A 64,322-nucleotide genomic window follows, 5' to 3' on the forward strand; every position below is an offset into this window, starting at 1 on the left:
ATAAAGTAGGGTCAGCGTCATTACCTCTTGCCACAGAACATTAGAGAGAAATAAGATAGCTGAGTTTTCTGTTAGCATCAGAAGAGTGATTGGAATTTATTTCATTTCAGTATATCAGAAGTTACTGACCTTAGCCCTCTCTTTGCATTCAATAAAGAACACTTAAGTTAAAAACAGATTGTTCAGGAAATTTATACCATTGAGATTTGCTTTCATAATCTGTTAAATCCCTGGTTGTCACTTAGGAAGTAGCTTAAATGTGATTCTAAATCAACCCTGAAAAGAATTTGAGACTTTGGTAGAATTATGTTGAGTACTCCATAGTAAGTGTGTGGTCCACCCCATTTGGAGACATGTGCTTAAAATTACTTCAACTAAAAATGAAATTAATTCATTATATCTGAGTGTGGTACCTGCCATTGAGAAACTAGTGATTGTTGGGTTTCATGGTTGGCATTTCTAAATAAGAATATTCAATAGTGTACTTTCTTGGGAATTTTGAAAGCTATTCACCTCTCACTGAGCATAGGCTTCTGAAAACTCAACTTTATAGGCTCCGAAAGGTTTTTCTGATCTAGGATTTGGAAGAACTAAGTTACAATTTCATTCTCATTACACACTAGCCAGGTACATTGGGAAAGTCACTTCATCTCTCCTTAGCAGTTCGAGCATTGATAAAGTCAAATTTACTCTTCTTACATCATGGCATTATTGTGAGACTGAACAAAGGAGCTTATATTGTGATATGGGAGGACAGACTATCACTGCACATTCATTTTCTTTGGTTTTATTTTTTTGTGATTGAACCTGAAATCTGTTTATTTTCATAAAGCTTGCTTAATAATACTGTTACAAAGGGTAGATAGAACAAAACTGCTAGGCACTACTTTATATATAGGTTCTTAGAATTCTCTCATATGTTGGCATCTCGTGTTCTCCCAACCCTTTGCTTTTATCCTCTACTAATTTATACATTTTTTTTCTTTCTAGTACTCTTGTCCATCTGTTCTCTGTTGTGTGATCCCAATCCAGATGATCCTTTAGTGCCTGAGATTGCTCGGATCTACAAAACAGATAGAGAAAAGTAAGTATGACCTCCAGATAAAGAGGTGTCTGTGGTCAGGTGGGGGTGTTTGTGTCTCAAGTCTCTCAAATATTCCCCTAGGGATCTGAAAAAAGAGTATTGCACTAAATATTGTAAGTAGATAGTATGTTATTCTTATCCCTAATCATTTCTGATTCTTAACTGTCTGTAAAACTTATATACAGTACGTTTTCTAACAGCGTTATGTCTTATGCTTGGTTTTTGACGTAAAGCTTTTTCTTTTTTTTTTTTCCCATTCAGAGCCCATATGTCTTTAAGTAGGTATTTGTAAATTAATGGGAGAAAGGAATTTATTTTCTACTTCTTGGCAAGCTCTAAGGAAAGACTGTAAGACATAAATGCCCCAAATCTTTTCAACAAAACTTCTTATAGAATTTCAGTATTTTAGAATTACACTATGAATTTCTTCAGCATGGGCAAGATATCAAAAGAGGTGTAACTAGAAATGTTCTAACTATTTTTGTTTTGCATATTATTCATTGAGATTTTTTGGAAGAAATTCACAGGAGAGTTGAGTTTTCTAAAGTTAAAATATAAAGAATTAAAGAACTACTTGAAATCTATTGGATTAGAGAGTCATATATAGGTTTTGTTTTTTAAACAGAGCTATGAGAAGTCCTGGTGCGATGCTATAAGATAAGCACTGGGTTGTGAACCAAAAGACCAGTGGTTCAAACCTACCAGTTCCTCCTTGGAAACCCTATACAGGGTTGCTATGAGTTGGAACTGATTCAACAGCGCTAATAACAACAGTGCTAGAGTTCGGATTCTAACAGAAGTTGGTTCTTAGTTTAGTTTTGTCTGTGTATAGGTCTGAATAGTATCTATAGCCCTGTATTCCTGGCTGTATTCAGAATAAAATTAGATCATGCTTTCTGCTGTTTGTGAAATTTTTTTTTTTTTATTGGAGAGCCATTTTTGTTCAATACCTAGAATTGTGTGCGTGTTCTAAATCATTTTGATAGTTAATAGTCAGTGGACCTTTCCTGCCTACTTTTTCTAATAGGAGAATGATAGAAGTTTTTGCTTTACTTACTTTACTACTAGAATATTCTTCTGGAACATTAAACTCCTATCTGTTTCATCAACCAAATTGTTCTGCCAGAAGCATTTCTAATTAACATATAAAGGAAAATAGCATGTCAGTTTAATCCCTAGTGGTATACGGCTTCAAGAACTATATAATGTAGAGTTATATTGTTTTAAGAACCCCACATAAATGAACCAAGAGCTAAAAGATCTTTCATAGAAATAGATAGATCAAATACAGAATAAGATATAGTCCAAAAACACTAAAATTTAATCAGAATCTTCTATAAATAGTATTTAAAGGAAATTGTTTCCGATTTTAGAGTTCTTTCCAACTAATTTGAAAATGACATATTAGAAATTTGGGCTTGACCATCCTAAAAGTTATGCTCATGAATCTACTAAGTAGAATAATGAATGAAATCTGCTTACTAACTGACACGTCACCTATATTAAGCCAAGCCTTTCTTTGTGTGTACAGGTACAACAGAATAGCTCGAGAATGGACTCAGAAGTATGCGATGTAATTAAAGAAATTATTGGATAACCTCTACAAATAAAGATAGGGGAACTCTGAAAGAGAAAGTCCTTTTGATTTCCATTTGACTGCTTTCTATGAGCCCACGCCTCATCTTCCCCTGTGCACATGTTTACCTGATACAACAGTGCTGCGTGTTGTACATACTTGGAACAACAAACTAGAAATACTGTACTCCTGTACCAACATTGCCTCCTAGCAGAGAAGTGTGTGTGTGACAAGCCAGTTCTCCAGGCGTAACCTAGGTGTGAGACTAAAAGCTTTCCTTACTGACTTATGTTTGGATAACGACAAGGTGAGGGGTGGTGGTTGTGGTGTATGCTTGAGTGGGGGAAAACAACTCCACTGACCTATAGGAGATTGTTTTTAAGTGGAATTCTTTTCAAAGTAAAACATTTATAAAAAGCAAGGTGAAGACCATGGAAGTTGTTTCTGTATTCATTTTATTTGAAGGACCTATGTCTTAGGTGAAAGTTAAGACCAACCAGATTAAACTCTCCCCACACATCCCGTATTTTAAGGTCTAAGTTTAACTGGTCAACAGCTATTAGTACACATAAAGTGTAATGGGCTTTGTTCCCAACTCTTTTACATCTCTCTGCCCCTTCAACCTTCATCTTTCAGCCTCTTTTTCTCTTCCGTATTCTTTGATTTGTATGTGGTTTCTCAGTTAATACATAGCTAATAGCTCTTATTTTTCTTATGTTTTTAACTGCTTAGGTCTATCTGGATGTAAGGGTGAAAATACATTTGATGGAAATACTTGTGTATATTTAAAGACCCAGTTGCTCCTCTGGAGCTTGTACGTTCAAGAATGATTAATCTGTGTAATAAACTGATTACTGCAGTCATTACATATAACTGTGTGCATAGGCTTGTTGATTTTAAGAACTTTGTCTAGCTGAGATTAGTGGTGGATTTTCTCTCACCTCTGAAATGTTTTCATTATATTGGTTGCATTTTTAAATCATGAAACAATTCTAGTTTATATAATCAAAAGGACATCTTAGTAATTTTACTGAACAAGATAGGAGCAGAATCTTAAAAGCATTTCCATACAACGCACATGTGCAGCATTCCAGGAACATGACTGTTAAACTAAAAAAGAAATATGCTTTGTTAAGGAAACTAATAAAGCTGCATTTCACCAAATCCTTAGAACATTCCCTGATACATAGGACATAGAACACAAAGGCATTACTATTTGTAAGTTAAGCCTTTGTGTGATTGTAATTCTAAAAGAGCAACATTGACCAAACCTGGGAAACATGAGCACAATCTTATATTGGAGAGTCTACACAATTACTTTGCACTAACATTTGCAGGATGTTCATCCAATTTTAAATTGTACTGTATGTAGCTTTTTTAAAGTCTTCCCTTGACTCTAGTAAAATGTAGTTTGAAACTTGTAAACAACTGTGTTTGCTGGAAACATTGTTTGTGTGAACTAGGCAAGTTACCCGTTTTCCTTTCCCTTTCCCTTTCCTAATCTAACTGTAAACTAGGCCAGCCTAGAGGCCATGGCTGATGCTCTTCAGCCATCAGGTTCTTTCAAATGCATCTTTACACTCTTGCACAAAAATTGAGGAATAAATGTCCACTGCTTTTGGTTTTAAACTTGTTCAACGTGTCTCATCTCTCAGTGCCACTACTTTTTCATCTCAAAACTAAAGTGTAGTATAAATTTCAAACCTCTGAAAGTGCTGGTGGTTATTTATTAACATTTCCAGAATCCTTGGTCTCGCAAAAAAGTTTTGATTGTTCACAATTGTGGGGAAAAGAGTTAAAATTGAACTCTAACCTAAAATCACCCTGAATTCTCAGTATCCTGGTTAGGTGGGAATATATCCATTTTGGGCTTGGGTCAGTTGCACAGATGCTGAAATACCATTCTTTAGTTGCCTCTCATTTTAGACATAAGCCAGCCTACTGCCAGTTATTTGGTCATAATGTGATATTTTCACAAGAGGACTCTGAAGTAATTTTAACTACTAAATGAAAGCCATCACCCTGGCATGCAGGGGCCAAGTTAAAGAGTTTGAATGGTCACAGATAGGCCATTGAATGCAGTTTGATTTTCGTGTTTGCATATGGGCATGTCTGGTCCAGTCTATACACAAGTGTGAAGTCTCAGTGGGTGTAGCCACCTTCCTCACCACACACACACTTAGATTAGTTCTCACCTGGGATCACATTGCTCTTTACAGCAGTTTCTCTAGTTGATTGCATATAAAGCTAGTCTGCAGGAACCTTGGTTATGTTGATGAGGCCTTGGTTACTGGGAAATCTTAAGTGTATGGGCTCTGTTTCTTTACTTCTAAATAGCATGGAAGAATACGTCATCAACTTACAGTTGGAGCAGTCGCTCTTGGTAAAACTGAATTATTTCAGATACTTGCACGCTCTGTTTCTGGCCAGTGCTCAGAATAACATTGTCCTGCTGTATCTGTATCTTACACGATTTGGAAGGAGGGCTGTAGATAGAAGGAAAAGGTAGCCATCAAAGAGCAGAAAATTCATGTTTTCTATGCAGACCTAGCAATAGAGGTATCCGGTCTCACAACATTGTACTTTCTGAGTTTCATAACTTCGAACATATTGTCAGGTGGGACCAGTCGCTGGAGAAGGATGTCATGTTTGGTAAGGGGGAGGGTCAGAGAAAAAGAGCAAGACCCCCAATGAGATGGATTGGCCAAGTGGCAGCATTGATGGACTCAAGCGTGGCAACAGTAGTGAAGGGATCGGGCAGTGTTTCCTTCTGCTGTGCATAAGGTTGCTATGAGTTGGTACCGACAATCCTAAAGATTTGAAGGGTGACAAGTGCCACTTTTCTCAGGTACTACCTCTCTTCCTGCCCTAAGCCACTTACTGTCAATAGTTTTTCTATTTGAGTTTCCTCCTAATTAACTTAAAAATCTTGGATCTTAAGAAAAATCCACCCCAGCCCCCAAATTGTAGGACAGCTGGAGAACATGCCTGAGTAGGGCTCAGAGTTTAGTTTTTCTCACCTCAGACCAACTGCTCCCCAAATTGCCAGCATTCTCAGGTTTGAAGTTCTCCATAGGAAATGTGAATAGCTTTGGAGCTCCTTTGGAGATGCCTAGGTAAAGCCCACATATACAATCTAGTCTTTCACTCCAGAACCAATACCATCTAGGGGTGAGAGACATATCACATACTGGAGGTTGCTGGTAAAAGCAAGGCTACCTATCTGAAAGCAGGGGTGATAATTACGGAGTGATGATTGGTTCAATCTCCCTCTAGCAGCATCACTGCCATCTTTGTAGATGTATACGCACTCTGGTACTCTACATCTGCAGGGTAATGCACCTAGAGTTGTGGGCGTACTGGCCTCAGTTCAAGGACACCCAGGACTTCCAGGTGACAAAAAGAACCAGAATAACTAAGAGTCTTTTGGAAGGATGGTTCCAGGTCACCTCAACCTTATCCTAGTCTTTGAGGACATCCAACCTGCCTTTTGGAAGGGGATAAGGGTGCAAAACAGAGAAGGTGGGGGAGGGTCTGGCCTAACCAGTTAAGACATTTCCTTTTGAAATTTCAGATGTGTATGTTGGGAAGGGGGCAGAGTTCTGTGATTTCTCCCCTAACACACTGCCTGGGTTGGTACCCATTCAGCCTGCCAACTAGGGAAGATATGAGTGAGGTTAGAGGACAGAAAGGTGTTTTGGAGATGGATGGCCCTGTTGTCTGAGTGTATGCTAGTGCTTGACTGACCAGCAGAGGGCAGTGGGTACACAGCTTAACGACCGAGGTGTGTGGTCAGTGAATTGTAAGGACAGAACCTGAGGCTTTTGTTGAGGTGGGGATGCCTGGTTTGGGCTTAGCTTTGTTCACAATTTGTCTAGAACTGGATCCTGGTTCAGCTGTCCTCCAGTGAGGCAACCAGATTAGTAACTTGTCTCCCGGAAGTGTCAAGCCTGCCAGAGTGTCAAGCCACCAGCTCCCTTTCTCTCCCCATAATTATAGTAGCCATTATCCCTGTTTGTGGACAGACTCACTAGGGTCCTAGTCAGGGGGGCTTTGCCCATCTGACTGCAGATTGCATGGGGCAAAAGCCTGACCATTGCTGCATTTGAATAAATGGATCCCATATTTTAGCAATTCTGCTTTGTCCCCACTGTTGCAGTACTCCAGAGGCACGTAACCACCACCACCCCAGGTAACCAGAACTCAGGGCCCTTCGTACCCTGGGAGTTGGTAATAAAAACCTGGGAAGTGTGCCTCCCTTACCCATTTCAATCTAACCCCAGGCTCCCCAGTCTTCAACTGTGAAACCTCCAGGGTCACCACCCGCAAGCCAGCTGCCTCTTCATGGGGAATTCTTTGAAATTCCGGGCTTAGCCATCTGGGTATGCAAATAACCTCCCGATTTTGCTGAGCCCACCAAGTGGCAGCACCCCAGGCAGATCTGTGAGAATTACCCTCTGTGTGGTGCTGTGGGTTAATGTGCCAGACTGCAGAGCCATTTGAACTGTAAGGTCGACAGTTCAAGCTCACCAGCTGCTCCTCAGAAACCCTATACAGGGTTGCTATGGGTCGGAACCAACTTGACGGCACTTCACAACAACCACCACCCTAGGGACGGCACTTAACATTAGGGCTGGTGTGACATGGTAGGAAAAGCACTGGACCACAAGGTCAGTGGTTCAGACTCAACCAGCCATTTGACAGCCTGTGGTGCTGCAGGATAAGCATTGGACTGCTTATCCAGCTGGCAGTTCAAATCTACCAGTTGATCCTTGGAAACCCTATACAGAGTCGCTATGAGTCAGAACCAAATTGATGAACTTGATGGCACTTAACAACTCCCCCCCCCACCCCATGGGAGGAGTTGTGCTGTAGGATAAGCACTAAACTGCAAGGTTACAGGGTCTCGACAGCACTTAATACACCCCTGAATGGGGAGAGCTGTGTAGCAGATATTGATGCTTGAAATCCAGGCTTTACCCTGTTGAGAGAGTCTTAAAGGGAGAGTCTCTTGGCTCCCCAGGTCCTGCTCTAGTTCTAATCATGTGAGGGATTTGACATCTAAAGGGTGAGTCAGATGATTTCTTGTGTGCCTTTTCTGGATCGTGAGACTTTGCCCTACTTGTTGCTAAGTGCTGTCAAGTTGGTTCTGACTCATAGCAACCCTGTATAGGGTTTCCAAGGAGCAGTTGGTAGGTTTAAACCACCAACCTTGGTTAGAAGTCCAGTGCCTATCCTACAGCACCAAACCAGGACTCCCTGCCCCAATTGTTAGGTTCACAAGTGACCCTATATAGAGTGTCCGAGGAGCAGCTGGTGAGTTTGAACCACAGACCTTACTGTTCAAACTGAAGTACCATCAAGTCAGTTCTGACCCCGTATAGGGTTTCCAAGGAGCAACTGGTGGGTTTGAACTGCTGACCTTGTAGTTTGCAGTCCAGTACTTACCATACAGCACCACACCTGGCCCTAATAAAGCCCCTGAAATGAAGAAAGCAACCTTGGGTCTGTTGTGGTTAGAGGGGTGGGGTCTACCTTTAGGAAAAACTTGAGTTCTTACCATGTCAGGCCCAGGCAGTAGAAACCTGGAATTTAGGCAATCCAGAGTAGGGCCAGCAGCCTGGCCCCCAGAATGCCTTGCTCTCCCCCAGGCCTCCCCCTGGGGCTGGTTATCTGGCTGCAGCAAGAGGAATGCTTGCTATGAGTAGGGAAGGGGAGGGGGTCAGGGTCAGGGCGGAAACCTGGGAATGTAGACTCCAGGCCTACCCTTGTCCCTGTTGGAGAGGAGGAGCCATGGAGAATGTGGCTGACAAGGCCTCAGGCGTGGGAGAGCGTTGGCCTGTCTGTGTGTCAGTTCCATGTGGAAGGGGGCTACCAGGAGCTTGTGAGAGAACTGTGAGCATGGACATTCCGTAGTGTTTATGCTTATGGGTGTGAGCAGAAGGCTGTGTAGCTTTTGAAGAACGGGTTGGTTCTGAGTTTGAATCACAAACCCATGACAAGTTGTATCTGTGCTTTGCTTTGATTTCCTCATCTAAAAAATGGGCACTTGGCCCCCAATCTGGCTCATAGGCAAAGCTTGGTGCAAGATGACGGTTTAATCAAATAAAAGGGTTGTGGCTGTGAGTGCTTATGTATTCAGGTAGGTGGACACGGACAGTGGGTCATTTTCATGGATTCCTGTATAAACTAGTTTGTTCCTCTCTGAACAGGTCAAGCTCCTGTAGGGGCCTGTGGCTCACATAACCATTTGGCAAGGCCTGCAAGAGTGGGTCCACAAACTGGGTGGGTAAGCAGATGGATGGACATGCCTGGCCAGCCTGCATGTCCCTGCCCAGCATCTGTCTGTCCCTCTGCTTTTGCTTCCCTTGGAGGACAAAAGAGGAGTCCAGCTGCCTCTCTGGTGAATAAGAGCCTGCAGGGGGTGGTGGTGGGAGGAGTTGTTAGTAGTGGCCTTGGGGGAAGGGAAGGGTGCTGTGAAGGAGGCCACACTGCCCCCAGCTGTTTCCCAGCCTTGCCTAAAGGGTGAATTGGGAGGCAGGCCCACATGAGTGATTATTGCCATCCTCACTGGTGTGGCGCTGTGGGATAAAGCATTGGGACCACAAGGTCAGCCATTCAAACTCACCAGCCACTCCTTGGAAACCCTATGAGTCAAAACTAACTCGAAGGCGCTAAACAGCAACACAGGCCCCCTAGCTGTTCCTCTTTGCCTGGTCAGAGAGGTCCCTTTATGGGTATGGGGAAGGCATGGAGTTGAGAATTTGCAGCAGCAAGTGCTCAATTGGGTTCTGAAATGTTAACAGCCAGGTAAAAGTAGGGAATGTTGGGCATCTTCCAGGTAGAACCTTTAGGGGGAGCCCTCTGGATACAAGGAATTCCTGCATGCAGGCCCCTGAGAGGGCCCAGGCCTAAAGGAAAGAGATCAGGGCTACAGTTGGCCTTGCTCTGGAACCTCTGGAGTTGCCTATAAGGGTCTGTTGAAGGAATGATGGCTTTTGGCCCTGCTCTATGCACAATCGCTGCCGGGAATTACCAGGTGGGGTGACTGATTGCTGAGATCTTAGATTCTGCTTTGGATCTGGAATGGGAGAGCCTATCTGGGAGCTCAGGAGCTGAGAGTTCAGTTTCTCATGGGGGAAATAGAGGAATGGGGAAAGGGGCTGAGCAGGGACAGTCCTTGTGATTAGGTGCCATTGAGTACATACTGACTCATAGGGATCCTATGCACAATAGAACGAAACACTGCCCGGTCCTGTGCCAGTTTCACAATTGTTGCTACAGTTAAGCTCATCACTGCTGCCACTGTGCCAATCTATCTCGTTACGGGTCTTCCTCTTCTCTGAACCTCTTTACCAAGTCAGGCCATCTTGGTTTCCAAAGTGCATGTAATTTTTATGTGCAGAGGTTCTGGGACCCTTTGTTACTGAGTGGGTGACTGATGGGAGGGGCAGCGACATGCCTTGTGCACCCACAACTTTATGAGAGTGAGGCAAATAGCTTTTAACTAATCTTGGGGTGAGAGATTGGGTTAGGGGTTCACCACCATGGCCCTAGAATGCTCAGTGGCAATGTTCCACACACTGCTGTCCTGGACGTGGAATTTGGGGGTGGGTAGCTACGTACTTGAGAAAGTTAAAGTGTGTTGCTACTACTACCTGGGTGGCTCCTAGGCTGAGTGAGTGCAACAGTGTGAGTTGTATCTATGATACCTGAGTTGTATTTCCCAGGTGTGTGCAATGGCAGAACCAGTTTTGCCACAGGTTCAAATCCGATTTCTGGGAGAGTAATAGGCCAACCTGGAATGGGTGATGTTATTAAGTAGTTATAGTCATATTGACATGACTTAATAGTATATATAGTATATGGGAGTCTTGGTGTGGTGCTGTGGGTTAATGTACTGGACTGCAAAGTCAGTTTAAATGGCAAGATTGGTGATTCAAGCTCACCAGCTGCTCCTCAGAAACCCTATACAGGGTCTCTATAAGTTGGAACCAACTCAACAGCACTTAACAACAACAACAATAGTACATAGGAGTCCTAGTGTGGTACTGTAAGATAAGCATTGGACTACTAGCTGCAAGGTTGGCAGTTCAAACCCACCAGAAGCTCCTCAGAACCCCTATGGTTGCTCAGAACCCCATGTTGCTATGAGTCAGAACCAGCTCCGGCACTTAACAACAATAGTATCTAACCGTTAACAATGACTCCAAGACCCCAGTGTTTTGAGTACTTACCAGATGTCTGACCCTGTGTGAAGCACCTTACCTGCAATAATTATTTACTTCTGTCAGAACCCTGTTGAGTTAATGCTGGTCTGCTTGCCCAGTGTTTGTTTATGGTACCATGTTGGGTGGGGCATATTTGTATTCATGTTGTATGTGGGGGTTGTAAAACAGCTGCATCCATATTTTTGTTGCTGGGATGCCCCTTGTTATGTGTGGCCAGGTTGTGACTCTGCATCTCATTGTGTTGCCAACATGGGGCACCATTGTGTTGTTGCATAGTGTGAGACCCACTTGACAGTGCTCTTTGAAGTGGTTTGTTGTTGTTGTTATGTGCCATGGAGTCAGTTCTGACTCATAGTGACCACCCTGTACAGGGTTTCCGAGGTTTTCTCCTGCGGAACAGCTGGTAGTTTCGAACTGTTGACCTTAAGGTTCTCAGCCCGATTTGTAACCACTACGCTACCAGAGCGCCTTTGAAGTGGTAGTGATGTATATGATCTCATGAAAAAGAGGAAACTCCATCAGCACAGTGACAGCAGCAATGGGCTCAAGTATGATGATGGTGAGATGGCACAGGACTGGGCAGTGTTTTGTTCTGTTGTGTATAGGGTCGAAACCAACTCAACAGCGACTAACAACATGTCGTGTTTGTTGTGCAACTTTGTTGTGTGGTTGAGACCAACTAGTGGAACTTATGACGTATTTTGTCATTTTCTTGGTGATTTGCCATTGGGTGTCCGGTGTCATTCTTGGTATTGTGAGACTGTTGTGGTGGATTGAGTTAATAAATGTAGTAAACTATATGAACTGTGTGGTTGTTATGTGCCTGAGACCCTATTTTGTGTCTGACCTTGTTGAACCAGTTGTGTCGTGACTTGTGTCAGACTATTGTGTGATGTAACTCCATATGCTGAACGTGTCTTTTTTTTTTTTTTTTTTTTTGGTGTTGGTGAACCATAGTGGTGTTTCCCCCCAACGGTATGTGTGTCTGTGTGACCCTGCCTTGCCCTGTTGTGGGTCTGTGTGTTCTTTGACCTCCGCCGCAGGTACCCCCACTCATGTCGCCCCCCGCCGCCCCTCCCCAGCGCCCGTTCACCCCGCACCGCGCGGCGATCGATCGCCATTGATTGTCCCTGACGAGCTGCTCCACTTTCCAGCCAATGTCAGGAGGGGGGGGATCTCCGCCGCCCTGGCGGTGTCATTTCCACACACTCCCTGGGCTGCCGCCAGCGCGGACACCGCCAAGAGCCGGCCTGGATCGCCTGGAGCGCGGACCGGACCGCCCAAGCTGCGCGAGGACGCCACTTCTCCCCCCACCCCACCCCTAGGCATGACTCGACCTTTGGTTGCCGGGCCTGCAGCCCTGAGTGCAGACCCCCACCTTCCTGGTGGAAGGCTGTTGCCACACGCTTTAAAGCTGGGCCAGGGTGGTGTCGGTAGGGGCGCGGGGGCTGTTTCCGGCGGGCGGAGGCGCCGGCGGGCCAACTTTGCTGCGGCCCAAACAGATGCTAATGATTTTCCGGGAGGCGCCGGTTATCTCTGGCCCCAGCCGGCCTGTGTGCGGTGCTTAGAAGGGCAAAACACCTCCCTGCCCTCCTTCCCCCACCATTCCTGATGAGTGGGCCACCTGGCCCCGAGTGGACAGTAGGGATTGCGGATTGCCCCGGGCGCATGGGAATGGTTGACCCTTCACCGCCCAGATTGCTCCTGTCTCCTCTCCCTGAGCCCCCTTTCCCAATGCTTTCCTCCCCCACCTCCCGCCCCCCAGCAGGGCAAACGGGTGGAGAGAAGCCCGACCCACGGTCACAATCCATTCCAGCGCCTTTTTGTCAGAATGGGTCACCCTCTCTGAGAGCCACTCCGTGGGGGACCCGCAGCCCGCCTCGGCCCCCCGCCCCCCTCGCCCAGGGGCCGCAGCCAGTTTCCAGACTCTCTGGTGGAAGTGCTGACGTGGCTCTGGGCAGCTGTCTGGGGCCGGGAAGCGGGGCAGATGTCATGGAGCCCGGGGGAGGGGGAGGAGATGGCTCCATGGGGAGGCAGGGCTGGGCCTCTGGCTGGCAGGACACGCCCCCTTCCCCCCAAGGCTCTGGCTGGGACACAGCCACAGCCACCGGCCCCAGTCTGGCTCCAGCTCCACTGTGCAGCTGTGCTAAGTGCTGCAACGTCTCTGGGCCTCCTTCCCTATGGATGAGGATAATGCCAGCACCTGCTTGGGATAGATGTGAGCCTCAAATGAGAGCAAAGGCATGCAAAGCCCCCCAGCCCTGTGCTGGGCACACTACACTGTTCCTGCTCAATAAATGTCAGCTATTATTAAATTGTTGTTGTCTTTGCAAATGAGAACTTGGTGTGTCCAAAGACAAAGCTGAGTCCTGAGGGTGTCGGTTGTCTTCAGAGGTCATTCTAGTAAGCCTCCTGCCTCACTGCCCCTGGCCCTCTGCATTTCTCATGCCTGTCTAGCTTCATGTCTTCTCTATGCAGTGTCAGCCCCTCTTCGTTTCTGCCTACTGCCAAGCTGCCCCCCTTCTCTGTGTAGTTCCCGCCTATCTGGCCGCCACATTGGGTCCCTCGAGCGGCACAGCCCCCCGGGAACAGCATTCGATGGGGCGGAACAGCCTCCCTGACAGATGGACCCACGGAGGTTGGGCTGCTTCAGCAGAGTCTCCCTAGGAAACCGGAGACAGGAGCTGAGCCACTGTAGCTGCCTCCCTCCTAAATAGAAATGGGAAGGGGCGGGTGAGGAGGAGGAGGCCATAGCTTCCAAGCATCCCCTAGGAGATTAGGCCTGGACGGTCAGGGCAGCCACCACCCCACCCCACCCTCTTCCAAAGGCTCAGAATCCTTGTGGAGGGGAGGGGTCAATATCAGAGCTTGTGTCTGAGTCCCCTCCCATGGGCAGGTGAAGAGCTTTGCAAAGCCCTGTACCCCTATTATGGACACTTCCTAATAAACCCAGAGGCTAGTGGGTGGGTAGATGGACAGAAAGGTCTCTTGCCACAGAGGCCTTTGAAACCAGAGTGACAGACTGGGTCCTTCTGCTGTTAGGTGTGGGAGACAAGAGCTTGGCTTCTGGGAATGTGTGGAAATTCTGTGTCCTGTACATTCATTGTAGGATATTTTGCACGATCCCTGGTGTCTACCCGTTAGATACCAGTAACAGAACAGTATGACAAACCAAAACATCTCCAGACATTGCCAAATGTCCTCTGGGAGGCAAAATCAACCCTGGCTCAGAACCACTTATCTAACCTCAGGACCAGCCCCCTGGGGTGATGATGGAGTGGGGGGCAGTGATCAGGACCCCATGGGGATACCAAAGATCTTCCTCAATAGTGAGAAGTGTCCCCAAATTACCCTGTCCTCAGCTATCTCAGACACCTCCCCCCACCCCCATGACCCCGACTGTCAGGCTGGAGGGAAACATGCTGACCTGGGATGGCAGGGTTGTTGGTGCCATTTTACTGTTCAGCTGCACCAGGCTTAATGCCAGCACCTCACTATCAAGGCTACACAGCCTGGGGTGAGGGAGTAAGCAGAGTCCTGGGGACTACTAGGCTGCCTTGGGTGGCAGCATGGATTGGATCAGCCTCTTCCCTTCCCTTGGTACTCTGCTGCCTTCCTCTAGGCCAGTTTTAGGCTGGGGGTGGGGCTGGCAGGCCTCAGAACCAGTGGGGGTTACTGCTGGGAGAGGAGGATTGTAGACACAAGTCCAGCCAGCCAAGCCAGCTGACAGCTGGGCCACCTGAGCACCAAGCTGACACTGGCCCCTCCAGGAAGATGGAAGGGGGACAAGCACTGTGGGCTGGCTAAATGTTGTCCAAGTCTCCTGACCATCAGTCTTTGAATCAGCGGACTGATGAGGGGGCTCCTTCTGGGGTCATTTCCTTCCTCTTCCTACCCAGACAGCCAGCCTGGGGAAAGCTCTCTAGTGTGCACGGTCTCATAGCTGAAAAATCTCTGCTTCTATTTAACCTACTTCCTTTCCTCTTACAACATTAGGCCTATACTGACTGGTGCAATGCGATGGATCACTTTTATATGGTCTTTGTGGCCATGGTCTTGTAACTCTTACCAAATGATTGGGGAGGGGGTAATACTATGCAAATAAAGTGCTTGTGGCCACAAGGGAATTGGACAGCTTGCTAATAATGCAAATAAGGTACATAGCACCCTTGTAGGGTGGGAATTGGTCAATGTTGCTGTCTCAGAGGCAGGAAGGGGGGTGGAAATCTCATTACCAGTAATAAGAAATGGAGCTGATTACATCCTTTGGAGCTGGGGTACCTGTGCTGAGAACCTCCCAGACTCAGGAGACAACACTGGAGGTGCTGAGAAGCAGTGGCAGGAAGCTGTCTCAATCAAGATAGCTCAGTGGTCTTCCCAACCCATGAAACAAGGTTACAGTAGGTATGTGGTCCCATGGAGCAAGAGAACTGAGAGCTTTTAGGCAGAGGCTTTCTAGGGGAGAAGGTACCCCCAGGCACTTATTGGCAGCTCAAAAGAAGCACTTGTCTGAGCAGGGCAGAGGCCAGGCCAAGCGCTAGAAGCAGGCCTGCCTGCAGACACAGCTGAAAAGAAGCTGCCCTGATTGAAGAACTATATCCTGCCTTGCTCCTGATCCTGAAATTATATCCTGTTACTTCGCTAATAATGAAGTCCTGGTAGCGTAGTGGATTACCAGCTGGGCTGCTAACCACAAGGTCAACAGTTTGAATCTACCAGTTGCTCCACAGGCTAAAGATGAGGTTTTCTGTTCTTGTCAAGATTTACAGCCTCCAAAACCCTATACAGGTCAGAATAAACTACTGCATACCATCACCACCACCACTACTTCCCTAATAAACCATTAACTGTGAGTATGGTTTGAGAGTTCTGGGTAGTCATTACAAGGAATGATCAAACCTAGCAGAAAAGTAGATGGTGCAGTGGGAGGGACAGCCTGGTATCAGAATTGGTGAAAAGGTTGAAGAGTGGAGGTATGTCTGACTTTCGCCTAATAGGAATCAGCCTTGGGCTGATGTGGATGGTAATTCTCTCTTCTCCTTTCTGAAGTTAAGGTTAGATGATCCTGATACCATTTTTACAACAGGTCAGCATGGTCAGCTCCAGCAGAGTCAGGGCCCAGCACTGCAGGCAAGGCACTATGGGAAGGTTGTACCCTCATTCCTGGGGAAGAAAATGCATCCTTAAGAGAAATCTCACAACATGAAATCAATCTCAGAGTCCCTGTATGGCCCTGAGAGTGGTGACACCTAAGTGACAAGGGAGGGGAGGGAAAAAGGCACTGATACCAGGTGACTGACCAAGACCCACAGAGAACAGAGATGCCCCAGTACACACTGCCAGCACAAATCTCAGGGGTCCCAGGGTGGGGAGGCTGAAGTGGCTTTGTAATCAGAGATGGGCTGGGCTAGCAGAGGAAGTAGTTTGGACTTGGGGTTTAAAATAGCACCTTGGTGTGGCCAGAATCAGGTTCGGGTCACCCAAAAGGCATTGTGGCCACCACCATCTGACTCTAGTTTCTTACCTTTCCTGATGAGTTGGCTGTGGGGCAAGGGGCTACCCAGGCAGATGGGTCTAAGTACAAGGCCCCAGGCACTGTCACTATAGCCCCTGGACCAGACCCTAGCCTGCCTCCCTCCCTTGCTCCAGATGTATCCTCATGTCCTCCCTCCTTTTCAGTAAACATTTATTTATGGGGACCAGGCCCTAGGTGCTGGATTGCAAGGTCGATTTGAACCTCAAGGTTGGTGATTCAAGCTCACCAGCTGCTCCTTGGAAACCCTATACAGTGGTTGCTTTGAGTCACAACTGACTTGACAGCACTTAACAACAACAGGCGCTAGGCAGAGCATGGAGGTGAGAGTAAGACCTTGAACCTGTCTTGGCCTTTAGGAAGGGTGAGGGATCAGTACTCAGCAGAGACTCCCACCCCACACTGATGTCCCAGCCTCACTTAAAATTCTTCTGTATGGAAGGACCCCAGAGACTGCAGTAAAAAGGAGGAGGGCTAGACCTCTGGTAAGCCTTCCATCTGGGAAATGGGGGTAGCTGTAGTGATGGTGGTGGTTATGTGCCATGGAGTTGGTTCTGACTCATAGTGACCCTGTACATGGTTCCCGAGGCTGTAAATCTTTACGGGAGCAGAAAGCCTCATCTTTCTCCCGTGGAACAGCTGGTAGTTTTAACCTGCTGACCTTGCAGTTCGCCAGTTGTTAAATGCCATTGAGTCTGTCCTGACTTTTAGTGATCCTGAATAGGGTTTCCAAGGAGCATTTGGTGGGTTTGAACTTGTGGCTAGCAGTCCAGTGCTTATCTTATGATACCATACCAGGCAGTAGGGGTGGGGGCCAGGGGGTGGGAATGGCCTCTGAAAAACTAATGATCCTCTCTGAAAATTCCCCAGGAGGGTCACTCCCTCAGTATTCCCTGGGGTAATGACCTGACCTCTCTGAATCCCCCCCCCCCACTCCCCAAGGCAGAATCTAGAGGCCTGAGACCAGGGATGTACTGGAGGTCATTCCAGCCATTCTCCTCTGTACCAGCAGAGCGTCCCTTTTCCTCCTGGGGACCCAAGGAAGAGGGAAGGGTTGGGGATTCGAAGAAGGAGTAAATTGCTAACCACAAGTTCAAACCCACCAGCCGCTCCTCAGGAGAACGATTAGTCTTGGAAACCCTTCATAGGTTCAGGGTCACTATGAGTCAAAATCAATTTGATGGCAGTGAAAAGAGTTTGAGTTTTTTGGTTTGTTTAATTCCCCTCTAGTTTTTCAAAGGAAGTAGGTAGTTCTATCCCTGCCACAATCCATTATGCTGTAATGGAGGAAAAAGTGACTTCGAACAATACAAAATTCTATCTAACCATAATCCCTCCTGCTCCACTTTTCTTTGCCTGCTGGAGTCAGTAGCAGCCTTAGGGCAAGGGGATTCTGAGAGAGGTATCAGTGAAAGAGGAGGCCAAGGTAGCTCAGGGTCTGGGCCCCTCGCCCCAATTCTGAAGAAATGGCCCACCTTTCTGTCAGAGTTCATATATATCTAAAAAAGCATCTTGTATATCCTAATGATTTCTCAACAGCCCCTGATTGAAGTATGCCCAATTTAGCTGTGCCGTAAGTAACGTTTTATATTTCCTGGGGGAATCATTTCACTTATGAATCTTTTCTGAATCTGCAATCTCGATTAAAAGTTGATGTTGTTTTTTTCGTAGTCTCCTCTGCTTCTGAGATACCTCCCTAGTGAAGGGTGGTAGCACCATCAATCCTCCCTCATTAGCCTGTCTGGGATAGAAGAGTTCTTCTGGAGAGGGGTCACGAGGGGAAGTGGGGACAACAAACAAACCTTCCAACTGAAGCACCTGAGGTGTGTGTGGTGTGAGAGTCCTGGGTATTGTCCATCTCTTGCCCACGTAGACTCTCCTGGTAGTTATATGCCGTGGTGTGGAGTCGGTTCCGACTCATAGCGACCCTGTAAAGGGCCTCTGAGGCCCTCTATATCAGAACTCCCGCCCTCGCCCCCAACAATCTTATACCTTGGTGGGAGGTGGGATATCTAGCCCATCTGCCTTTCGGCTTATCTCCTGAACTAACTGTAATTTAGGAATTTGAGGAGGTAAACTGTGTCTCCCGAACTAACTATAGCTTAAGAATTTGAGGAGGTAAACTGTGTCAGAGTGGCACAAATACTTGAGTACTCTCTACTACTAACTTGGATGATTTGAACCCACTCAGAGGTACCTCAGATGACAGATCTGGCAATTTGCTTCCAAAAGGTCACAAACTGGAAAACTCTATTCTTAAGTGCTGAGGAGAGGTTGGTGGGTTTGAACCAATGACCTTATAGTTAGCTGTCCAGTGCTTATTCACACGGGGACTCCTGAAAACCCTATGGAGCAGTTCTATTCTGCATACGCAGGGTCACTATGAGTCAGAATTGATTTATAATAACAGCCTGCACATAATTAAGGCTCAAAAGCTCAGTTTAAGAGCACAAACTGGTTCAAATCCTGACCCTGTTCTTGTATAGCTGCCACAGTTACTGAGTAAATAACTGTCCCTCTCAGAGCCTCAGTTTCTTTGTTTGCAAAATGGGAATGCAATTGCTAAACAGATTGCCAAACAAGTAAAAGATTTACTTAGCACAAAGGCAGCCTCTATTTATTTCCCCTGGAGGGCCCCAGCACCAAGAAGCAGGGTTGGAGCTATGTGGAGGGTCCTATCCCACTTCTGAACAGTATCTAGTTCTTTTCTTTATCCCACTTACTAGCCAGTCCTGTTGATGCTGCTTAAGGTGTAGTGGGTGGGACAGGTGTAATTATTCCTGTGTTGCTGTTGTGAAGTGCCTTGGAGTTGGTTAGTGGTTGGTAGGTTTGAACCACTGACCTTGCAGTTAGCAATCCAATACTTACTCCCTACAGCACCACCCCAGGGCTCCGTTATTATCCCCATAGGACACTCTGAGGGGTCATGACAGACTCAGGATGTGCCCTAGGAGGCCCACCCAGTGCTCCTGACTCTTTTCTCTTGTGCCAAGGTCTAGGCTCCAGCTGAAAGGCAGAAGGGCAGACAGGAGTGAGAACCCAGGAATTCTCTGAAACTTATAAGAAGGCGCTCCCCACAGACACCCACCACCACCCCTCCCTATAACTGCCTTCCTGGTAGCTGGAGGAGGGACTTGCTCCGGTGCTGGGACTGCTGGCTCTAACCTCTGCCTTCTAGCCATGGGGGTGGGCAGTCAGGGACAGAGTCAGGACAGAGATAGGGTGGGGCTAAGGGGATCCGGCTGCAGCTCCAGGAGTTAACGATTTACGAGGGCCCCCTTCCCAAGGCCTCCCTCCTCCTCTGAGGCCCGGCGGGCAACCCGTGACTGCCCAGGCGGAGAGAAACAGAACCAGTCCCGCCAGTTCAAAGAGCAGTTTATCCAGGCCCACCCGCAGGACTGCCTCAGCAGTCTGAAGGGGAGGGCAGAGTAGGGATTGGTGGGTGTGGTCTTGAGGGACCACTGGTCTGAGAGAGGTTCTAACCGTTTTGTAGAAGTCCTAGTGTGAGGGGCATTGATGACCCTGCTCTGCCCTCAGAGTCCCACCTCTCCACCTCCAACAGGCCTCTCATACCATTCCCCTCCCCACTTGCTGGCCTTGGGTTGGACACTTTCAGGCCTGGCTGGCTGCTAGCTGCCCCAGGACACCCTTACCTTTGGGCCGGATCTGTAGCCTCCATGTTTGGGCTGCTGCACTCTCCCCCTTCTTCTCCAGGGGCCCCATTCAGCTACTTTCCCTCTCCTCAGCAACAGTTCCTTTCCTGACCCCTCTTCCTGATCCTGGGGACCCTGGAGCCTCAGCTTTGGCCTCAGGGAGTAGTCAGTCCCACTAGATTGAACAGAAGAGACAGCTGAACTACTCTTGTGTTTAGAGAAGCTGAGGTTTACTGTCAGGGCATGATACGTACCTACCCTACTCCCCACCCCACCCCCAATTTCCCCACTCTCTGCAACAAATACAGATTAAGTTGTCTGTGCCTGACTGAGGATGGGTTGGGGCTGTGGTTATCTATGGCATGTACCTGTTGTTAGGTACCATCCAGTTGGTTCTGTGTGACTCACAATTGTTATGTTTGAGCCTGTTGTTGCTGTTACTGTGTCTATCCCTCTCCTTGAGGGGGCTTCCTCTTTCTGTCCAGTTTACCAAGTATGATGTCCTTTTCAAGGGACTGGTCCTTCCTGATAATATGTCCCAGGTTTGAGAGACAATTCTCACCATTCTCACTTCTAAGGAACATTATCCCTACACTTCCTCCAAGGCATGTTTCTGGGGGGGAGGGGGGGGGAATTCAGAGTGTGTGTGTGTGTGTGTGTGTGTGTGTGTGTGTGTGGTATGTCTCTGTTCCCTCCTACCTTCTGATCCCAGAGTCATTTTGCTCTGGGGCTCGAGACTCCTCCCCCTTTCCCCCTCCCCCTTTTCCTCTGTTAACACAGTTCAGGACCAGGCCTGGGCCACCAAACTGAATTCTCTGGGGTGGGTGGATCTTGGCTGCTTAAGAAACAAATGTGGCTTTTCTGAATATTCCCTCAGCTCTCTTCTCTCTTCAAAGGTCAGTTGGAGGTGGAGGTATGGAGACTTAAGGTGCAAAGGTTAGTTGTGAAGGACAGAGACCCCAAAGGCCTGGGCTCACTGTTGGGGCATTCAACCCCTCCTGGCCTCTCCCCATATTTGTACCCCTAGACTGCCCTGGGATTTTGATTTAGGTTACAATCCCACCTGACCTTGGCCTCTAGGGGTTCCTGACACTGACAGGCTGCCCTAAGAAAGTGACCCTCCTCAGGCCCCTCTACTCTACCCTAACAGGCAGAGCGCCAAATACCTTTATGATATAGGTGAGTAAACAGGGCCCAGAGAAGGGTAGACGTTAGGCTGAACCCCAGATTGGCCATCTTTACTGGAAATCCAAATTCCTACAGCTCTCCATGCAGGCATTTGCAAGTCACTGGATGTTTAATCAATGACCAACATTGACTGATAAATGGCAATCATGGAGAAGACAGATTCCTCTGCCAAGGCATGAATTTAAGTCCTGACTTTGCTACTTTGTGCTCGTGTGTCTGCTCCTCATCTTTCTCCTATGTATAATGGAGATGATCGTTGTTTTGAGGATTAAATGCACAGAAAGCAATTCTTATTGTGCCTAGCACATAGTAAGTGCACAGTAGGATGCTGGCTATGATTGTTAGTACTGGTACCTACCTAGTGCCAGCTTCAGGCCCAGGGGGATACAAAGTGTAGAAGACTCTACTCTCAAAGAACTTTCAGGGTGGTAGTAATGATAGGGAGGAGGGACAAGTGAGCAAATACAACTTATTTCTATGCAGTGTGGTCACTGTGGCCATTAGGAGAGGATAGATAGGCCACAGAGTACAGTTTTGCAGTGAATGTATTTGCCAAAGGGCACCTGATGAAGCAGACTCACAAGGTTGAAAGGTAGTCCAAGACCTGTTGTGTGAATTTGTATTTCTAAGTAAAGGGGAAAACTTTTTTCTGACATGCACTAGTGGTGGCCTTGTGGGTATGGGCCAAACTCAGGCTGGGAGTGGCAGTTAGAGAAGGTTTCCAGTAAAGGTGATACATATTCTTGGTCTTCAATGAGGTATTCACTAGGTGAGCTTTCTAAGAGTTTTCTAAGCAGAGGGAACAGTAAATGCAAAGTCATGAAACCTGAAGGGGATTCTTGGGGTGCCTGAGGAAACAACCCAGGGGTTGCAGGGATAAGTACCGGCTTGTCATGGAAACCAGGTCATGTAAACCAGACTGGGTGGCATGGGGGGCTTGGGCTCTGAGGAGCCACTGCAAGGTATGACCTCCAGGTCAAATCTGTATGAAAGATACTTCAGTAGAGTTGCAAATCTCCCCAAGAGTTAGAAGAACAAATTTAGTACCTGTCTTGCTTCAGTTTCGTCATCTGAAATATGGGGATGATATGATCACTAAGGCGGCTGATAGGAGGATTAAATGACATGATGTAACCTAACTTTAACACAATATACACTTTAGGGGTAAGGGTTTCATAAATGCTTCTTGTTATCCTTGGTTCTAAGGAGCGGCTGGTGGCTTTGAACCACCAGTCTTGGAGTTAGCAGTCCAGTGCTTATCCTAAATGCCACAGCCATGGATATTATCACTAAGATCCAGGGAAGAGAAGGATGTGACCCATCCCAGAAGATAGGGCCCTCTGGAAGTTGGATGCTGAGTTCCCCTTCCCCCTAAAAGATGCTGGAGACTTAAGGAACTTGCTTTCTGTCTCAGCAGCTAATTGATTGGTTAAGAGACCTCACTAGGCAGAGTTGAATAACAATGTGAGAATTACACATTTCTATGTGGAGGCCAGGAGAGGAGAGAGAGAGAGAATAGTGAACCTTGCTGGATTCCCTTCTTCCTGGGAAAGGGAGCTGGGGTAGGGATGGTCTCCCCCAAGGGCAGGATGTCCCTCATTTGTCTCACTTGTCATTTGTATAGTTGACTTGCACATGACATTTCCTATTATGTTCCATTTTCCACATGGGCCATTATGCCCCTGTGCTTTCTAATTCCTACCTGGCTCCTCCATTTAACCTCCACCCATTGACTTTTGCCCTCCTGAGTTGGGGAGGGGACACGGAAGTCTCCTAGATAATTAATGTTGTTTTTTGTTAAGTGCTGTTGAGTTGGTTCTGACTCATAACGACGACCCTGTATAGGGTTTCCAAGGAGCAGCTGGGTGAGTTTGAACTGCTGACCTTGTGGTTCAAATGACTCTGCAGTCCAATGCCTATCCTACAGCACTACACCAGGACTCCTAGATAATTAATTTCCTGAGGTTGAGCTACTACCTACTCTCCCATATGAATCCCAGCATGAAGCACTTTTCAGGTGCATCCTGGGTTTCATGAGCCTTGGAAGACTCATGAAATTTCAGTTTTGGGGTCCTGGTCCTTCCAGGCCTGCTGCTGAATTCCAGGGAACTGGACCCCTTCACAGTCTGTGCCTCAGCTTCCCAACAAAAGTAGATAGAGATGGGTTAAATGCTTGGAGATCCTAGGGCATATAGACCTGGGACTTGGCCTCAATTTTCCTTATGAGACTCTGTGCCTGGCATTCAAGGTGGGGCCCAGAATATCTCTCTTTAAACTTTTTAAGGGTGATAATCTGGGAGTGTTCACTTGTCTGCAAACTTTTCCACAGTAACTAAATTGCTTTTATACACATAGTAAGTGTGCTTCCTTAGGGTAGCTTTGAGGAGGACTGTTGAAGAAGAGGAGAGAGGCTTAAACAACAACCCTATGAGCCGCTGGCACAGAAGGTAGAGGAGGGCACTTCTTGGTATTTGTAGAAGGAATTGGCTAGAAGAGGGTGTCCACAGTGTCTGAGAATACTCCCTGTGGTAAAAGCAACACAAAGAGGGAGAGAAGTGCACCCACACACTCACCACCACCACCAAAGGAGGTGGGGGGAGAAGGGGATGCCCAATGACACCTCCTCCCTCCCTTCCCCCCAGCAAAATCTCAGTTGAAGGCTTTTAGTTGTAGAATGGGCTTCAGAGGTTGGTTCCAGGGAGACCCAACCTCCCACCCTCTCTCTAAAGGAGAGGAAGTGTGAGGTGGGAGACGGTTTTGACTTTCCCACCGAGGTCAAGCCTTGTGGTTGGAGACTCCTGGGTCATCACAGATAACCCACCCACCCACCCCCCTTGTTATCTGGACTCCAATCGATCGCAGGCTGTAACGCTTAACCGGTTTAACCCGCTAAACGGAGTTTACTAATTGCCCAGTTTCTCCTCAGTTCAGGTCTCGGGTCTGGGGGCTTCCTTTCCTCTATATGGAAGAAGGTTTTGCCTGGCTGCACAAATCTGCTCCCATTAATTCCAGAGAATTGGGTAAACTTTCCACTTTGGAATTAGCTAGTTTGGGATTATGTGAACCGCGGGGCTCACCCTAGCACCCCTCCTCTGGAGGCGAGGAAGGCATTCGCAGTTTTAGGATTAATCCAAGCCGGGCAGATGGAAAGAGCTTTGAGTGAGTGAGGATGCAGGAACCCAAACCTGTTCCCATTGGGTGCTTCACTGGGTGCCTACTTGTCAGAAAATGGGTTTCCTTCTTTCTTTCAGCCAATTATCTATTGAGCGCTGTTTTGTGTCAGGCACTGTTTTAGATTTAGCTCTTCCGTTGTCCGTCCATGGCTCCAGGGCAAGGCAATCTAGTCACTGTCGCCCCCAGGACTCAGTTTGGGGTGGACGTCTATGTAGGAGGCAAAACGTCCTTTCTTGGATCAGTTTTCTCATCTGTGAAATAGGGACAAGACTCTCGGCCTCTCTTCTCATGGGACCAAGTGCCCACTAAGCCCAGAGAATTCTCTGGGAAGGGTGAGGTCTTTGAATTTGCGTCTAGCTCCAGGACCAGTTGACTAAGAAGCGCACCTTGCTGAGGGGCGCGGCTAAACCCTCCAAGTTCCAGTAGTTTTCGCGCCCAGCCAAAACCTGGGCAAAGAAGGCTGGTTTCTCCGGAAGGTGCCTTTTCAACCCCAAGCACCCGTCACAGAAGTGGGGAGGTCCTGCTATTTTTTGTAAAGTTTCAGGAAAAGGGGGGAAGATGGGGTATGCAGGGGGGAGTCCAGCCTGAGTAGATCTCACTAGAGCATGGGGCGATTGAGGCGCCGCGACTGAGGCTCTGGCCCCAGAGCCTGCTGCGTCCGAGTGGCCTGAGCAGCGCTGGGAGAGAGGCGGAGGGAAGAGGGAGGGGAGCTGAAGTGGAAAAGCGGGGGGAGGAGCCGAGAGTCCGGTCCGGGTTTTGCCGGCAGCCCCCGGGCAGCATTCAGAGCTCTAGCCCAGGCGGGCGCGCGGCGGCAGAGGCGGCGGAGCCTGAGCAGGGATGTAGAGGCGGCGGCACTGGCGGCAGCAGAGGCAGCGGCGGCGGCGAGAGCAGACGCCCGAGCCGAGCTAGAAAAGCAGTTAAGCCTTGAGCTCCGACGCTGGCCCCGCGTCCCAGCCCTGCCCAGCCCGCGTCCAGCCATGCGCGCCGCCTGCTGAGTCCAGGCGCCGCACGCTGCGCCCTCCGCCCGCCTCGCTGCACTCCACTCCGGGGTGATTAGTTGCTTTTTGTTGTTTTTTTAATTTGGCCGCGGGGAGGGGGAGGAGGGGCAGGTGCTGCAGCTCCCCCCCCCTCCCCGCCTCAGGCCAGCGGCAGCGGCGCGACTCGAGCTCCGGACCCCGGAGCCGCGGGAGCGGAGCGCAAGCCGCCCGCGGTGCCCAGAGCAGAGCAGAGCGGAGCGCAGCTTCCAGCCCCGCCCCTCCCCCTCGGCCACAAGGCTGCGGCGGCAGTGACGGCTTGGACGACTCGGAGAGACGGTAGGTGTTGGGCCACAGCCCTCCCCCGACACCCCCCCCCCCCAGAGGCCAGCCCCCTCCCCTTCCCCGCCTTCCTCCTTCTCCCGCGGGGCCGGTGAGCGGCCGGGGCCGGAGTTCGCTTCAAGTCCGCGGAAAGTTTGGCGGCGCGGACTCCCCAGACTCCCCGAAGTTCAGGTGCGGAGAGTCAGGGATAGGGAAGGAGGGGCTGGTGTTCGGGAGGAGCGGGGGTGGGGGCACCCGCAACCTGAGCTGTGAGCCCCAGAGATTGGAAGCCCTAGCGCCGATGATCGCTCGACGGTCCCTGCTATCCCCAAGCCGCAGTCGGCTCGGTCGCAGATCACTGAGTTCAGACAAAAAGAGAGGTTTTAGGGTCGGGGACTGCATGTTGGACACCCGGAGAGTGGGACCGAGGCTCTCCCTGCGGGGTGCCGCCCCATTCCCAGTTACTCTTGATCTTGGTGCTGGGGCGGCGGGAGCCCAGGATTCTCACCTCCTAGCGTTGAGCGGGCGCTCGCCTGCGGGGGCGGCTGCTTGGATATCTCCAGCGCACACTCCACCAGTCAGAACCCCACTCACAGCCCTGTGTTTTGGGGCAACAGTAACTGACTTGAACGCACTCGACCTTGCGTAGCTGAGCCTCCTCCTCCACTTGGGGGGGGGGTGACGGCCACTTCTGCATTTCCCTTCTGACTCGTGCCCCCCCACTGCCTGAGGTGTGCCTGGCGGGGCTGCTCAAGTTTGACCTCCCCCCCTTAGCTTTTACCCACCCTCCTTTGCACTCCGCCGCTTCTCTCTCCCTTCCTCCCAGCCTTAGGGGAGTCTTTCGATCTCTTTCCCTAGCCACGCGTGGGCCAAGCAGCGTGCTAGGCCAGGGTGGGAGAATGGGGGTATTCCCCTAACTGCGGAGCTGGGAGAAGGGTGCGTCCTAGCCTTCTGCCACGCTGCCTTGGCCCCAAATTTACCACTGAAGTTCGGTCCCCTTTCCCCCTCCCCTTCGCTTCCCTGCTGCGAGGGGCTGAACCACTGCGAGAGGAATGTGTTAATTTTCTTACTGGGGGAAGTTTTCTTCACCCAGAATGGTCTGCTTTCCGGCAGGGATCGCGGGGGTGCGCCTGGCTTTGTTTATTTGTAGGATCGACTAAAAGTGAATGATTCTAGTTTTTAAATGGGGGACCACTCGCGCAACCTGTCAGAAGAGCTGAAGCGCCCAATCGGGGAGTCAGATCGCTTATTAAAAATTTTTAGGAATTGCAAGGGGTGTTCAAAGTCGTACTGGTATCACGGGTTGCAAAGAGACACCGCATGTTTGGGGGTTCTGTAGTGACTAATCCAGAAAGACCCGGCTCTCTCTTAGAGCCCCCTGCCATGGGGATCTGAAAGGTTGGCAGCCTCTCCCACCTTTGCCCCCTAGACCCTGGGTGGTCTGAGAGCCACATCTTCGAACTATAGACAGGAGCTGAAGGGAGGTCTGGGGGTCCAACCTCTTAGATCCCCCACTCCCTCGCCTTTCTCTTCACAGCGGGCGCTGTTTGGAGCCCTTGGTTTTGTGGTGGGCCCAGTTCACCCCCGCCCCCGCGTTTGCCCAGGAAACACTGGGGAAGGGGGCGTGTATGATCGCTCGGCCCACGCCCCCGCCAGAGCCGCCCCAGGGCCGCTGGCAAACAGAGTCCCTTTCAAGTTTTCCGCTGGGGCCGCCTGGCGGGGGCTGCGAGCGGACTTGTTTGGAGCGCTATTTGAACGCCCGGCGCCACCTCTGCTGCCTTGACCCGCAGCGGCGAGGGGCGTGAAACTGGGAGCATTTAATTATACGTTTTTAGGGGACATACTGACTTAAGCTTGAGCTGATTCCCCCCTCTTGAAAGACCCCCGAAACTGGGAACCAGAATCTCTCCCAGCTTCCCTTTTTGAGAGCGGTGTGGGGAGACTGAGGCCCATGTTGCCGATTGCGCAGTGTTGATTTAGCAGTTTCCCTGGATGAGACTCAAGGGGGGGAGCAGTGGCTCGCTCTGCAGCTGTCACCGTCCGCCCCCCCCCCAGAACGGAAATTATCCTTTCTCCTTGGTGAGGAGGGAGAAGAGGTGAGGATAGTTGTAGGAGGTTGGCCTAGGACTCCCCAGTCACCCCTGGGGGGCTTGGTAGAAACCCACCCCCACCCTGTCTTGGCAGGAGCTGGGTCTCACCCAGCTAGCCTTGTGCTGTCCTTCTATGCCATCCCCCTTTCAAGGTGTGGGGGTAGAGGTTCCTCTGTGAAGAGGGACCCTTGGCTGCTTGACTAGCTGTAGGCTGGAGCCTTATTTATGTGTGTATTTGGGCCCAGCTGTTTTCCCAACTCAGCAGGTGACCCTGGCCCAGTCTTCCTATCTCTCCCCCGACAGAGCCTGTTGACTTACTCGCAGGCCAGTGGCCTCCTCTTTATCATGTGAGGCCTGGAATGTCCATCCGACTGGGTTGGGCTAGGTTGGATAGGGGGAGGGGAGGGTTCTGTATCCAGGGCCCAGGCCAGCGCAGGCCTATGTCCACGGGTTCCCACTGGGACCCTCAACTCCTTGGTTCCTCTTTCTGCTTTCTATCCATTTAACGAATGTGAAACGGATGCCCATAGGGGTGTGAAAGGTAGGGTTGCATCTGGGTAAGGCACCAAGTCTCTGGGAACTAATTACCCCACCTTCTTCACCTAGTGAGGTGACAGGGTGGACTATATCTGTAAGGCTTGTTGGAGATGGTCTCCTTAGGAAGAATATGGAAATGGGCTGAGGCCAACTGACTTCCCAGGTGCAGGATGAGGTGCCCTGGTGGCATAGTAGGCTATGTGTTGGACGAATCACAAGGTCAGTAGTTGGAGCACACCAGGCATTCTATGGGAGAAAGATGAGGCTTTCTGCTCTTGTAAAGATTTACAATCTCAGAAAACCTATATAGGGTCTCTATGAGTTAGAAATCGACTCAATGACACACAACCACCACCACCACTAGTGGCTGCGTCCTTTGACCTTTAATTCCTTTTCTGGCCAAGGATGGGAGTGTTCATTTATTGTTATGAATGTTATTATTATTGTCCACTCTTTATATATAGAGATTCATCCATTCATTGACCCAATAACTATTTGTTGAGAACCTATTGTGTGGTCAGTACCTACCTGAATGAGTCCCTCTTCTGTTCCGGGCTCTGGAGGCTCCGCCCTCTTTCCCACCCACTCAGGCCCTGATTGGAGCTTTCTCACTCCCTTGCTTTTTTTCTTTTTTCTCTCCTTGTCCTCGGCTTCTCCCTTTCTTATATGCATCATCCAGTGGCATCCTAGCCTCTGTATATGAGTATGTGTGTGTGTGAATTGTCCTTGATTAAGTGTATTAATAGTTAAACTCTCAACTCATAGCTGAAGCTCACCAGACCACAAAAAGCAACCTTAGTTACTCATGCACTACTGCCCAACAAGAATATCACACTAAAGTTTTTTTTTGTTTTTTTTTTCTTGCTCTCTTTCTCTTACTTCCCTCAATTCCCTCTCAACTATTAACTCACCCTCCTAGGATGCAGGCAGTAAGAAAGGATTGTCCCCTCAAAGACCCAGGAATCTACAACCACTTCACCTGCTCTTTAAACCAAATGCAGCTTCAGCAGACAGGTGGGGCTGTGTGTGGCTACTAGTTTTTTTGCTCTAGGACTTGGGAATATTGATGGTGTGTGCTTATGCCTCGGGATGTGTATAAGTAACTTGTGTGTCTCTGAATTTGTATGTGGCATGTATGTGTGTCTATATGGAATTTGAGCATGAGTGTATTTGAATCAGGGCATATGCCTTCCTTTGTATCCAGGAGTGTGTATATCTGTGCATGGTATGTGCACTGTGTTTATGAATCTGAGAGTGTACAACTGAAAGTTGTATATAGCCCTGTGAATCTAGGGGAATGTATATGTTTTGTGAGTAGTATGTTCTTGAATTTTGGAGGGTATGTATATGTGTTTGTGATTTATGTATTCTGTGTTTTTTTCTATCTGCTTGTAAATCTGGGAGTGTCTTGACTCCCTGCATGGTGTGTATCTGAATTGTGAATGTGTGTGTGAATTAGGGAGTAGGCATATCTAAGCAGTGTGTGTGGGCAGTGGTCTGTATCCGTCTGTCTTCCGTGGCTAGGCTCTGTGGGTTTCTCTATCTGTGTCTCTGTCGGCCGGTTTGTCTCTGAGTTTCTCCCTGGTTGGTTGAGGCACCTAGTGTGAGTATGAGTATGTGTAGCATTAGACTTCTTCTATCCGGTCCTTCCCCTCCCCACCCTCCCCTGGCAGTAACTGGGCAGCCTCCCCTTCTCCCTGGTCTGCTTGCCTGCCTGCCGGGAGTTTTGGAAACCTTGGAGGGAGACAGGCTGGGGCCGAGGTGACAGCGCGTATCCATGTCGATGGCAGCCTGTGATTATGGGAATAAAAGGATTTTAAGGTCATGAGTTTTTTTTTTTTTTTCTGTTGTTTGGTAGTTTTTCCCCTCTTTGGCAGAGCTGGTGGCAGTAAGGGTCCAGGACTGTGTGTGTACGTTAGGAAGTCTGTTCCCATGGAAGTAAGCATGACTATGTGAGGTTTACCTGGGAGCATGAGCACATGTCTGTACACACATGAGCAGAGCAGAGCCTGTGAGAGGGGTGTGCCTTGTTTGCCTGCGCTCCTGTGACGGTCCAAGGACTGTTCCACCCGCGAGACTTCCCAGGAATATTTCTTGCTTCTGGGTGCCATGTGGAACTGGAGTCCTATAGTCCTGTGTGTACTGAGGAGCAGTCTGGTCCTAAACCTTGCCACCAGGCCCCTCTCCCCCCAACCCCCCAGACTGGGTGTCTCTGGCCAGAGACTGTCTGGGCCTAGTTACCTGGGCCAGGCCACATCTTGGGGTGTCAGTGCCTCTGGCCTCATTTCAGCCCCTGTAATTGCATTCTGCTGCCTAATCCCCCGCCAGCTCAATTAGATCGCAAATTCTTCTTCATTTCCTGCCTCTGATGCTGGCCTCCCTCTGGGCTCATAGGGCCTGGAGGGTGGGGATCCATCTACCCCCTTCCGCCAGTACTGGGGGCTCTGAAGGAGTGACTGATTCCTGGCACACTGGCCTGGAAGCTGAGGTTGAAACCTTGGGGACTAGGGATAGGACCCCATTGACCTTTGGACCAGCCTCAGTATTCCCATGGGGGAGAGCGGGAAGCAGCTTGTGTTAAGTGTGACTGGTGCTCCAGGTAGGCCAGGCCCCTGTATACCACCTTCCCCTTGCTCCCTGAGTACTTGCTGACCACCATCCAGCACAGCAACTGTGACCTTGTATCTGACCTCTTCATGGTATCTCTTTTGGAGCTCCATCAGACCACTGAGCTGCCTACCCTCTGACTCCCCTCCTTTGACCCCTCCCGGAACAAGTATCTGAGCACTGTCTCTAGAATCCAAATTTGGGCTGTGTCACTGTGTGCTGGATGTATGATCTTTGGACAGGCTGTATGCCTGTAAACCTCAGTTTCCTTATCCTGAAAGTGGGGCAGTAGGAATGTCTGGCTCACAAGACCATTGTCAGATGGACAGGGATGGTTGTGCAGTGTGCCCAACACTGTGGCTCCCCCACATTCAGCATTAATAACAGCTGGCCTTTATAAAGGTGATGAACACTTCATAGCCCCCAGCGAAATGGAAGATAAAATAAAGTTTCTGTTTCCACTCTACTAAGTACCAGATGTGCGCAACCTTAGGCATATTGCTTTGCCTTTCTGAGTTTCTCTTTTCTCATCTGTAAAATGGACGTGATGATAGGGTTGAATGTAGGCAGATGTTTGTCTCCAACTGCCCATAGCAAGTTTTTAGCATATTATTTGCCCTTTTCTTGCTTTCCACACACCAAGCCTGGAGTGGGCCTGATCTGGTAAAAGATACAGGTTCAGGGACAGAGGGGTGGGGGTAGGGGAACTGGCCAAGGTCATGAGGCTGGTAATGGGGCTGGTAATGGTAGTGGGGTGAGAAGGCTGAGGGGGTGACCTGCTGGCTTGCCTGCTCCTTGACTTGCTGGCTCAGCTGAGCTGGAAGGTACTGCTGCCATTCCCCACAGGCCTCCCTCTGCAGAAAGTGGTGGCTTGGCTGTTTTGTGATTTGTTTGTTTTTTGTTTTTTTGCTGGGAAGGGGAAGCTCAATGTCTGCCCCTCTTTCCCCAGGAGGCGCTGGTGGCAGCGCCTGTGCTGACAGGCCTCCTGGCCTTCTTGCTAGGGTGGCTGGCAGCTCTGGAAGGCCGGCTGCCCACAGATCAGCCAGAGGGAAGAGGGACCCACAAAGGTCTCCCTCCCATCGCTAATCCCCCATGGCCCCTCCCACCCCCTCAGCCTGTCCTCTCCATCAACAATGGAAAGACCAAAAGGATTCACAGCAGGAGGAGAGCTGGGTAGACCGGCTCTGATAGAAGTGGGGAGAACAGGACTGGCCAGAGATGGGGCTTGGGGGTTGGCAACCTTCTGCCTCAGGGTGCCCCACCACTCCCTGGCTTGTCTCCTGCTTGCTGTGACCTCTGTCACTCACTAGCCTAGGCGCTTTAATATTTCATGGCCCTTCAAGCCAGCCCTCTGCCCCCACACACATGGCCCCCTTTGTCTGTTTGCTGCCCCCCAACCCCAGGGGCATCCCAATAGATGAATTACTGACACACAAGCTGCCTTTGCCTGCCTGTGACACCTTCCCTGTCCCTTCTGACCTGCCTCCCCCGCACTTCTGCTTCTCACACTCTGTCTCTCCTAGGGATCTTCTTCCCTTCCCTGACATACATCTCTGACCATCACCCTGCACTTTTCCTCCATTTTCCTCTTTTTGTTGGCTACCTCCTTCCCAGCAGTACAGAACCACGGCAACTGGTCCGCCTGCCTGTCCGCCCCCGGGGTCCACCCCTTCCTGCCCTCCCCCCAGCTGTGCCGGCCGTGAGAGCTGGTTTTATTTATTTTTCTGTTTGTTTGGGAAGAGGGCAGTGGCGGTTCTGGGCCCTGGCTGCTGCGCTCTGCTTAGTACGTCGGGCAGGCAGGCCGTGCTGGCCTCCCAGGAATGTAGCTGGGACGCCCCGCGCTATATTTACTCCCCTCCAGCTGCTGGCCCCAACAGGGCAGAGCCAGGCCTGCCCGTTGGCCCGGGGGAACCCTGTACCCACCCTCCTCTCTTGGGCAGACCCCACATGGCCCTTGGACCCACTGCTCCCTCTCTTGTCCGTGACCTCCTCTGACCTCATGGACTTGCCCAGCCTACCAGCAGGAACATTTGTGTGCCATGCAAGTTCAGGCATAAAGTGCAGACGCTGTGGGGCCTGGTTCTTGTGGACAACACCTGGTGTCCCCCAGCCCCCACCCAGGGACCTGGCCTAAGCTTGTAATCTGGTGGTCAGAACTATGCAAAACATCTTTCCAGACCTCTCCCCTCTGGGCCTGGCCTTGCTCTTGCCACAGTTCCCTCAGTGGCACTGAGATCACTGGCCAAGGGTAGTGGTGAGGAGTGGGGACTGAGCAGTCTTGATCAGCTGTGATCCTACATGACTGTCCACCCCCCAATAATTCACTCTCTGCAGGACCCCTCGGGTCCCTCACGTTGGCACATAAGCATGTATCTAAGTGCTTATGAACATGCATACATGCAGAAAGGTTTCCTTACTCATGAACACACATTGGATGATACCCTCCTGTCAGTGATTCCCTCATTCATCAGCTGCTGATAGGGAACTTTGAGCCAGCCTTGCAGTGGGATGTGACAGTGTTTCCTTCCCATACCCCCAGTGCCTGGCACCAAGTAAGTCTTGGAAAAGCTTTAATTGCTGCTGTAGTTAATTGCTGGTCCCTAGTTGTTGTTACTTCTGTACTAATATATTTTAACAATGGTTATAATACTGGCTAACCCATCCTAAACCTTTACTGGGGGCAGGCTGTGTTCTCATTTGCCTTTTTTAATTCCTACTGTAACCTAGGGAATTGAGTGTTGCTGGCTAGCATCCCCACACATAGGTGAGGAAACAGACTTAAAGAGTTTGTGACTTGCCACTGACAAGTAGGGTTGCCAGACCTCTTCTTGGATTCCCCCTATGAACACCCCGAGGCTTGGTGTTTTCCTTAACTGTCCACACTGTCCAGCAAACAGAAAAGACTCCTATAGGCTCCCAAAGCCCCTGGTGTTGTTGTTCAGTACCATGGAGTCGATTCCGACTCATAGTGACCCTGCACAGGATTTCCGAGGCTGCAAATCTTTACAGGAGCAGAAAGCCTCATATTTCTCCCACAGAACAGCTGGTAGTTTTAAACTGCGGACCTTGAGGTTAGCAACCCGATTCGTAACCACTACGCTACCAGAGCTCCTTATAGCCCCTGATATGGGTCCTAATATGTGGGAAGATGGTTAATTTGGTTAGTTGGGTGAATGAAGTAATGATTGGATGCTGGCTATGGAAGAGCACACTCAAGGGACACTAGGATGTGGGGTGTGCTGGTTGACAGATGGGTGTATGGAGTCCTGTGGTGTATTTGGGGAAGGGGCAAGAGTGAGAGATGTAACCAGAGAGCTGAGCCTTTGGAGCAAGTCATAGCTTCTCCCAGGATCTCAGTTTTTCCATCTGTCAAATGGGCTTAGGAGCTTTGCCCTGGCTGGCTTCCAACTGACCTGGGCTGGGGCCGGCCTGGAGTCTGGGAGGTGAAGTGACTGTAGGAGGAAGGAGGAAGCTGTGGGTGGTAAAGACAGGAAGATGAAGCGTGGAGCTTGGCTTGGAACCTGAGAAGTGAGGAGACCAACCCTGACCCGATACCTGCCCTCCCTCTGAGCTGTAGAGTGGGGCCTCAGAATTGCAAACCCCCAGCTACCTACTCTTGCTCTTCTTAGGCAGAGTATGAATGGGCTTCTTGACATCTTTAGCGTCAGTGTCTGATGTGCCAGCAGACAGCCTGTAACCCAGGTTTCTATCCTTCCACTCCCAGAGCCCCATGTACAATTCTTATTAACCCTGATAGGAGAGAATCATCCCTTCTCCCTCCTGACCCATCTCCCCCTAAGTTAGGTGGGAAATTGGCTAACTAGATCATGGGCTGTGATCACGACCTTTAAAAAATCCCTTTCTTCCTGGGGTGTCACGTCTTGGTGGCCTAGAATTTTTAAGAATCACAGCATTCTGGAAGCATGGTAGAATTATAGAATTCTAGAACCATGGGTTTTACTTTTGGAAGGAATCATATGATCTCTTTATTTGTTGCTAAAAGACATTGTTTTGATTCAGTCTCCTTGTTTGATGCTAAGGGACATTGAGGCGTTGAGAGAAGGGACTTTCCTGAGGTCACAGACCAAGCCTGGTACCCTCAGGTGAATTGAGCATAGACAGAAATGCCAGTTTTGTCTAGAACCTGCCCCTCTGGAAATTCAGCCAAGAGCAGGGAGTGTGCTGTGGGCCCAGTCAGGCAGCAAGGGGATGCTGCTGGCTGCAGGCACAGGAGGGGTCCTCACTGCGGTGCCCACCGCCCGCTGCCCACGCTTCCCGAGGCACCAGCATGAGGGGGAAATGCAGGCTGTTGCTTCCAGTGACAGCCGGCAGGCCGGGCGGCTTCCCAGCTCCCCCTCTGACTCATGGCCACCAGTAGCTCCCCCCTCCTCTGGGAGCCTCAGCAACCCCATCTGTGCAATGGGGAGAGAAGGCTCTACTCCACAGTCTAATGTCACAAAAACTACAGTTGGGAAACTCTTTAAGACCACCGTTAGGCTGTGGGTGAGTTGGGAGAGAAGGCCAGGATAGCCAGCTGGGCATGGGGAGCCAGAGACTGGGGAATTCTGCTTGGAGCCACCATAAGACTGCCAGTATTCAGAGGAAGTGGAATTGCTCTGGTAGCATAGCATAGTGGTTACGAATAGGGCTGCTAACTTCAAGGTCGGCAGTTCGAAAGTACCAGCGGTTCCGCGGGAGAAAGATGAGGTGTTCTGCTCCCGTAAAGATTTAAAGCCTCGGAAACCTTGAGCAGGGTCACTATGAGTCGGAACCGACTCCATGGTACTTAACAACAACAACAACAATGGGAGGTGAATGGGTCGAGAAGGGACCTACAGCCAGTCTTCAAAATGATCTGTCTCTAGTATCGTTCTAACCCCAGTACACCATCTACAAAATTAAGGGGGTTATTCCATGAGGACATGCATTCAGCCTCTAGCATTCCTGGACACGTGGTAGACGCTGGGAAGACCAGGGATGCTGAGGCAAATGGCAGAGCAGTGATGAAGGGGGGCTCCCTGGACTGCACACTCAAGAGGTGAAGGTGTGATTTGGCTGAAGGTCTGACTCTGGGAGAAGGAATGAGGTGTGGGAGGAGGTAAGGAGCCGGCCAGTGAGGCACTGTCCAGCGGAAAATCCCAGCCGTTCGCAGGAAGTGTTTCCTCCACTGTCCCCTGGGAGGGAGGCCAGGCCAGCAGGAAGCAGAGCAGTTGGGGGCAGACAAGGCCCCCCCAGTCAGGCTTGGCAGCTGAGCGGGCGTTCCCCTCACACTGTAGAAGAGCTGGAACACCAACCCCCCGCCATGTTCTTGAGTGGGCCTCTAATGGGGTCCAGTGCACAGTCCAGATTTCAGAGCCTTCCCCAAGGGGTCTCATGGTGCCCTCCGCCCTGTCCTGAGCCACTGCCGCGGGGGTGGCAGATGCTGTTTCATCGGCCAAGGCCAGTGGGAGGCCTCCGGAAGGTCCTCCTGGGAGGTTCCGGGGGGCAGCGGGGGCGTCAGCAGCTGCCGCCCAGCTATGGCTGGCTCACATGGCCTAGGTCTCTTGTCCCCTTAGGCCTGGGGGGGGGGGCAGCGGTGGTGCTTATGATTTGGGGTAGTCCCTCCTACTTTTATTTACTCCTCTCCACTGCTCACCAAGCTTCTAGGCTCTGGCCCCCTCCCACTCCTGGCTAAGTCTGCAGAGCCCCCCCTGGGGAAGGCAGGGGAGGAGGCGCAGCGGGCTCAGAACAGCGGGTGCCCAAGCAGCCAAGTATTTGCGCGAGCTGTCAGAGACAGACAGGCATGTGGGGAATTTGGTGCATGTGGGGCTGAAGCAGTGGGGCTGGGGGAAGCAGCCGGATGGATGGGATGGGCAGGCGGGAGGAGGAAAGCTGGGGCTGCCTCCCCCGCCTGTGGAACCCTGCAGAGACTACCTCTCTCTCCTGTCCTAGAGGGAGCTGTTTCTGGACATCTTCCTGCCTGTCCCAGTGTGGAGAGGAGCCTGGCTGACACTAGGGAAGGGGCACCTAATCAAGGGGTCCTGGAGCCTGGCCTGGGAGAGGCTCTAGGATGGACTCTGAGCGCATGGAGCCAGGCAGGAATCCAGGTTGTGCCCAACTGTGGCCTCCAGGAAATAGCAGCTGTCGTGTTCCCTGCTCCACCCCTACCCCCCTACCCCCTCCACCTCAGCTTGGCACAATTTGTTTCCTGGCTAGGGTCCGGCAGGGGCAGATTGGAGGAGCCTAGTGTTGCCCAGCCTGGGCAAGGAACCGGCAAGGTGGAGCAGGCCATGTTTATAAGCCTAAAGGCACTTGGGATGCTGGGGAGGGGGGGACTCCAGTCATTCTTTTGCTGAAGCAGATTGGAGTCACTTAGGGAAAGGGGTCTGGACTTTAACCCTTATCTCCCCAGACAAAGACCTCAACCTAGCTGCTTTTGTGGTCTGCTTTCCAATAGGACATGTCAGGTAGGACAGGATTTAGAGTTAATACTTCGTTTTTCATATTTTAGAGTCCAGAGAGGGGGATACACTGGCCCAAGGTCACACAGTGGGCTCCCCAGCCTTCTGATACCCTCACATGGGTTAGGCCAATGGGAAGAGGTGAACATGATAGGTTTGCTGGGATGGGGGGCTATATTTAGTTGGTCCTACAGTGCCTAGGGGCCCCAGGGAGCAGCTGTTTGGGGGGTGCAGACAGAGGCCTCGAGCTGCATTTATAGTCTGGACAGAAATATCCACCCCCTCTTCCCTCCTCCCACTGACTGGGCGGCCAGGCTTCGGGCTTGTCCCCTGAGGGGCAGCTTGCCTGGGCCTGGCGGCCGGCGGGACAGGCAAGATGACCCGATAGGCTTTTCCCAGCTCAGGTTTCGATGAAACAGGAACCGGAGCTGCAGCCTGGGCCATGGGGGCCAGGGCAGCCAGAGTCTGGGGGGCCAGAACTGCTTTTTCCCACCTCTCTTCTTCCTCCCCATGCAGCCTCCCTTTCTCCGAGGCCCGGGAGGGTGTGGGGGGTGTGGGGGAAGCAGCAGGTTATTTATCAAGCCAGCCTCCCTGCCGCGTCTGCCTGTGTCTCACCACCCCACCCCACCCCCACCTCCTTGTGTTGGCGGCCATGAGCCCAGCCGAGCAGGGTGAGCTGGGAGGGTGGCAGGCGGCAGGATTAGCTCAGGAGACGTGAGTCACCCCATCCCCAGCAGCCCCATGAAGCCCTGAGGCCTGGCAGGCAGAGCAGGCACTCACGCACAAGCAGCACACCCCAGAGCACACACTCAGGACAGACACTGTTGCATACAAGCTAGCACACACACTGACTCACATGGTTCAGACATGGTCACATATACTGTATACACAGCAACATGGTCACTTAAGAAGCTCTCTCGCTGTCACATGTACAGCCCCGATGTCTCCTGTGCGCACACACACTGGTACACACTTGAGTGAAGGGTTATACACTGTTACCCATAGGTTACACTCTTGGAGGAGGCCACACTCACACCTACTGATGCCACACACTGCTCCATCTGGTCACAGGCTCAGACTGTCCCCTCAGGTCACAACTCATACCTAGATGATGCCGTAGAGCACAAACACACAAATGCCTCTTGTTAGGCTCACAGCAAGGAGGCCCAACCCTAGACTATGTGGAGGTGAGTTCTGTAAGATGGGGCTTCATGGATGATCCTGCCTGAGGAGGAGGCACAAGGAACTAACTGGCTGAAAAGTGTTAAAAACCCAACTGCCCTTCCTTAGGGGGAACTCTGGCCCAGGCAGGGGTGGGTTGGGAGTAGATGGGGGAGGGATGCAGTGGAGTTGGGAAGAAGAAAGGCTCAGAAAAGGTGGAAAATCAGTTTCCCTTGGGGCACTGAATAGCTGAAGGCTCCCCATATTCAGGGGGCAGAGTCCTTGGAAAATTAGGGGTGCCCAAGATTGGAGGTTGTTGTTAAGTGCCATTGAGTCAGTTCCTGTATATAGGGTTTCCAAGGAGCGGCTGGTAGATTTCAACTGCTGACTTTGTGGTTCAAACCAACATTGCAGTCAAGTGCTTATCCTACAGCGTCACATCAGGACTGCTGGTGTGGTGTTGTGTAGATCAGCACTGGTCTGCAAACCACAAGGTCGGTAGTTCAAACCCACCAACTGTATCTTGCAAACCTTATACAGGGTAGCTATGAGTCAGAACTGACTCAACAGCACTTAATAACAATAACAACAAAATTAGAGGAGTAATGAGAGACCCCCCTCAAATGAATGGATTATGCCCTAGGAACCTACTTCCTCTGCTTTTCTCTGTTCCTGTGGTTTCTACGGTTCTCATTACTCCTCTTTCATGCACATCCCCTGGTAACTGCCAACCTGAGAGTTAGATTTTGACCTTGGCCACTAAGTTTTAGTCTACTGGCCTGTAGAATGGGTACAGAGCCTAATTGAGTATAAGAGGGTACTGCTGTGGTTTGGCGGCTGGCTTGGAGGGGTTGTCTTGGTGCCTGCGCCTCTACTGCCCACTGGGTCTGGTGTCTGCCATCCCTGAACCAGGTAGAATTAGGGGACAGTACCCACTTTTTCAGATGAGTAAGTTGAGTCTAGTGAGAATGACTTGTCCATGGTCACAAAGGGCTTTCACAGTCCCCCTAATACCCAGATTACAGATCATTCTAGGCCACAGGATTGAGATATTATAGTTGGAATCAAGAGGCAAGTGGCTTTGAGGATTGGAACCCAGGCAGGCTTCCTTCTCCTGGCCATACAAGTTTCTTCTATAAAAGGTCTGGACAGTGGTTGAAGAAGGGAGAGGGGCCCAAGTGTCCCCAGGAAAACAAACCAACAATGGCTAGTCAGGAGTCAGACAAGCCTGGGTTTCAAACCTGGCTTGGCTACTCCCTGCTGTTTAATCAGGGGCCAAGCTGTCAACCTCTCTGACCTCATATTTGCCACCTATAAAATGGATATGAGGGTCATCTTTGTCTCAAAGCTGCAGGTCCTGAAGTAGGTGTTGGGGTGTGGTTCTTACTAGCCTCACTGTGCCACACCTGAATCTATAGGTGAGTTCAGTGTCACCCTCTCACCTATCTACTCTACCAAATCTGGCATTTTTCTAAGAGAGGGACTTCACAAAGTCTCCTTAATTAGGATATCTTGGATTTAAACTAATCTGGGCCTCTTCTCAAATGGGAATGCCGAGGTGTGGGAGTAAACAGTCTGAGCTAGGAGGAGTGGATAATGGTTTATACCTAGGACAGAAGAACCCAAGGTCCTTGAGTAGACATTCCTGTTGAAGAAGCGGAGAGAGAGCCAACTATAATTCCAAGATTTTGTCTCCTACTCATCAATACTTACACGTCAAGGCCACAAATTAGACTCCGTCAGGCACTTCCAGGTGGCAAATGGTACCTTCACAGGGTGGTAAGGGGCATGATACCTGCCTGTGCAGTAGGACTATCAGGGACTGTGGAGCTCTAAGAAGGTCTAATGTAAAGCAGGTGGGGCTGGAGAGCCAGGGCGATGGAAGAAAAGTTGGCAGGAAGTGTAGGTGGGGTCTTCCTGTGGTCAGAGAAGGGGGTTCGCGTTTGGCCACCTGGGGGTTGCCCTTTTTGTAGCCTTCAGACCCCTATTGTATGTTTATCTCATGGGTAGAATGCTTGGAGGATGCTTTCTATTTAGGGCGGAGAAAATGGAGGCACAAAGGGATGGCTCAGAACTCATTGGTAAACAGCAAAACTGGAACCACAATCTAGGTCTCCCCACACACCTGTCCTGACGTGTCCTTGATAATTTGCTCTTGACAACAGTAAAAATAGCAACACAGCTATCACATATTGAGTGCCTACTGGGTGCTGGCCCTACGCTGGGAGCTTCACATATGCCCTTGCCAGGGCCTTGGGGATAAGGCTGCCATTGTTCAAATTTCACAGATGAGGGTATGGGCTCTCAATGTTGAGCAGTTTGCCCAAATTCATCCAGAGCTGAGATGGAAACCCTGACCCCATGGCCTGGGCCTGAGCTGAGATGGAAACCCTGACCCCATGGCCTGGGCCTATGCTTCTCACCCCCCCGCCCCCCACTCTCCCTACCCACCCCTGCCCCCACCTCTAAATATGCTGAGTAATGTTCCCAATTGTTCAGCGCCCCATCACAACTAACATAGGGCCCTCTGCTATTTAAGGGCTCCCCCAGATTTGGACCCAAGGGCCAAGACTGCTGACTCCTTAGGCCTGGGGAGAGTGAACTCCACTGGCTTTAGTTTCTAGAGTGGAAGAGATTCACTTAGGGGTGGGGTGAGGGTGCCAGGGGATTCCCCGGGGAGCAGATGGCTGCCCCTTGGGGTTGCAGGGATCTCCCTGCAGACAAGTTCTGGGAAATGTAATTATTAGGCTTGTGAGAGCTGCCTAGGGACCTGGCCAGAGTCACATACCTCCTCCTCCCTCACCCATAGCCCCTTACTTCCGCTTTTCTGGGGACTCCATTCCTCTCCCCAGGGAGCCCTGCAAGGATATGTTGAGAAAGAGCACTTGAGCTGGGGGTATGATACCCACCACTCTTGTCAGGCACCAGGCATGATATGGCCCTGGTCAGAGAGCTCACTGAGGGTCACCTAGTCGGAGTTATTTTGCTGGAGAATGGTCCTGGGTTTGTGCTATGTGGCAAGTTACTTCCCGTTTCTGGTCTGTTTCTTTGTTGGTAAAATGGCTGTGAGTCTATCCTGCAGGTCTTCTAAGGCAATGATAGGTTCATTCTCCACAGACAGGCAGACACAAACATACCAGGTAACTGGTGCTCCCAGGACTCCTGCAGCCTACTAGTCTACACAGGGGGGCCAAGGTAGGAGGTGAAGGTGGGAAGGGTAGCCTCTGGAGTTGGGCCAAGCTGAATTTCAGACTTGCCTCTACATTCACCATTCTGGTGACCATGCCCCACGCTGCTCCAAGCCTCAGTGTCCTCATGGTGACATGGGAGAACCGTGGAGTCTACCTGTATGGGCTGCTGTGAGGGTGAAACAAGATGGTGGGAGCAGAGCACCTGGCACATGTTAGATAGATGGTGGTGGCAGTGGAGCCCCCTCCCTGGCCCGTTCTCCTGGTCACTGTCCCCTCAGCCTTGGCCTCAGGGATTCTGGGAAGGAGATGGTGCCAGTCTGCTGGCTCAGCCGGCTTGGCCACTGACCTTCAGAGCACCCAGGCTGTCAAGGCCGCCTGCTTGCCTGCTGGGCGGGCAGGGGGAGTGCCAGCCAGCCAGCTCCTCGCCTGACGCTGCCCGCCCCAGCTCCCACTCTCCTCTCCTTCTCTGCGCCTGTGTGTGAGCTAATTAATCTCAGCCCCTTTGGGAAATTAGAACGCCGCAATGGCAGCCTCCTCAGCCTCACAGTGTCTGCACTGCTGCGGGGCCATGCCAAGACCCACTGTGGTTTGAGGGTCCTGGGTGGGGGTGAAGGGGCCACAGGATAAACTTGGCCTCCATAAGTCTCCCTGGACCGCCCACCACCTGGTTTAGGAGGCTCTCTGGCCTCCCAGGCAGTATCCATAAGGACTGCTATAGTGAAATGGAACCCCCAGTGAGTGGCCTCTGATCTGGTCCCTGCACTGGTCAAGTCATCTCTCGGGGCCCCTCACCCCAAATTCCATCTCATTGCAGCGTCTTCTTGCTTGCCCTGCTCAGGCTGACGGAGATAGATGTAATTATGGAATTTTGCTTGGGAAATTAATTTGAAAAAAGTTAATTAATTGGTGGCTCTGGAGGTGGTGGACTGCACACCCAGCCAGTGCTGCTAACGTCATTGTTGACTGGCCTGAGATATGTAGCTTTCTGGGCAGACTGGGGAGAGGGACCCTGGTGACCTGGGAAGGCTGCCCTGGGACAGGCATTTAGACCATGAGAAGCAAAAACAGTATCCCAACCCAAAGTGGGCACCCGGGCAGGGTTTGTTGACCTGCTGACGGTGAACTCAGAATACTGAAACTTGGCCACTTATTTGATGTTCAACAAGCCATTGTGATACCAGTGTCTGAAGTGTCCCCAGCCAACATGGACCACTGAATGTTTTGTTCCAAAGCCTTTGGGACATTTTTAGGCCCATTATATAGCTGAAACAACTGAGGCTCAGAAAGGGTCTGACCTACCCAGGTTGTTCAGCTGTGCCTCTAGAGGGTGGATTAGGGCTGCCATAGAGCCTAGGCTTCTTCCAAAGGGATGAATGCCCAAGCTGTTAGAATCTCACAGGTGGCCAGCTCCTCTGGAGTGTGGGCAATAGGCGCCTTAATACTCACCCTCTGTTCCCCAAGCAGGGGGCCAAAGAACATGTCACACCCTGACCATCATACTTCTTTCTGGACATCTTGTGGTGGCCTGTGTGTGCATGTGCTTCTCCCCGCACCCCACCCCCCAAACCCTTATAAGGCTCAACGGGACTGAGGCCCCAGAATTCCCTGGAGTGTGTAGGGTCCCTCACTACCTCCTGGGACCCCTGAACACGTGTCAAGGGACCAAGTCCTGCTATCTGAAGGGGTGCCCTTGTTTCAGATATAAGGGCATCTCAGAGATACTGATGGTACAAGTCCAGTGAGGTAAGAAACAAACATGGGCTGGTCAGTCCTGGATTCCCCCTAGCTGTGTGGCCTTAGTCAAGCCTCTTCTCTGAACCTCATCTGGGAAACAGATGATCATATATGTTACTCTGAGGACTATGGGAGGCACACTAAGGTATCACCATTGCAGGTGCCTGATGGTCTCACTGCTTGTTGGAGGCAGGTTGAGTGGGAGAACTGAGACCAACAACTGGGACTGGTGTTGGGGCATGTGAGGGCCAGCGGGTTTTTGGAGTGGAACCTGGTGCATGGTTGGGACAGAAGAACTGGAGGATGCCAAGAGGTAATGTTTGTGAGACACCCAAGGTCAAACAGCAAATGCTTAGTATTCTGGGGTCCTCAGTCCATCCAGCATCACCCCCAAACATGTTTGGTGCATTTCCTCACCTCCAAGGTTTCCTTAGGGTCTAAGTGGACCCTTAGTTAATTTTGTAGGACTCACACACACACACCACCCTGTGGCTGTTCAGAATAACAATGACCTACATGGGTGGGCTGAGCCATGTACTTTGCTTCCCACATCACTCTTGATTGGGTTTATAGTTTTGGGTTTCTTCAGGGTTGGCTGTGTGTGTGTGTGTGTGGGGGGGGGTTATTCTGATCTTGAGATTAAGTATACCACAGCCACTCCCAGAATATACTCTGTTTTGGACTAGATTTGGGAACAGAAGAGTTGGGGGCTCTGTCACAGTTGAGGGGGGTAGTATCTTCCTTTAAGAAGCCCCCCAGCATGATAGCCCAGTTGTCTGAGTGCTCAGGGTTTTCCGCCCTTCTTGTACATGTGCATCTCCCCACTAGACTGGAAGCTCCCTGAAGTGGGTATGGTCCATGGCATCTTCTAGCTGTACCCCAGTGTCCAGCACAGAGTTAGCACTGGGAGAGGGTGGCTGTTGACAGGGCTCTTTTTGTCCTGTTTTACAGGTGGACGTATTGAGGAGTAGAGCCAGCCTGGCCTCATCATTTTGAATGGACCCTGGGAAATTGCTGTACCTCAGGCCCCAAAGATAGGAATGAGGCGGGGCAAAGGGGGGATCAGTTAAGTGTGTGGGTCCCAGGTGGCTGTGCCTGCAGCTCCTGAGCAACGTGTACCTGGTATCCATTCTTGAGCCCTGTGCTACTAGGAGCTTGAAGAGGAAAGGACCTGGCAATATTAGACAAGACTGTCAGCTGTCCTGTACCATCTCTCTGATCCTCAGTACCTACACCTGCATTGGCTGGAGGCTGAAATGAAGTCAGCCCTAAATTCTTAGTTCCTTGCCTGTAATTTACTGAAAGCTCCATGAGTGTTCACAATCGATATTATTACTACTGACATATTTTGTTATCATTATTATTCGCGCTCCCAGGGCCCCAGCAGCTGCGGTGGACACCGAACTCTGTTCTGCAGAGGAGTTGCAGTTCCTAATTAGCGCTCCAAGGAGAGGACCTGGGTTTGGTTTTGGGGGTTTTTTGCTGCAGGGTCCCACCGGTCGAAAGCCCAGCCCAGCCCCTGGAAATTCACTGGTTGGTACTGGGACCTTCTCCCAGGCCTCAGTTATGGGGCTTGGCTCCAGGCGAAAGCCTCCCCAAATTTCCCCTGCTGCTCCCTCCGCCTCCCAGACCTCTGGGGCCATGAATCATTTATGAGGCAAAAATGAAACCAATTAAGGACAAACTTTGAAAGCCTCTAATTGCTGTGCCTGGTGGCACCGAGGCAAGCCTGCTCAGTGTGGAATCTCTTTGGCCTGGGCCTTCCTAGGCCGCCTGTCCCATGGTGGCTCAGGGCGCCTCGGCCTCCCGGCTCCCCGCCGCCTCCTGGTCCGGCTGCGGACGTGCTCCCGCGGCTCCAGCGGCTGCGTCTGCTGCTCCGGCGCCCGCCCGCTCGGGTCCCAGGCCGACTAATTAGACCCTGCTCCCCTCCTGCGCCTCCCGCTGCCCGCTCCAGGCCCGAGGTGATGGCGGCTGTTCCTGCCATTCTGGGGCCTGTGCCCCAGAGCTGGCCATGTTTCCCCGGGCAGGAGCTAGCTCTGTTTGCTTGGCTTAACCCAGACGTGCCCAGAACGCCCTGCCCCTGAACTGAGAAGCTAGGACTCTACCCCACTCACACCCCAGGTTATGGTGGGGTGAGCTCTATGGGCGCTGGGGTACATGTCATGGAAAGTCTCAAGGAGAGAGATCCTTATCCGAGTGTGTGTGGAAGGGTCTGGGGGTGACAGATGAGGGAAACTGTCTAGCTCTCCAGGTTTTGTGGGCTCCAACTCTTTGTCTCCATTTTACCACAAATAGGGACCTTATGAAGATGCTTTGCCTCAGTTTCTCCATTTGTAAAATATCAATATTGGCTTGTTTTCATATGGATTTGGAGAGTTGGGCTTTATATGCCCACTCCCCTCTGTTGGGGTTGCTGAGGAGATGGGAGTCAGGGTCTGAAACATGGACTCAGCAGGGCCTGCCTCATTGCCAGGAGCCCTCGGTGCCAGTGACCAGCCTGCTCACTGTGCTGAGGGCTAGGCAGACCCTGGGCACTCAGGCACGTTGTTTGCTGAAACCAAATTTCCGTGCTTGTGTTTTTCCATAATTATATTAGCAGGTGGGATTTTTCCTCAGGGAAGTGGTGGGAGGGGGAGAGCCATGGCAGTGTCCCCGCCCGCTATGAGCGTGAGCTCACACTCTGCTCTACCCGCCTGCCTGCCCGCCTGCCGTAATGATTTTTTAATTATGCAGCCAGTGCTCGGAATTGCTAATCCGCCTCCAGCCCAACATCCCCTCCTGCAGCTCACACCCCAGCCCCTCACCGATGTCCCTAGAGTGACGGTGCCCAGCCCTGCACCCATCATTGAGTGCCCGGGACAACTGTCACAGTAGGAGAAGGGGGTGGGCCAGAAAGGGCCCCTGGGATGAACTCTCCTGTATCTGCAGGTGACAAGACTTGGTGGGGTGCCCCGTGGCTCCCTTTGTCCCCTCCTCCCTAGCCCCAATATGGCTGGCATCTTCCAGGACAGCTGTGGTTCTTGAAGGGGATGAGAGAGGAAGCTTCATCTGAATCCTTGGGGGTAGGTAGTGATGGTTGCCCACCCGAGTTATGTGGCCATACCCACTCCCAGGCTATCAGCCCATCTCTCCAACCTTGTGTGACCCCCAGGACACCCACATACAAGTACAATCTTTGTTTGTCACACCCACATTCACACTTTGCTTCCCTTCCCCACACATACTCAGCCTCACAGTTCCATACACACAATGGCACACTGTGTTTCTCATACACGTACCCACACCTGAGTGCTGAGACATACTCAGGAGATCCCATTGCTGCTAACAGTGGCCATACCCCCACTCCTGCTTATCCTGATCCTCTCAGTTGTGCCCCTGATTGGGAGGTGCTCTGAGGTCTCCCTGCTTAGGCCTGCTAGGGGGGCTGCTTGTAGCTGGGGTTTGCCTAAGCCTCCATAGACCCCAGCCTGGAGGAGGTGGTGGTGGTGGGGGACCTCTGTAGCACAGCGGGTGGCAGCTCCTCTCCAGGCGCCCAGCTGTGGCATCTGTCAAGGTCAGATAGCGACTCCGGAACCAGCCAGCTCGGCCCCATGGCCCCTCTAGCCTCATTATTTTTGTGTTCCAGGGCTGCAGCGACACCTCCCTCCCTCCTCTTCAGCCTCCCGCCTCTTGCCTGCCTCCCCCACGCCTCTGCAGGGAGGGCCTGCGGTCTGGGGGCTTTTGTTTTCCAGTTTTTTCCATGCCCAGGCCAGGCAGGCGGGCAGGCGCTGGCCAGAGCTGTTGAGCCTTGTGAACGGCAGATGAGGCAGGTGCCTCCCTTATTGCCAGGCTTGGGGTGGGTTTTTGGCTAGTGGAACTGTGAGTTGGTTTCTCAGGGAGACAAACTGAACCTGGGTGGAGCCCAGCCCCCACCACAACCCAAGTGCACCTGTAGGCAGCTTCCTGTTTCCATAGGGGTTTCAGCACCTGGCACTAGTTCCTGTCTGTTCCCTCCCCATCCCAGTCAGGCCCCAAACTCATATCCCAGAACCCCTCAGAGGCCGCGATACAACTCTCAGTGTATACACACATGTACACACTTGTGCACATACAGTAAAGATAGATCAACTCACAGACCAGAGAAGCCCCACTTAGTCGTCATTACATAAACCATTGTACACACAGATAAACACACATGAGCTTGCACGTACATTCACAGATACACATATAACATGTGTTTGCCTGTCTCACATCTATAGACATCTGCCTAGGGAGGGCTTGGACAAGGGGGTTTCAAAGTTTATGGAAAAATCCCTTTATCTTGCTATTCCATTTTCCACCAACTTTTTGAAGTCCCCTCATATATAAGCCCTGTGTTACATCAGTGCTCAAATCCACAGGTAGTGACATCTGAGAATGTATATCCTCACCTGTGCACAGCACACCAAACACACATACATGCACACATGTCAGGTTAACACATAGACTTATACATAGTACTGTTCCTTAGAAAACACACTTCAACCCCTAAGTTCACTCCCTGGCACCCAGTGTTCCTTTAGTACAGTTATACCACCGAGAGGGCTTTTGTCCCTTGAAATGCTGGGAAGTGGGCTTTGAGGCCTCCCCTGGATGAGACAAGCCTTGTGCATGCTAAGAGCCCCTAGCCAGTGGGAAATGGTGACTTGACAGACCATCATGTCCACCTGGTCAGCCACATTTTGGGCCTTACCCCAGGCCCAAGAGCAGGGGATAAGGTGGGGTATGGTGTTCTAGATGGGTCACACTGAACTTGGTGGCTGACAGAGATGCATCCTCTGGTAGATGAGGGGTGGCCTTTCAGGTTCTTATCTGGGTCCCTTTTCCTACCTCTAATCCTTGATATAGGGTGTGTAAGTGTTGGGGGTGTGGGATGTAGGAATATATCAGGTCCCCCAAGGTTTTTGGTGTAGTCTGGGCCATTCACTTAATTCCTCCTCCAGCTGTGGACTGCTGTGACCACCCCTGAGAGGGGGAGGTAGCTGGAGGCTTGTGCGGCCCCCCCCCGGAAACTCAAAACCCTGGGCCAGCCGCGGATGATGGGTTGGGGCAGGCACAAAGAGGGCCTCTGTGCGGCCTGGCTGGGCTGCCCACAGGATTCTGGGGGAGGAGGCAGGAGCTGGTTTCCGTCCCTTTCTACTTCCTGCGGAGGCTGCCGGAATGCCCGGAGCTCTGGCCCAACCTGGCCCGTCCGGCCTACCCGCAGCCCCTTCCCCTGCCTTTTCCTGGGCCTTGGAGTACAGTTGCAGACAGTTCTGCAGCAGGGCCTGAGAGCCATCCCCCAGGGACCATGGGGAGCCTACAGGGTTCCCCTAGACTGAGAGGTAAACTAGAGTTAGACTCTGGAGTTACACAGGCCTGGGTTCAAGTCCTACTTCTGCTACTTACAGGCTTTGTGACCTTAGACATTTGACTTTACATCCCTGAACCTCAGTTGCTTAAAATGGAAAATGGGATTATAATAATAAAGCATTGTGATAAGGATCCAATGAGAAAATGCATGTGAAATGCTTCTCACAATACCTAGCAGAAAGTGAATATTCATTATTGGTGGTGGTGTGCCGACTCCTTGGAAACCCTATACACGGTTGCTGTGGATCGGAATCGACTCCACGGCACTTAGCAACCTTTCCTGTGGGGAGATAGGGGTGTGAGTGGTCACTGAGTGCTTGGCTCTCTCTCCAGACCTCAACTTTTCTACCTATAATTGGGGCAAGAGAGGGTCACTGTTTGGAATCTTTCTTCTGTCTCTTACCACATCTTTCCCCATGGAGCCCTCTGGGGTCTTGATTCCAGCATTTTTGGGTGAAGAGCAAGAATCGCTCTTTGGGAAACTGAATTTCTAGTGTGGGGAGAGTGTGGTCAAAATTAAGTCAGTCAGAGAGAGAGGGGTAGGGTAGAGCCACAAACCTAGACCTATGTACTCCAGACTCCTAACCAATCCTGTTGTCACCCCTACTGTCCCAACTAGAGCCCAAGAGACTGCCCCCTTAAAGAACAGACTGAGCAAGGCCCACCAGGAGGAAAGTCCCAAGTAGGTATGTGGAATCTGATCATAGGGTGTTTTAATTATGACATCACTGTTTTGGGACATGTTTAGTTTATAGTCCAAGATCCAAGGGTTCCTAAGTGGGGAAGGCATAATTTTCTCCGTACACTACAGATGTGCAACATTTCTCTGTACATCACAACTGTTTATTAAGTTGCCTACTCTTAGTGTGGAGTCCTGGTGTAGCACTGTGGGTTAATGTGCCAGACTGAAAAGCCGTTTGAACTGCAAGGTCGGTGGTTCAAGCTCATCAGCTGCTCCTTGGAAACCCTATGCAGGGTCACTACGGGTCAGAATCAACTCAACGGCATTTAATAGCAACTCTAAGTGTGGTAATCCTTGTACTTCTTTCAAATGGTGTGTGTGAGGATTCGATGAAATAAAAGCAGGTCTGTAGGAAGGGCTCCATACTTGTTGTCTGTTATCGTGGTCCCATATTACAAACTGACTCAGAGGCCATATGCCAAGGGAACACAGCTTCTAATCCTTTGACTTTTTCGAGGAAGGGGCCTGTCCTTATCAGAGGTTTCTTAGGCACTTTATCACACCCCTACAAGACCAGGTCAGGATATACTTACTGCTTGGGGCCTCAGTATTCTTATCTATTGAAATGGGTTGACTGCCCCCTCCGGCTGTTTTTTGGATGCTCTGTAAGGGAGAACAGATCCAAACTCAACCTTGGGGTTTGCTCAAACCCTTGGACATCAGTAGTATGTTTAAATCTCCAGTTGAGGGGGTTCTGGCTACCCTTGGGAGGAGGGACATAGAGAAGTTGGAGGCATAGAGTTAGGGAAGTATGATTGCAGTTCTCCCATTCTGTCCTTGGCAGTCATTCTTGGGGAGGCCCTAGGAGTGTTGAGGGCATGTCCTACCTCATACTCACTGCCAGGTACTTGCAATGGTCAAGTGTGGTTGTATGTGTATCTTTCTGGAGCCCTGTACTCTCTGGCTGGGCCACATTTCTTGCTGCCTCCAAGACCAGTGTCCCCGGACCTGCACAGGGCCTTTTCTCCCTTATGGAAACTCCCTACACTGAATCATAGAAATCAGAGATGGGAGCACCCCCACCCACCCACCCCACCCTCTTGCTTAGCCCAGTTCAGCCACTACGGCCTATGGTTTGCTCTCCCTGTCCCCACCAGCCTGCCTGCCATTAGTCTGACTGCCCAAGAAGATCAGCCCACAAAGGCAGGGGAAGGGCTGGGGAAAGTAGCAGAGACAGCACAAGCGTGTGGGGAAGAAGGGAGTATTGAGTCAGGGTGTACTAGTCAGCCAAGTATGGTGCCTGATAGGGTTGTCTCTGCAGGGCCAATGCCTTGAGGCCTGAAGGCCCTGCTTAAACATGGTCACCTCCAGGAGGTCTCTTGGCAGGTGGGGAGGATGGTCTAGCCAGCAGAAGAGGTTAAATTGTGCCATTGGTTGTGGTGATGATTGTATAACTCTTAAGTTAACTAAAAATTATCCAACTGTATGCTTAAAAATGGGTGACTTCTATAGTATGTAAATTACCTCAATAAAGTTCTCTAGAAAAATTCCGCCCTCAGCCTCAAAGCCCTGCCCAGTTGGGACCCTGCCAACTTCATAGCCACACCTCACACTCACTTTTCTTTTGACCTCTTTCAAGCTTGTGCTTTCTCCCACTCTGGTAACCACTCCTTATCCTTAACTCTCAGCTCAGTATTCCCTCCAGGAAGGCTCCTGATACCTCACTAGGTCCCCTTCCGCCTCTCCTTTCTCAATGGTGTTCTTAAGTGATCATCAGAGCAGCTTTTGGATACTTAGGGACAATATCAGGGTCTGTGTCCGCTGCTGTATTCCCAGGACCACACAGAAGTGTTGTGGGCAGATGGTAGGGAATGTGTGCAATTGAATGGCTAGCTGTGGACCACCTGTGTCCGTATCTCTGTGCAGCAACACCACGCCCTCTCCCGGTGCCCCTCGACACCCACCATCTACCTGAGGAGCTCAGGACAAAGCCCTGGATGGTGGTGATTCTAAGAGACTCTTCAGGGGATAAGGGCAGGGTGAGGCACTGCTGCCATCTGCAGTGACTTCATTGACAGCTGGCATTATGACATCACTGACCTAGCATTCTGGGCTCCTTCCTGGTTATCTCCAAGTCCGCTAGCTGGAGACACTCCCCTGGGGTCTGTGACAGCTGACCCCCTCACCATGGAGAGGTGACAGGCACGGTAACAACCCTGGGGGTGGGGGCCGCCTCCAGAGTAGCTGGATCACTTTGCCCTGAATCACTCCACCAATTGCCCAGGTGGATGGAACAAAGGAGGTCACAGAGCAGAGCGACTAACACTTAGGTTCTGGGTTCAAGTCCTGTCCCTATTGTTGTTGTTATGTGCCGTGGAGTTGGTTTCGACTCATAGCGATCCTGTATAGGGTTTCCAAGGCTGTAAATCTTTACGGGAGCAGAAGGCCTCATCTTTCACCTGTGGAACCGCTGGTAGTTTCGAACTGCTAACCTTGACGTTGGCAGCCCGACTTGTAGCCACTATGCTACCAGAGCTCCTTAAGGAACCAGCTATTTGACCTTGGGGTCACAGCTTGAATCTCTCTGAGCCTCAGTTTCCTGGTCTGTAAAATTGGTAAATTGTTCCTACCTTACTGAGTTCTGAGGAAGAGTCATTGAGATATGACAATGAGATAAGGGCATAGGGCCCATACTTAGTAAATGCTCAATAAATACTGACAGGATAGCCAGTTTAAGGGAGCTTGAGTGTCATCCTTGGTGGAGCTAGCTAGAAGGGGGTGGGGTGGGTTCTGTGCCTTCTGGGATTGGCCATGATCTGGCCTAGAGGCAGGGTGTAAGCCCCTCTGTAAGGAGGGTAGCCCCAGCTCAGCCACTGAGGCCAAGAACCCATTGCCCCCAGCCCTCCTCCTAATTCCTTTCTCTGGGACTTGCGAAGAAGCCTTAGACAAGGTGGGTCTCATCTGATCTGCCTCCACTGCTCCCCACCTCTGCCTCCCTCTCCGGTGGGCAAGTCTAATTGCTTTCTCTTGGTTCCCATGTCCTAGAATCTGGGACCCTCTCTTCTCAGGGCTGTTTCCATATCTGTCCGACCTTCAAGTCTGAGTCTGGACTAGGTGCCCTGGGTCTCTTTGAGTCCAGTTGGCCAGTCTCTATTTCCCATGACACTATCTTCTAGCCTTGACCCTTGGCCCTTCCTCTCCAGGTCCCCTTTTCTCTGACCCCCACCCCTCGAGTTCTCAGTTTTTTGGTTCTCTGTTCCTACCACCTGTCACTGTTCTTCTGCCTTCATGTCCCCCTCTGTCCCTTGCTGTTCACAACTGGGTCCCCCACTACTCCCCCTTCACCCCCTGTGCTCTGTCCCCGCCCGTCAGCCCCTGGTCCCAGCTCCCGGCCGGCCCGGCTCCTGCATGGACAAAGGGGTCCTTTGTGGGCTGACCGCGGCTGGCGGGGCGGTGGGGCGCTGGCTCCGCATTGCTGATGAAACGGAGCCCTTTGTTGTCCCTCCTCAGGCGCAGTATTTCTTTTTGGGGGCTGGATGCGTTCCTGGCAGGGCCGATGATGGATGCGCCCGCCGCCGCCCGCCTGCCCGCCAGCTTTCCCTCCCGCTCATTCCCGCTTCGCTTCAACGCAGCCCCAACTCCTCCCCTGCTGCCTGGGCACTGCCAGGCCCTGCCTGTCCTGGGAGGGGGTTGCTATGTGCCTTGAAGTAGGAGACCGCGGCCTGTGAGGACATCATCATTGTGCCCTCCCCTTCCATTAATAGGGCAAATAGGCCCTGTGGTCAGGTGTCCACTGGGACCAGGGCATCAGCTTTTCCCAGGGTCTAAAGAGAAAATGAGCCAGGCACAGATTTGGGACCCACTTGGGAGCCAGAGCTTGGGGACTAGATGCTAGTGTCTGTACATTCCATGGTTTGAGGACAGACTTTTCCCTAAGCACCAGCCTCCTTTGCACACTTCCCTCCGTTCAGTTTCTGTGACTGATAAACCAGTGTTCTGCCTGTAGCACCTGTTCAGTGGCATATCACGTCCTCTGGTCCCAAGCTCAGCATGTCCCAGGACCTGGGGAGCTGGGGGAAGGTGGTTGATCCCTGAGAAAAGACAGAAAAGTGAAGATCAGAGAGATTTGAAGAGAGGGCCAGAGATGACCAGAACATAAGGTTCAGTCCACACCAAGAGCAACTCGAATGGAGACAAAAACACAGAGACAGCCAGAGCGCCAGCCCTGAACGCAGTCCCTGCGTGTTGGAGGGAGCTGACTTCTAATTGACCTGCCCGCCCTGCACACACAGCCAGATCCTGGAGCTTGGGAGGAGGGAAGGAGGGAGCAGTGAGAGCAGCGTTAATGCAGCTATCGATTTCTGCCACCAGCCAGCAGGCTGCAGAGGCGGGGGACACACGTAGGGGCTTGGGCACAGGCTGCTCCCCTCCCCACCTCTCCAACCTACAGGCACCTGCCTTCTCCTGTCTTTTCCACTCACCCTGTTTCTGGGGTTGCAGGGGTTGTGGCCCAGAGAAGGGTAGTTGAGTTCTGATGGGCAGTGGCTGGATAAATTGATGCGGGGAAGAGTAGTCTCTGACCCTGATTTCACTGGTCTTGGTCCCAATACATAGCCAGAGTCACTGATGCTTGGAGGGATCGCCAGCTTATGTGAGATACGACAGATACAACTGTCTTAGGTACAGGGGACCTCCTTTCTTGTAGTACAATTTTGATCTGTGAGCCGCCAACAATCCAGCCTGGACACCCTGCAAGATCCTTTTTTGAGTCTGTCCTGGTGGAACCTGTCAGTTCACCCAGCTCTTCCTCACCATCCGGGTACCATTGTTAAGAAGGAGCACTAGGTGGGACGAGCCTGTGCACTTGTATGGCTGGCTGTCTGCTGATGCCAGTCATTCTCCTCACCTTGGATATGAAGCTCTTCCCTTTCCCACACTCTCTCTTTGTGCCTACTCCATAGCAGTCCTGAGGCAGGGGTCCTGCCTGCTCAGTGCCTCAGTTGCACCTTCTATCAGTCGAGGGTCACAGTAGATGATCTCCTGGGGCGGCTGTGTCCTGTGACTAGGGGCTGGTGGGGTTGTCTGGGGACAACGCTGCAGTGTGTGCAGCCTTCTATCTAACTCAGGGTGGGGCAGGCCCGGCCAGATGTGCACCTCCCCCCTGGCCCTCAGCTGCTTAGAGGCTGGGTCCTGTCCTCCCGCCTCTCTCTGGGGGGATGCTGGGCTGAAGTAGGAAGACAGGGAAGGAGGGAGGCACTGGAGAGCCAAGACTGACAAGCACACTGCCCCTCTACTCCATCTGTACTAATTCCTGCTCCAAGGAATTAGTTCCTGACCAAGAAGTCTAGCTGTTAAGTGTCTCAGCGTGTGGGCCCTGTACTGCTGTCCTGGGAAGGGATACTTCAGAAACTTGTGGGTGGTCAGGGGCAAGCTCCTGTCTGGCCTCATTCCTTGGAGGACCACATCTACTCTCTCAGATCCAGCTTGTCCCAGTCAAAGGCCCCTCCTATCCACAGCCCACCCAACTCTGGGTTCTCACTGGACCCTCCACCCAGACCCTACTTTGTATGTCTTGAGAGCCAGACCAGAGCATAGCAGTGAAGCCTGAGTAAATGAGAGCAAGGTCTACGATGACATTGACCGTGGATTGGGAGGTGAGGGTGAAGTGTGTGCTGGCATGTCCTCCCACTCTTGCGGGGGAAGGTGCATACTCAGGCCCAGTGCTACTTGCCCTGTGGTGGGTGGATTAGATGCTCCTTGAAATAAGGGTTCTATGCTCTACTTGGCAAACTGTGTTCAGTGAAGTCAAAGAGATTCCTTTACCTGCAGAACTTATCAGAAACTTGAACTAACAAATTCAGGTTTCCCTCACTATAGAGCAGAGCATTTCTTTGAATCACTTCCTAAACTGAAATGACAAAAAGCAAAGATGTGACTACCATTCATTTATATGGATTAAAAAAAAAAAAAAATTTTTTTTTTTTAAAGCATTTCCAGACCTAAAAAATAGCTTACCAAATCATAACAAATAACATGAAACCTAAATAACACTTAACATATAATAACAGGCAGTTTAGCGCTATGGCGATTTGGTGCTGAATATAGTTCTGGGAAGGAGCTTGGCAACACCACTTTCTGCTTGGGGTGCACACGCTGCTTCTTTAACAACTCGCTGCAAAACACCCTGAACACTAGTTTCCTTTTGGCATTTTTTCCCCCCCCTAAGTGTGGAAATCCTATCAAGATTTCTCTGTTAGTGAAAAGGTACTTACTAGTGTAGATCTTTCATAAAAGCAAAGGTGTAAATTTTCAAACAGCAGAGGATACGTGTATATATTAGGAACCTCTGAACTGTGAACCACAAGGTCAGCAGTTTGAGCATACCAGCCACTCTGAGGGAGAAATGACTTTTTGCTCCTGCAGAGATTTATAGTCTTGGAAACCCTAGCCAGGGCTGCTATGAGTAGGAACTGGCTTGAGGGCACTTAACAACAACCACCACCACAACAAATGAGGATCTAGGGGCAGTTTCCTAGACTTTTTGATCTATGCCTTAAAGTCCTATAGAAGACTATTCCAACCTCCTCTCTCTCGTGTCTGATGTTGTTGTTGTTGTTAAGTGCCGTTGAGTCAGTTTTGACCCATAGCGACCCTATCGCGTACAGGGTTTCCGAGGGTGTAAATCCTTACGGGAATAGAAAGCCTCATCTTTCTCCCGCGGAGCGGCTGGCAGTTTCGAACCGCTGACCTTAAGGTTCGCAGCCCGATTCGTAACCACTACGCTAGGTAGCGGGAATGTAACAAACATCTCTCCTACCCCACATGGAAAGGCCTACCTGCCTCCGTCTTGTCTTCCCACACCCTAAAAAAAAACAAAAACAGTTGTTAATCTACTTAATTCTATGGTTGGTTGGATAGTTATATGCTGTGGAGTTGATTTCGACTCACAGTGACCCTGCACAGGGTTTCCAAGGCTGTAAATCTTTAGGGGAGCAGAAAGCCTCATCTTTCTCTCCCACAGGACACCTGGTAGTTTCGTACTGCTGACCTTAATAACAGCCCTACTCGTAACCACTATGCTACCAGAGTTTTGATAGAATTAAAATTAATACCAACTGCTGGTTCCACAGGAGAAAGATGAGGCTTTATGCTCCCATAAAGATCTATAGCCTTCGAAACCCTACACAGGGTTGCTGTGAGTCAGAACTGACTCCATGGCACATAGCCACCATAGCGCCTCTATAGGACAGAGTAGAGCTTCTTCCCCATATGGTTTCCAAGGCTATATAACCTTTACAAAATAAACTGCCACATCTTTTCCCCACAGATTGTCCATGGGTTCAAACTGTTAACCTTTCCATTGGCAGCCAAGCGCCTAACCACTGTGCCACTAGGGTTCCTTTCCCACGCCCTAGTACAGATTTGGGCTGGACCTCCATCATGTTATTTGTTGGCTGTGTGTGTGTCCATGGACTTGACACCTCTCCTAAATCTCCTTTCCTTATCTGTAAAAGAGAGCATTGCTGTTGTTGGCTTCAAGTCTACTCCAACTCATAGCAGCCCTTTATGACAGAGTACAACTAGTTTCTTGGGGTTTCATAGGCTGTTATCTTTACAGGAGATCACCACCCCTGTTCTCTATTGAATTGGCAGCCAAGTGCTTAACCATTGTGCCTCTAGATTCTTGTGAGTCTTAAATGAGACAGCACAATATAAATTACTAACGGGATGCCCGTCACTTAATAAATGCCAAGTCAGGCGTGTGGTTGTTAGAATGACAGTACCATTGAGGAAGAGGATGGTGGTGTTTATAGTGATGATGGAGAAGGAGTTTTGTTTACCACTGCCCTGACCCTGTATCCTCTTGTCCCAACAGAGTGAAGACACTTCCACGTTGACAACTGACCATGTGCCTACCCTGAGCAAAACCCACCCAGCATCTCTGTTGAGGACAGCAGGTCCAAGCACTCCTCTGTGGGCCCCCAGCAGTTGGCAGGCTCCCCCAGTGGCGGGGTCTGGGGCTCAGCCCCACCATGTCAAGCCTCGGCAGCAGCAGTCCCCAGGACGCCGGCGGCAACAACAGTGTTACCACCAATGGCGGTGGCAGCGGCTCAAAGGCAGGAGTGGCAGACAAGAGTGTGGCTGTGGTCACTGCTGCCCCAGCCTCAGTGGCAGATGATGCACCACCCCCTGAACGCCGGAACAAGAGCGGCATCATCAGCGAACCCCTCAACAAGAGCCTGCGCCGCTCCCGCCCGCTCTCCCATTACTCCTCCTTTGGTGGCAGTGGTGGTAGTGGTGGTGGCGGCAGCATGATGAGTGGCGAGTCCACTGACAAGGCTGCTGCAGCCGCTGCCTCCCTGTTGGCCAATGGGCATGACCTGGCGGCAGCCATGGCAGTGGACAAAAGCAACCCTACCTCAAAGCACAAAAGTGGTGCTGTGGCCAGTCTGTTGAGCAAGGCGGAGCGGGCCACGGAGCTGGCAGCCGAGGGACAGCTGACGCTGCAGCAGTTTGCGCAGTCCACGGAGATGCTGAAACGTGTGGTTCAGGAGCACCTACCGCTGATGAGCGAGGCTGGCGCAGGTCTGCCTGACATGGAGGCTGTGGCGGGTGCTGAAGCTCTCAATGGCCAGTCCGACTTCCCCTACCTGGGCGCCTTCCCCATCAATCCAGGCCTCTTCATCATGACCCCAGCAGGCGTGTTCCTGGCTGAAAGTGCGTTGCACATGGCTGGCCTGGCTGAGTACCCCATGCAGGGAGAGCTGGCCTCCGCCATTAGCTCGGGCAAGAAGAAGCGGAAACGCTGTGGCATGTGTGCGCCCTGCCGGCGGCGCATTAACTGCGAGCAGTGCAGCAGTTGTAGGAACCGAAAGACTGGCCATCAGATTTGCAAATTCAGAAAATGTGAGGAACTCAAAAAGAAGCCTTCCGCTGCTCTGGAGGTAACAGCGCCTTAGAGGGAGGTGTGTGGGCTCTTGCATCTGTGTGGTCATCTGAACCGACCCCATCCCCAACCCCATCTTTCCTACCTGGGCAAGTGTCAGGGGGTTGCCCAACCAGTCCCTGGAGTCTGGGGGTCTAGGCCAAGCTCCAAGACACCAGTTCACTGCCTCCAAAGTCAGAACTACATCCTGCGATCCAGTCAGGCTGTAGTTTGTGATACAGACATAAACTTCCAGGCAACAGAGATAGCATTCCCAGCTAGGCCCTGGAATTCTGACTCCCTGGAATTCTGGGTCAGGTATTGCGATATCCTAAGATCCTAAGTTTATGGGTCTCAGATGGATGAGTCCTAACACTTCCAGTCTATGACCTAAGATTCTGGGACTTTGTCCTGCCCCATTTGAGGGTTCTGCCAGTGGAGCCTTTGACTTGTGGGACAACGTTCACTTGGCCCTCCAGAGCCAGTCCTTACTGCTCAGGTCCCCCTGCATAGAGCTGCCCCAGTACTGGCTGCAATGCTCTGAGACCCGGAAGAACCCTGGATCTAGGCACTGAGTTAAAATATTTGGTGTACCTTGGGTGTGTCCCAGGGTCCAGTTTGTGCACAACTGATAGCCAGGGGTCTGGTGGTCCTGAGGCAGGCAGGTGGCCATGGGCCTGGGGCCTGGCCAAGGCCTGTCCACTGTGGGGATTGGCTTAGAGAAGCCAGAGGGGTTACCAGGCTGCTTTCTCTCCACCCTTGTGGCAGAGCCTGCCCCTATACCCCCACCCATGGCAGCCTAGCTGGGGTGCCAGGGCTGAATACAAAAGCTTCTTTTCAGTCTGCTCTCCCAGCCCCTATCTCCGCCTCTCTATGAGTGGGCTTGACACAAATGTCTAGAATGGTTGGAAAACAATAATGGTATCCCAGCCATGGCCGCCTGATTACCCTCCCATGACCCTCCTCATATATCCAGAGAACACACCTATATGCGCACAAAGGCACCCACTGTTATCCAGTGTAGAGAGGGAGACACATACATACCCCTATCCCATATACATCCTCTAATTATAGATGCAGCATTTTGGTAAACACGCCAGGTATTCTCCTACACACATGCAAACACACAGCTCAGTACACCCTAAAGCATAGCACCAGTCTACAACCATATATGCATCCAATCCACATGTTAGCACGCTTATTGGACAGAAATGTCCACACAGCCCCCAGATGCACCACAAGGACCTGGTGCTTCTTCCGACCTGGGCACAGTGACTGGGGAGACCTCAGGGTGCTCCTGACCCTCCAGCGGCCCTTCGGGTCAAGACTCCTTCTCTAGCCTGGCTGGGATGGGCAGGAACACTGCAGGGCACCTGCTCTCTGTGCCTATCCCTCTGCCTTGAGGCCATCCACGGGGACATCTTGGCACCTGGACCCTGACTGAACTTTCTCCTTGTTTTTGTCTCCCGCCCTCGCCAGAAGGTGATGCTTCCGACGGGAGCTGCCTTCCGGTGGTTTCAGTGATGGCGGCAGGACCCCAAAGCTGCCCTCTCCGTGCAATGTCACTGCTCGCGTGGTCTCCGGCAAGGGATTCGGGCGAAGACAAACGGATGCACCCGTCTTTAGAACCAAAAATATTCTCTCACAGATTTCATTCCTGTTTTTATATATATATTTTTTGTTGTCGTTTTAACATCTCCACGTCCCTAGTATAAAAAAAAAAAAAGGAAAAAAAAATTAACTGCTTTTTCAGAAGAACAGCAGAAAAAAAAAAAAGAAAAGAAAAGAAAAAAAGAGGTAAAGACAAGTATATAAAGTACCAAGACTTCCTGGGCAAAGAATGGACAATCAGTTTCCTTCCTGTGTCGATGTCGATGTTGTCTGTGCAGGAGATGCAGTTTTTGTGTAGAGAATGTAAATTTTCTGTAACCTTTTGGAATCTAGTTACTAATAAGCACTACTGTAATTTAGCACAGTTTAACTCCACCCTCATTTAAACTTCCTTTGATTCTTTCCGACCATGAAATAGTGCATAGTTTGCCTGGAGAATCCACTCATGTTTATAAAGAGAATGTTGATGGCGCTGAGTAGAAGCTCCTCTGTACCCATCTACACCAACCGGCGGAAGCAACCACCCCTGGGCCATGGCAGTTCTTGCTGAACCCAGTCCACAGAATGGGGTTTCCCACCCTAACAGTGAGGATGTTGAGAAAATGGGAAGTTATGTTCATTTATCCATTGAGATCTAGGGATCCCATGTCTCGAGATTTCCAATCCTGGCTACTTCCCTTAGAGAAAAAAAGTCCTTTTTTTTTCTGGCCTTGCTGATGGAGACAGAAGAAAGGACATCTTTGCGTGACCCCCCTGCCGGTGGGGGTGGGTGCCCAGGGGTCCCCTTCTTGTGGCCTGGGCGCCCCCGCCCATGGCCAGCTTCCTGCTGATGAACATGCTGTTTGTATTGTTTTAGGAAACCAGGCTGTTTTGTGAATAAAACGAATGCATGTTTGTGTCACGAAGCACCTCTGGCTTCTTGCGCTCCAGTTTCGGGGGCTGGCTGAGGGGGGCTGCCCAGGTGCGGTTTTGGACCACCTTGGGAAGGGAGGAAGATGGTCCAGGAACCATTGGAGTGGGAATCTCTTGGAAAGAGAGGCCCTCTGGATCCTGAGGTGAGGAACGGAAGAAACCAGCTTGGCAAACTGGATGGAAAATGCTCTTAATCTAGAAGTGGCCAGTGCTGGGGACCTCACCTTCCTGAAAGCCTGGCTTTCACTCACCTGAACCTGCATCTTTAGTCACCTAAATTCATCATGACCTAATAAGTATAAGGCCTGAGCGCTGCCGTACAGGCTCTTATTTCTCTTCTTTCAAGGAAAGGATCTAGTGTTCCCCCTAACCACTGATGTGACTCCCCAGGGAACAGTTTCAGACCAGGTTTATGGGGATTTGCATGGTTCCAAAACACAGATACCTCCCTGATGTGCCCCTCTTCTGGCTTGAGAACTGTTGGGCTGGGGGCTGGGGTGGTTCCTCAGTTTGTCCATACCCCCAGGATGTTTGTTAGCACAAGGTTGACCAGGGAGGCCAAATGTCAGGGGAAGTCACCACACAGTCACATACATGGTCTAGGCCAGGGCAGCCTGAACAGGAAGAGTGGCTGTTGCATTCTCCCTCCGTACCATATCAAGAGGGGAGTCCCTATCCACATCTGTTGGACTCAAGGAGCCTTCTCACCCAGCTATTTTTGAGCCTGACTGAGATGGAGGCTAGACTTGAATAAGAACTTCCTGATAATGCTGGAGGCTGGCTTCAAGTAGGTAAGTTGGGGTGAGGTGGGAGAGATGGAATGTCTCTGTCATTGTTCCTAGGAGGTAAAAGTAACAACATGGGGCCCTGCGCTCTGACCCCCAGCCCTTTCCTAGGTGTCACAAACCCCCTTCAAGCACCAGGGGCTCAGCAGTGAGGCCTGGCCCAGCAGGGGCAGGCAGGGGGTGTGGGAGGCAGCTTTCAACTCCATCTCTGCCTGGGAAAAATTCCCTTTCATGTGGCTGTCTGTGATCTCTTCAGGCGGCTCTACCAAGGGGGGCTGTCCAGCAGGGGGTAGAGGAGGTGTTGCAGCCAGGGGCACCCTCACCCCCAGTACTAGTCAAACTGCGGCACCTCCAGAACATCATGGGGGAGTGCCGGGTAGGGGATGGGGGCACAGGCAGAGCCTGACCAGTAGGGGGCGCCCAGGCAGAAGGCCCCTGCCTGCCCACCAGACTGTTGGCAGCACTTGAGCTGCAGATGGCCTCAGACGGCCCTCATTGGCACACCTACAGGTGTGGGGTGGACGACTCTGGTGCCAGTCCGGGCGGGGGGAAGGGGGGTGTTGCCATGACTCAGCCGATCTGTACCTGTTACTGTGCCAACCCAAAGACCAGCCAGCACCCTCAACGTGGAGATGCCCAAATCTCATAGCTTTTATCTCCAGCTGCAGCCTGCCCTTCCAGACTCTGAAGCAGGGTGGTGGCTCAGCCCCTCTGTGTCTGGAGGAGGTCCAGGCAAGAGTGGGAATAGCTGTGAACCTGGATACATGACAAGGCCTCAGTTGCCTTGTCTGGGAAAGGGGCAATAATAGTTTACCCCATAAAGTTGCCTGAAGATGAAATGAGAGTACCCTGGGGAAGGGCCTGGCTCAGAGGAAGCACTCAGTCAATGACAGCTGGTGTTGCTATTTAAAAACCATTATTCACCTAAGTGGGAGTGTGGTGGCTTTGTATGATGAGCACTGGACTGCAAACTACGAAGTTGGTGGTTCAAGCCCACCAACCACTCTGTAGGAGAAAGATGAGGCTTTCTGCTCCAGCCTGGGAAACCCAATATAGGGTAGCTATGGGTTGAAACTGATTAGACAGCACTTAACAAGCAAAATTTACCTTTATCTTACCAGATGTCAGCCACCTTCTATCGGGTGTGTTCCAGGTGCCCCTTTCTCCCATCTCTCCATAGAACTGTCCACCCAGTGCCCCTCCTTTTCCCGCCCTCCCCTGGCCCCAGCCTGTCTGCTGTCTGTCTCTGGTTTACTGTCCAGAGCTGTGTCTGCTCTGTTTCTCTGTCTAGCTTGCTGTTTCTGCACCTCTGACTTGATGGTCTCTGTTGGTTTCTCTCGTCTGTGTCTGTGTTTCTTCATCTTTTTGCATCTCTGGGTCTCTATTTCTTGTCTCTACATCTCTATCTCTATCTCTTATCTTGCTCCTTTTCTGTCATTGGTTCACCCTGCTGCTCTCTGGTCTTACAGAAAAGTACTTAGTAGCAGGTTCCCCTGTGGAGTTGTATGTCCAACTCCTGTCCTTCCTGGGGTGTCCTCAGCTCCCCTATGCTGTATTTGGGAGCCTGACTCCTGTTGACCCAAGAGCCTTCACCCCAGGCAGTCCGAGCCCCTACTTAGGAGATCTGGCAGTGGGGGCCAGCTCTCAAAGAGGCAGGCAAAAGGGGTTGTTCACTAGGCTGGAGACATTCTGTACTGCCCCCAGACAGTCCCCACACTTGCACATGGATTTGAACGTGTGTGCATGTGTGATCGTGCCAAGAGAAAGCGTGGGGGTGGGGAGGCAGATGACCAGCTGAGGCCCTGTGTAGAATGTGTTTATGTGTGGCATGAAAATGTGTCTGTGACAAGTGTGTGGGAGACTGTCAGCCACCATGCTGGAAGTTCTGTGACATTGCCTATATGATCCTGTCACATTGTACAGTCCTGTCACAGACACACTGGGACCCTGCATTGTGCAGTGGAATGTGTGACATTGGATGATTCTATGGGAGTGTAGGACCCTGTATGATCATGGTTGTAACCTTGGGATAACATCAGGTGATGCTGGTTGTTGACCAGATATGACTCTGACGCTACCTGTGTTAACCTGGTGTGTCATGACAATGTTTGTCAACATGCACCTGCAGCCCTCTATGGTGTGTGCCATGTACCTTTGCCTACAGCACTTCCTGGGTCTAGGCCTTGACAGCCGTGCAACTCTGCAGAGACCTGGTAGCCCCTCTTATCCCCAGCCTGCCCCCTCGCCTGGCTCTGAGGCCCAGTCTGGATGGTAGAGCTGGCAATGAAGGCAGCAGGCGTATTTCCCACGACCAACGCAGCCCCTCTCTCAGCCCCACTGCCGCCGGCTTTAGCTCCACAGAATATCCTGGCAACCCCAGTGTCTTTGTTCTCTGCGGCCGCCAAAGGCCTCTCCCCACCCAGCTTGCCCAGTGCCTGCCAGGCGCACCCTCTTCCCCTCCACCCCCAGCAGCTAGACTTGGCCTGACCTTGCTTTGCCATTGCTATCCCCCCCCCCCTCCACACACACACACACTGGGGCC

At 51.0% G+C, this 64,322-nt stretch overlaps 2 protein-coding genes across 3 annotated transcripts in view; both read left to right on the top strand.

Moving 5' to 3' along the window:
- UBE2D2 (ubiquitin-conjugating enzyme E2D 2) overlaps positions 1-4,289 on the top strand; it is a 63,806-nt gene extending 59,517 nt beyond the window's left edge. For both annotated transcript variants that reach the window (XM_006866140.1, XM_006866141.1), the window contains 2 exons: positions 991-1,084; positions 2,616-4,289. In XM_006866140.1, the coding sequence (XP_006866202.1) occupies positions 991-1,084; positions 2,616-2,661 (140 nt within the window). In that variant the 3' untranslated portion in view covers positions 2,662-4,289. The remainder of the gene's footprint in view (positions 1-990; positions 1,085-2,615) is intronic.
- Positions 4,290-25,192: 20,903 nt separating this feature from the next.
- CXXC5 (CXXC finger protein 5) lies at positions 25,193-60,198 on the top strand. Its single transcript, XM_006866142.1, has 3 exons — positions 25,193-25,752; positions 57,423-58,491; positions 59,952-60,198. The coding sequence occupies exons 2-3, from the start codon at positions 57,580-57,582 to the stop codon at positions 59,994-59,996; spliced, it is 957 nt and encodes a 318-aa protein (XP_006866204.1). The 5' UTR covers positions 25,193-25,752; positions 57,423-57,579; the 3' UTR covers positions 59,997-60,198.
- The last annotated feature ends 4,124 nt before the right edge of the window (positions 60,199-64,322 follow it).

The sequence above is a fragment of the Chrysochloris asiatica genome, unplaced genomic scaffold (assembly GCF_000296735.1).
Source record: "Chrysochloris asiatica unplaced genomic scaffold, ChrAsi1.0 scaffold00087, whole genome shotgun sequence".
NCBI lineage: Eukaryota > Metazoa > Chordata > Mammalia > Afrosoricida > Chrysochloridae > Chrysochloris > Chrysochloris asiatica.

What these genes read in the sequence shown, in the direction of transcription:
- CXXC5 (XM_006866142.1), top strand. Translation starts at nt 57,580, where the DNA reads ATGTCAAGCCTCGGCAGCAGCAGTCCCCAGGACGCCGGCGGCAACAAC. An exon ending in AGCCTTCCGCTGCTCTGGAG is followed by an intron (nt 58,492 to 59,951) that starts GTAACAGCGCCT and finishes CGCCCTCGCCAG; the next exon opens with AAGGTGATGCTTCCGACGGG.